The sequence below is a fragment of the Populus alba genome, chromosome 18 (genome assembly GCF_005239225.2).
Source record: "Populus alba chromosome 18, ASM523922v2, whole genome shotgun sequence".
In the NCBI taxonomy this organism is placed as follows: domain Eukaryota; kingdom Viridiplantae; phylum Streptophyta; class Magnoliopsida; order Malpighiales; family Salicaceae; genus Populus; species Populus alba.
In genome coordinates this window covers 10,644,162-10,716,250 of record NC_133301.1, presented here as the reverse complement: position 1 = coordinate 10,716,250, position 72,089 = coordinate 10,644,162, and the positions used below count along the sequence as shown (strand labels likewise).

At 33.2% G+C, this 72,089-nt stretch overlaps 4 protein-coding genes across 7 annotated transcripts in view; 3 read left to right on the top strand and 1 right to left on the bottom strand.

Moving 5' to 3' along the window:
- The first annotated feature begins 31,684 nt into the window (after positions 1-31,684).
- On the top strand, positions 31,685-32,408 carry LOC118051677 (GDSL esterase/lipase At1g29670-like). The gene is made up of 2 exons (XM_073406167.1): positions 31,685-31,912; positions 32,247-32,408. Exons 1-2 carry the CDS (start codon positions 31,685-31,687, stop codon positions 32,406-32,408), a joined length of 390 nt encoding a protein of 129 aa, XP_073262268.1.
- An 11,684-nt stretch (positions 32,409-44,092) lies between these two features.
- On the top strand, positions 44,093-45,974 carry LOC118051678 (GDSL esterase/lipase At5g45670). The gene is made up of 5 exons (XM_035062407.2): positions 44,093-44,420; positions 44,630-44,754; positions 44,875-45,117; positions 45,199-45,454; positions 45,544-45,974. Exons 1-5 carry the CDS (start codon positions 44,168-44,170, stop codon positions 45,804-45,806), a joined length of 1,140 nt encoding a protein of 379 aa, XP_034918298.1. The 5' UTR covers positions 44,093-44,167; the 3' UTR covers positions 45,807-45,974.
- Positions 45,975-52,424: 6,450 nt separating this feature from the next.
- LOC118051595 (2-methoxy-6-polyprenyl-1,4-benzoquinol methylase, mitochondrial) lies at positions 52,425-58,243 on the bottom strand. 3 transcript variants are annotated; one of them, XM_035062268.2, is made up of 9 exons: positions 58,083-58,243; positions 57,646-57,741; positions 57,351-57,477; positions 57,185-57,246; positions 56,435-56,593; positions 56,165-56,309; positions 55,149-55,220; positions 53,591-53,699; positions 52,425-52,711 (listed from the first exon to the last, which is right to left on the bottom strand). In XM_035062268.2, the coding sequence occupies exons 2-9, from the start codon at positions 57,737-57,739 to the stop codon at positions 52,610-52,612; spliced, it is 870 nt and encodes a 289-aa protein (XP_034918159.1). In that variant the 5' UTR covers positions 57,740-57,741; positions 58,083-58,243; the 3' UTR covers positions 52,425-52,609. The 3 variants fall into 3 exon arrangements, with proteins under 3 accessions (XP_034918159.1, XP_073262195.1, XP_073262196.1); XM_073406094.1 differs by having other exon boundaries at positions 52,425-52,686; XM_073406095.1 differs by lacking the exons at positions 52,425-52,711; positions 53,591-53,699 and adding an exon at positions 53,706-54,244.
- Positions 58,244-69,277: 11,034 nt separating this feature from the next.
- Positions 69,278-72,089, top strand: part of LOC118051596 (hexokinase-1) — a 6,182-nt gene continuing 3,370 nt past the window's right edge. The window contains exons 1-3 of one of the 2 annotated variants that reach the window (XM_073406266.1): positions 69,278-69,796; positions 71,422-71,572; positions 71,662-71,844. In XM_073406266.1, coding sequence (XP_073262367.1) covers positions 69,525-69,796; positions 71,422-71,572; positions 71,662-71,844 — 606 coding nt within the window. In that variant the 5' untranslated portion in view covers positions 69,278-69,524. The remainder of the gene's footprint in view (positions 69,797-71,421; positions 71,573-71,661; positions 71,845-72,089) is intronic. The other variant, XM_035062269.2, reaches the window with a different exon arrangement.

Genomic DNA, 72,089 nt, shown 5'->3' with positions numbered 1-72,089 from the left:
ATATAAAGAAAGAAATAAAGAGCATGATCTTGATCTGAACAACCAAGATGCCTAAATACATGGCAAATGCCTCCTTTTATAGGCCAAAATTTGGAACTATTAATTTGATGACTAATTGTTGAGTGGGTAGCCAACTCTTGACTTGGTGAAAATCCTTATCTTCTTGTTTGAATAAAATGTCATTGCTAGCATCAGAACTGGAACCACCTGTACTTATGAAAGTTATTGGAAATTATCTTATCCTTCCAGGAAAAAAACAATTGAGGTCATTTGGACTTTTAGAACTCGAGATATGGGCTGAACACTGAATAATGTCTGGGCTGCAGGACAGATTTGAACTTCTCTATTGTTGCTATAATTTGGACTTGAAAATGGCCTTTTTAAATCTTGGACTCCACATGAAATTTATAGGTCTATGTCTTACCAAATCTGTCCAAAAAATTAAGGTCATTTGGACAACTATAACTCGAGATATGACCCAATTACTGAACAGTGTTCCAGTTTGGACTGCACCAACATCTCTTTTCTAAGTTTGGCCCTCTCTTTGTCCTTTAAATTTCAATACTTAAACTCATTAATTAATCCTTTCATTTATGTGATAGGCCTGCATTTAAGATGAACATTTACCATAACTTAAAGGTATCTTATATTATTAGATATGTTATTATAAAACATGTTTTAGTTAAGGAGTTATTGATACTTCAAGTGCAAAATGATGATATAAAACCTTGATAAAAATGCACTTTTAAGTACTAATCAATCACCTCTAATTAGAGAAATTAAAGTTTCCATAGAAACTATCTCAGGAGTTTCTCCTATAGCCCAGTCTCCTTATAGGATGGCACCTATGGAATTGGCGGAATTGCAAGTCCAGCTTCAGGAATTGTTAGATAAAGGTTTCATCCGGCCTAGTAACTCGCCCTGGGGAGCTTCAATGTTTTTTTGTAAAGAAGAAGGATGACACCCTTCATTTATGCATTGATTATTGTCAATTGAATAAAATGACGGTAAAGAACAGCTACCCACTCCCACGAATAGATGACTTGTTTGATTGGTTGAAGGGTAGTAGGGTGTTCTTTGAGATAGATCTGAGATCTAGATACCACTAGTTGAGAATCAAAGAGCAAGGCATGCAAAGATTGCATTCCAAACCTGTTATGGGCATTACGAGTTTTTGGTGATGCCTTTCGAGTTAACCAATGCTCCGACCATGCTTATGGACTTGATGAATCAAGTGTTTCGGCCTTCCCTGGACCAATATATGGTTGTATTTATTGATGATATCTTACTGTATTCAAACTCTCACTTAGAGCATGAACAACATCTAAGAGTTGTGCTACAGACCTTAAGAAAGAATCAATTATATGCAAAGTTGGATAAGTGTGAGTTTTGGCTCCAAAAAGTGGTATTTTTAGGCCATGTAATATCCGTAGAAGGAATACTATGGATCCAAGAAAGGTTGAGGCCGTGTTAAAATGGGAAAGGCCTACCAATATGATAGAAATCCAGAGCTTCTTGGGCCTTACTGGATATTATCGAAAGTTTATTGAGGGGTTCTCCACCATAGCATCACCTTTAACTAAGTTGACTCATAAGGAAGTTAGGTTTGCTTGGTCAAAAGAGTGTGAAGCAAGCTTTAGAAAACTGAAGGAGAGGCTTCTACTCATGTGCTGGCCCTCCCATCGGGGACAAGGGTTTGTGGTATATAGTGATGCCTCAAAAAAAGGGCCTAAAATGTGTATTGATGTAACATGGGCGTGTGATTGCTTATGTATCAAGACAGCTAAAGTCGCAAGAGGTGAATTACCCAGTTAATGACCTAGAACTTATAGCGGTGGTGTTTGCCTTAAAAGTATGGAGACATTATTTGTATGGGACACAAGTTCAAATCTTTACAGACCATAAAATTTTGAAGTATTTGATGTCACAGAAGGAGTTGAACATGCGACAGAGAAGATGGGTATAGTTAATCAAAGATTATGATTGCGTTATTGACTACCACCTATTAAGGCTAATATAATAGTTGATGCTTTGAATAGGAAGGGAAAAACAGTGATGAATGGTATGGAGCTTAAAGAATAGGAAAGTATAGTGGAATTAAAAGGAATGGGTTGTGGCTAAGTTTAAGGCCCGAGGGATCATTATTAGCTCAGTTAAAGATCTGATTTGTGCTTCAAGACAAGGTCTTGGTGGGTCAACAAGCAGATGGAAAAGTAAAAGAGATCAAGGAGAGGGTAAACAAGGGTAAAGAGACATCAATTCAAATGTTATCTGATGGGCTAATAGCTATGGGTAGGCGAATTTATTTGCCTGAGGATAAGACTTTGAAAGATGAAGTGTTAAGAGAAGCTCATGAATCTCGATTTGCTACTCATCTTGGGAGTACAAAGATGTATAGGGATTTAAATGAATACTACTGGTGGCCAAATATGAAGAGGGAAATAGCAGAATTTTTGTCGAATTGTGGGATCTGTCAACAAGTAAAGATAGAACACCAGAAACCTGCAGGGGAATTACAGTCATTATCAATTTCGGAATGGAAATGGGAGAATATTTCTATGACTTTTGTGATGGATTACCCAGGGGAAAGAGGGAGAATGATGCCATATGGGTGGTCATGGATCAACTAACAAAATCTGCTTTATTTTTACCTATAAAGATGACTGAGTCGGTGATTAAGCTGGCAAAATTTTATGTAAATGAAGTAATCAGACTTCATGGAGTGCCAGTTTCAACCCAACTCTAGAGCACCTCCATTCCAGGTAATTCTCTCCCCATGTCTCTATTTCCCATATTCATCTTCTTGCATGCAGAACGTGCACTGTGCACGTTTCTGCAAGCAAGGAAAAATAATTGCCCATAGTAATCGGCTAATTATATGGGCACAGTAACTAGTCCGGGTTGGATCATTAGCCTAGTCCATGTGGCTAGGCTCAATCCAGCCTAATATAAGATAGTTTTTATTTTATTTTAGGCTGATCTTAGTCTAGTTTTATATTGGTCGGGTCCGGCCTATTCCAAAAAAAATTAAAACATATTTTTTAAAAACAAATTGTGATTCCCTGTGTAAATTTTTATGCAATTTTGATTAATATCAGTCTGTATTTTTATACCGTAAGGATACAAATCCAATAGTAAAATACCTAGTTTTCATTAAAAAAAAAATTGTTTTAATGCGTACAACCAGATCTCTCAAAGTAAAAAAAAAAATATTCATATTGTATTTTCATACAACAAAGAAAACTTCCAAATTAGCATACATTTTGGCTTTAATAACTAGATTATTAAAATCATGAGAACTTGGCCAATATTTCAAAAAACCCAAAAAAGTATTTCGTTTTGTTTTAGTATCTGGGATTACAAATTTACATGTAAAACATATTCCTAATATTCAAAAGGTATTTTCTTTTATTGACATAGAATGGTTAGGTTTTACCTCGATAAGATAAGGATCTCCTTACCGAGAATGACTTTTCTTAAACCATAGATAGACTAACAATTAGAAATATGATACAACTGTAGCATATATCAGACAATAAAACAATGTAGCTTACCTTAGGTAGGGCATATTTAGGGTGCAAATACCTTCCCTTTATGCAACTAGTCCCCGTACCTGATCTCTGAGACCAGTTAAGGTTTCTATTGACCAAAATATTAGGTGGCGACTCACATTCTATTTTTCCACTGATAAAAGACAAGAATTCCTTGTCTTCCTACATTTTCCAGACAAATACAATACCTGAGTGAGGGTGGATGATTGCCACGACGCCGCACACATGCGACACTATTAATTAATCAATGAGATCCATTTTGAAAAGAAAAACAACATACACAAATGAGAGAGAATAAAATCCACAACCCACCAAAAATAATAAAAATATCTTCACCTAGTATTTCTCTCTCCTATTTGGATCTATTTATTTATATAAAGTGGATCCCAAAAAGTAACTAATAGAATACCACTAGTTATAACTTGATCACCATACAATTTTTTCATTCAATTCCTCTCATTTTAGAAGGAAATAGCAGTAAACAAATACTTCGCAAAATTCCTAAAACGTTTATGTTATTATTAATAAATTAAATATAAGCTAATCAATTTAATATAGAAAAATATATGTATCTAATTAAGAAAAATGTATTTAATTCCGGAAAATATTTGGAAGGAATTAGTATTAAAAAAAAACACTTGGCATTTCAAATTCCTCCCCCTAAAAATCTTGAAAATATCTATAGCAAGTAGTGGATATCGTCATTCTCTTTGAATTCTTATGCTTCTTCTCTTTCTTTCTTAAATCTTGGTTTCCTATCTCTCACTCTCTATAGCTGGGTAGCACTTTGCACAGTTTTATTCGATTTCATTATTGAAATGTCGTAGCAGTGATGGCTTTGTTAGGCTTAGAGAGCATTTGAAAATGCAGTTGTGGTGATGAGTCGGTAACTCACTTTATGCAAAAATCTAAGGACTTATTTGATGAGTGAGTCGATGTTGGTTGGCCTGTTTCGCTAGAGAATTAACTTATAGGTGTTTTGTGGTCTTTGCGAAGAATTTAAATTCTTAGTAACAAGCCTTGTGACCAGGGCAAAACCTCTCCCGCATGCAGATCTATTTAGTCATCTCTTAACATGTAAATTTATTCACAAATCATTCCATCTATCAATGGGGTCTGTTGCCATCAATGCTCCTCTATTGCCGATGCCAAACACACCTCCTTCAACCTTTATTTATTGATTAGTACTTAAAAATGTATGTTTATCAAGGTTTTATATCATTATTTTGCACTTGAAGTATCAATAACTCCTTAACTAAAACATGTTTTATAATAACAAGTCTGATACTATAAAATGCCTTAATATATGGTAAATGTTCATCTTAAATGCAGGCCTATCACATAAATTAAAGGATTGATTGATGAATTCAACTACTGAAATTGTGAAGATAAAGATAGGGTGAATCTTAGAAAAGATATGTTGGTGCAGTCCAAACTATAACACTGTTTGGTAATTGGGCCATATCTCGAGTTCTAGATGTCTAAATGACCTCAATTTGTTACATAGATTAGGTAAGACATAGACCTACAACTTTTATATGAAGTCCAAGATTTAAAAAAGTCGTTTTCAAGTCCAAATTATAGCAACAATGGAGAAGTCCGAATTTGTCCTACAGCCCGGACAATGTTCAGTGTTTAGCCCATATCTCGAGTTCTAGATGTCCAAATGACCTCAATTTTTTTTTCTTGGAACGCTAAGAGAATTTCCTAGAACTTTCATGTGTACAGGCAGTTCTAGTTCTAATGTTAGCAATGTGATTTTGTTCATACAAGAAGATAAGGATTGTTACCAAGTCAAGATGTGGCCACCCACTCAACAATTATTCATCAAATCAATAGTTCCAAATTTTGGCCTATAAAAGGAGGCATTTGCCATGCATTTAGACATCTTGGTGTTCAGATCAAGATCATGCTCTTGCTCTCTTTCTTTGTATTTTGTAATGTATAAGTTTTATTTGATGTTATATTAATCTCTTGTTTATATGCTTTTCATGTCCTTTCCTTTATTTATATAATTATGTTCTTATCTTGTTTATTTATGTTTCTTTCTTTTATTATGTTTAGCTAAATCTATTATGTCAAGGTGAAAAGGATACACTAATAGTGTAAAAATAAGTATAGTATAAACTTAACATGGACTTCAATGCTTAATACTAACATGTTTTATATTTATTATCTTGCTCACTCTTAATACCTTGCTTGTTAAATGGTTAATCTAGATTTGTGTTGAACAACCCTTGGTACAACAAATGCTTGGCACTTTCATAGCCCAACTTTATGATATAACCTACACGTGTGCTATGAAAGGAACTTGATTTTTTGTTAAGATAAGTTATCACCATGAATACCTGATAATATTTACAAGTATTGGCATTACTCGAATAAGATAATTAATGTAATCATGTTAACAATTATAATCTGATTGGAACCTCCTTTGTGTGTGGTTTCCAATTGAGTAATAAGAGTTTATAATATACTTGTTTGAAGTACCATTAGTGGATCCTCTAACCTTGACATTTGTTTTTATTATTGTTTAATCCTTACATCAATCTTACATCTCAAAGCTCTCTTTATTATTACTATTACTATTATTAATATCATTACTATTATTATTATTATTATTATTGTTATTATTAGTATTAGTATTAGTATTAGTATTACTACTACTACTGCTACTACTACTACTACTACTAATTATTGTTGTTGATGTTGTTGTTGTTGTTGTGTTGTTATTTATAATTTATATAGTTAACCTCCCTGTGGTTCGACCTCGGTCTTGTTAGGTTATTTATTACTTCAACACTCCTGCACTTGGGAGAAGACATCAAGCTTTTGATTGTGTCATCTATCAACATCAGTCTATTACACACTTTGGTCGCAATAAGGTTTGTTTTCATGAAGGTTGGTGTCCAAACCACTTCAGCCATAGAGGGCACAATTCTGCAATGTCCAGACTAGACTTTCGCAGCTTCCACAACTCCTCCACCAATGATGGCAGACAAGGCAACTGGCAGGGAAATTGGCAGCACAGTAAGAGGCAAAATCCATGCTGCCAATTATGCCAAACATTCAGTCATACTAGGCCTCACTGCCCTTAGCTTCAATACCACGGCTATGGACAGCAACGTAGTGCAAATCTAGCGCTGTGTAATCCCATAGGTACTGTAAAATGGTTTCTGAAAATTGATGCCAATAACCACGTCACACCCAAACTTGCAACTTTGACTGCTTCAGAACCATACCTTGGTAATGATAATTTGCATGTTGGTGATGGTAAGGGACTTCCCATATCTCATATCGGTCATACCAAAATATAGACACCACATCGTTCTTTCACTTTGTCTAAATTTCTTCATGTTATTGCAATCATCTCGATAACAATGTTTATTTTGAATTTCATCCATTTGTGTTTTATGCCAAGGATCTCAACACCAATGGAGTACTCCTTTCATGCTAGAGTAAAGATGGTCTCTATACTTTGTCCAGGTCTTCCATCTCGTTAGTTCCTCAAGCATATTGGTCTCCCTGCATTTATGCTTCTACTGATTTATGGCACTGTCGACTAGGTCATCCTTCTCTTGTAGTTTTCAATTGTTAGTCTTGAAAAATAAGATCATTTGTAACAATAAACATCTTAATTTTCAATGTCAAAGTTGTCCATTAGGAAAATAATCGGATTTGTCTTTGGGACCTATAGGTCAGAAAACTTATGCTCTGCTTGAATTAATTTTTAGTAATGTATGGGGTCCTGCTCCCATTTTTTCTTCGAATGGCTATCTTTATTTTGTTATCTTTGTTGATGTGCACACAAAATATATATGGTATTATCCCTTTGTTGCCAAGTCTGATGTTTACTCTATTTTCCACCAGTTTCAAACTCTTGTTGAGCATCAATTTTTATTACAAATAAAATCTGTTCAAATTGATTGGGGCGGTAAATATCACAAACTATCCACTTTCTTTCAGACCATTGGTATTCATTGTCATAACCCAATTTTTGGGTTATTCCCTAAATTTCACTTTTTTGAAAATAAAAAATAAAAAAAAAATAAAATAAAGGCCGCAATGTGGAGAAAGCTGATAAAAAAGAACCGCAAAAATAGGCAAAAATCGAAGGTCAAATTAAATGCAAATTCGAAGGTCAAATTAGATGATTATTGGATGAATTTGCATAAAAATTAAGTCCAATGACATAATTAAATTTTTAATGGGCCATTTTGATTTAATCATGGGCCAAATTAAATTTTAATTATGTTTAAGAATTAATTTGGGTCCAATTGAAGGATTTAATTAAGTGCAAGGACTTAATTATACTTTAAATGGGTCAAATTAATTTGGGGCTTAATTGGTGAAAAATTAAGTTTGAGAGCTTAATTTGGACTGAATTGAAAAGATTGAAATTTTAAGACCAAATTTAATTTTTACCAAGTCAATTGAACACAAAAAATTGAGGGACCAATTTGGAAACCCGAAAAAATGTTTTGCCTATAAATAGCAGTTTTTAACTCATTTTGTAAAGGGGGGGTTCATTTTGTAATTTTGGGAGAAAAGGGAGAACCCTAAAAAACTAAACTTTCTTCTTCTCTACTGAAAGCAAGCCGCCAGGGAGGACCCCCCCCTTTTGGAAATTTTTTCCTTCTTCTCCGATCACAGCTGCCAGCTTCCCTTTTAATTTATTTTCTCTTCTCCCTCAGCCGGTTCTCTTGAACCGGCTGCCACTCCATTCCTGATCCTCACCCGGTCTCCCCCTTTCCGTTAATATTTGCAAAACAAAACCGGGGGCAGAAGACAGCCCCGTTTCCTCTCGTTCCCCTGTGCCTTTTCGGCACCTCCATCTCCCCCTCCTTTTTGAAAACCAGGAGATCAAGGCAGCATCTCAACTCAGCCCTCATTTTCCTTTGGCAACAACTTCTTTTCCTCTCAGTTGCAGGAGCAAGAGACGAACTGAGCGGAGACCCAGCTCTCTCCTCACTCTGCCTCAGCAGCGCCGCCCCTCTCCGGCAGCAGCGGTCAGGGCAATCGACCACGGTCTTCTTCTCCATCTCTCCACCACCGGCCACATACAAGTTCTCTTCCTCAGCCGACCGTTCCCCAGCTCTGTTCCAACCTCTCTCTCAGCGACAGACCACCCTTTCACACTCCTCTCAGTCGGTCATCGCCGAAGAAATAGCTCCACCGTAGCTTCAACAGACCCAGCTGCAACAGTGCCCGCAGGCCGGCCACCGAACGGAGTCCTGCACAGAAGCAAAGCCGTCGTCTTCCTCCAGCGCTCCTTCCACAGCAGCGACGCCCCTCTGGTTCGGGTCCTTTTCCTTGCCGGCGATTTGAAAACGGAGAAGAAGAGAAGAACCACGGACAGGGAACCAAAAAAAAATTAAAAACAGATCTGCAAAACATAAGAAGATGAAAGACTAAAATCGACTGTGTTGTGTGATTTCTGTCTTGCAGGTACCGGTGTTCCTCACAGCCGGCAGGGAAGGGAAGAGAAGGAGAAAACGGCTCAGATCCGGCCATCTCCATTTGCTTTCGGCGGCGCGTGGGAGGACGCGCCACCAGTGTACAACGATCACAGAAGATGCCCAGAATTCCCCCAGCACTGTTCCCGAAGCTATTTTGGAATTTTCAAATGTTGCTGTGTATATTTGGGCATTGTTGTGTTTTGATTTATTTGATTATTTTTTTTCTTTGTTATGTTGTAAACATGTAATTGTGGACATGCAATTGTGGGTGAGTCAACATAATAAAAGGAGGAGATGTGTGTGTGTGTTTTTTATTATTATTATTTATTATATTGAATTATAAAAATAATAAAAAAAAAGACAAAAAGAATTAACTGTTTAATTTGAACATGCACAAATTCTAAGGATGGATAAAATCATGTTGTATTTTCCATGAAAATGTAAGAACATGTTTCTACATATATTCTGGGAATTAATAACTGATGTATCGTAGCCTTAGAAGTGGGCTAAAATTCTATTTTAAAAATTACATCAAGCTCATGAAGCTTGAATGTGGTGCGTGTATTTTGTTTATGAATCTTTTATGATGAGACAACAAAGAACAAAGAAGGATTTAATATTTTGATCGGATCAAAGGTGTAGAAGTACAAACTTGTACGGAAGTTGTATTTCTAAATTCCAATGAAAAGACAAAATTTTTAAAACTTCTTTAACACATCAAGTCCACGGAGCAGCTTACCTCAGGTAGGGTGCGTTAGGGGTGCTAACACCTTCCCTAACCACAATCAGTCCCTTACCCGTGAATCTCTGACCATGACCAGTCCACCAGGGTTTCCTAGTAACCTCAATTAAATACTAGGTGGCGACTCCTAACGAACCAATTCAAGCAATACAACAATGAGAGACAAATCGCCAGCCGATGCCGCGCGCGCGAGGATTTTTCGACGTGCGACAGAATGGCGACTCCACTGGGGACAGGTATTGTTTCTGACAATATTGGACTAAGCTTTGTGTACTTGATGTGTTTAAATTTTGCCATTTTTGTCTTGCTTTATTTTATGCATGCATTTTATAGAATTGTTTCATGCATCACTTATTTATTTTTGAAAGCACACACAAGCTTCTAAGTTAGGCGGGGAGTAGCAGTCTACCTCATGACTTTCAGTCGGGGTTCAGATTTGTGAAACATCCAACTATGAGCTGAGTGTTTACTCGGTAATGGCGGTCACATGGTGCCCCAACCATTCCTTGTAAACCCCTATATTGCCTTCACGTGAGGTGGTCACTGGGCAGTTCATAGACCCTTTTGAGACCAGGTAGAAAACCTACCCATGTTCACACAATAAATAGAACCTGTCCTTAGGTTGTATGTGCTGTCATTTATTTGCATCGGGGCGAACCCTTCTTGGAGCATCTTGAACTCAAGATTTTTGGGTGACACAATGGCCGTCACTTTGAAAATTTTCATTGTAGAGTTTGGGCAAAAATCATGATTTTTGTTCCATCATACAACAGTTACGACCATGTTGTCACCCCTTGAAGGGCAAGTTCATCATATAGACTTCATGTACATACATTTGTCATGCATGCACCAGAATGAAAAGTAGGTCCCCTATGAGGCTACAACACCCAATTTTGACTGGAAAAAACTTTGGGGTTAAAGAATGTACTCACCGCAGCATCCATTTCCAAGAAGAGTTAGAGTCTCTGAAAGCAAGTGTGGCTCGCCTCACTAGCTTACTCGAGCAAACACTTAGAAATGCCTCTAGTGAAGGTCCTTCCAATCGGCCAACTATTTTTTGTTCAGCCCCAACAAAGACTCCGCTCGAAGAAATTGGGGGCCAACATGATCAAGAGCTTCAACACAATCTGAAGGGGAATTGCATCACCATTGTAGAATGGAGCTTGTTCTTGCTCTGCCAAAATATCTACCTCTGTTTGATCATGCCTGCAAAAACTTGATTTTTTGTTTCAACTTATCCCAGTTTTTGTTGGCAATTTGGCTCAAAATTCCACAAGACTCTCCCTGTCCACTGAGCCTTTATCATGTGTTTTGTTGTGTTCATCACATGCCTTCTTTTTTGTTGTTTCATGCAAATAACACATTGAGCATAACCTTCAAGCATGAAACCATTGCGCCAAAAATCTTTGGGCGTGTTTCCCCTTTCTTCCAAAACTGTGCATGTTTTCACAAGGATTTTTGGGAATTCAAAGTTTAGTACAAAACAGAAATCATGTTGATGTTTGTCTGAAACAAACGAGTTCTGGAAATTCAGGTGATTTCTTAGAGAGGTAACCATACACCTAGAAAACCCAAAAAAAAAAAACACCATGAAGTGACTCCAAAGTTGGGTTTTATTTGCATGAATAATGAGAAATCACTGCATACTCGCATGAAAGCAAGGCTTACCGATCCGAAATGCATGCATTTGAGATGAAGAAAGGCCATCTTTGATAATCCTTTCACAAGGCTGAAATATATCCTTTGCAGTCCCCATTTGAGCCTAATAAAGTTTTCTTGAAAAATAACCTTGGCTAGGATCACACCCTACACTGGGGGCAAGTGCAAAAAAAAAAATTCCATAATAATTGAAAATGCCCGAATAACTCTTGGGGGCATGAAAAGGTCTTCAACAATGAAAGTGCCCAAACAATACTGGGGGGCATAAAAGAAAATTTTCAATCATCAAAGGTGCCCAATCAAAGCTAGGGGGCATGAAGAAAAATCCAAAGGATCTAAAATTTTGAGCAAAAAAAAAAAAAAAAAAGGCAAATGCAATGATGCTCAAAATCAAATGATGAAATCAAAAACAAAGAGAAAGAGCCCAAGCCCAACACTGGGGGGCACCATGGACCATTTTACAAATCCATTCCAAGGTCCAGAAATGTATGAACAAAAGAGTTTGGGATATAAGCACTTGTGATCCTTAGTCTTAAAGTCCCTTAAACACCTTTTGAGCCTACATATATCATTTTCTTCATAGCCAAAAGCCCAAGCCTACATTACGTGCCTAATTAAGCCCTTTCTGATCAAAGGCAAGCAATCTGGATTGTAGGCAGTGCTTTCTCATGCGAAACAAATTCATTATTCATGCAAATAAAATGAATGCTTTCACCAACGGTTCTCAATAACCCTCAAATTGAAATTCAAACCTTTTGTGACCAACCAGATGTCACTTCGTGTTCTTCATATTTTCACCAACGGTTCTCAATAACCCTCAAATTGAAATTCAAACCTTTTGTGACCAACCAGATGTCACTTCGTGTTCTTCATATTTTCACCAGCGGTTCTCAATAACCCTCAAATTAAAATGTAAACCTTTTGTGACCAACCAGATGTCACTTCATTGAAATTTAAACCTTTTGTGACCAACCAGATGTCACTTCGTGTTCTTCACATTTTCACCGAAATCAAAACAAAAAGTTTTCATCACTTTTGATAACCTCTCAATAGGAATCACTTGAATTTCTTCAGAATGAGTTCACTTTGAATCGATGTCAATATGATTTCTGTGTTTGGAATAGCTTTGAAATTCCAAAAATTCTGCATGAAAACAACTCCTTGTTAAACCTTTCTTCACATAGCCTCATCCCCAAAACCAAATTGAATACTTGGGGGTATGATCAAGCTAGGGGGCAATCAAAAACATTTGGTAGAGCTTGCTTCATGATTTCCTTTCGAAGAAACTATTGGGAAGAATTGGCAACCTTTGAGATAAAAGGGGCGGAGAACAAAGAAGTGATGACATCAAGTCTTTCCTAGAGGCCAAGATCGTAAGACATTTCTCGAGTAAGCAAGGGGGACAAAAGCCATCAAAGCTTACTATCAGAGACTCAAACTTTTAAGAAAAGGAGAACTCCATGAAGAAAAGGGGACCTATACTTCTCAGGTAAGTATACATGCATATTGATCATGATGCATTACTTTCATCCTTGACAGATCAATGTCTAACCTTTTAGGTAGTGTGTTTTCCAACCCTACCTCCTCTGAGGGCGTCTTTTAGCCCTCACCCCTTAGGTAGTGGGTTTTCTAACCCTACCTCCTTTTTTAGTGTGCCTTTGAGCCCTAACCCTCTTGGGTAGTGTGTTTTCCAACCCTGCCTCTTTTTAAGTGCGCCTTGGAGCACTCACCCCTTAGGTAGTGTGTTTTCTAACCCTACCTCCTTTTTTAGTGAGCCTTTGAGCCCTAACCCTCTTAGGTAGTGTGTTTTTCCAACCCTGCCTCTTTTTGAGTTCCCCTTGGAGCACTCACCCCTTAGGTAGTGTGTTTGCTAACCCTACCTCTTTTTTTAGTGTGCCTTTGAGCCCTAACCCTCTTAGGTAGTGTGTTTGCCAACCCTACCTCCATTTTGGGAGCTCCTTAGAGCACTCACAACTTGGGTAATGTGTTTCCCAACCCTGCCTCCTTTTAAGTGCGCCTTAAGGCCATCAACCACTTTAGGTAGTGTGTTTTCCAACCATACCTCCTTTTAAGTGCGCCTTAAGGCCATCAACCACTTTAGGTAGTGTGTTTTCCAACCATACCTCCTTTTAAGTGCGCCTTAGGGCCATCAACCTCTTAGGTAGTGCGTTTTTCAACCCTACCTCTTTTTTAGTGTGCCTTCGAGCCCTAACCTTTTAGGTAGTAGGTTTTCCAACCCTACCTCTTTTTAAGTGCACCTTAGGGCCATCAACTCCTTAGGTAGAGCGTTTTCCAACCCTATCTCCTTTTAACTGCGCCTTAGGGCCATTAACCACCTTAGGTAGTGCGTTTTCCAACCTTACCTCCTTACCTCCTTTCGAGTACACCTTTGAGCCCTCACCACTTTAGGTAGTGCGTTTTCAAACCTTACCTCCTTTAGAGTGCGCCTTGGAGCACTCACCTCTTAGGTAGTATGTTTTTCTAACCCTACCTCCTTTCGAGTGTGCTCTTCAGCCCTCGTTCCCCATCGAGTCCTATCATGTCGTCCCTTTTAAATATTTTACCTTTTCGCCCGGGCAGGTCACCGATTATAATCAGACCTCTTTCAAAACTCTTTTCATCTTCCATTTGGGCCGTTTGCCCATAACAATGAAACCATTTTGAGAAGTCCTTGCATTTCTCCTCATCTTCAAAATTTTTCCATCTGGGCCGGTTGCCCATAACAATAAAACCACTTTGAAAAATCTCTGCATTTTTCACCTCTTTGAAAAAAATCTTTGTATTTTTCAAAACCTTTCATCTCGGGCCGGTTGCCCATTACAACAAAACCACTGTGAAAAATCTCTGCATTTTTCACCACTTTGAGAAATCTTTGTATTTCTCACCACTTTGAAAAATCTTGGCATTTCTCATCACTTTCCATTTGGGCCGGTTGCCCATAACAATAAAACCATTTTGAGAAATCTTCGCATTTCTCACCACTTTGAAAAATCTCTGCATTTTTCACCTATTTGAAAAAATCTTTGTATTTTTCAAAACCCTTCCATCTTGGGCCGGTTGCCCATTACAACAAAACCACTTTGAAAAATCTTTGCATTTTTCATCATTTTGAGAAATTTTTGCATTTCTCACCACTTTGAAAAATCTTTGCGTTTTTCACCATTTTGAGAAATCCTTGCATTTCTTCCCACTTTAAACTTTTTCCATTTGGGCCGGTTGCCCATAACAATAAAACCATTTTTGAGAAATCCTTACATTTCTCCCCACCTTCAAACTTTTTCAATTTGGGCCGGTTGCCCATAACAATAAAACCATTTTGAGAAATCTTTGCATTTCTCACCACCTCCAAAAATTTTCACCATCTTGAGAAATCTTCGCATTTCTCTACTACTTTGAAAAATCTTTGCATTTTTCATCACTTTCCATCTTGGGCCGGTTGCCCATTACAACAAAACCACTTTGAAAAATCTTTGCATCTTTCACCACTTTGAGAAATCTTTGCATTTCTCACCACTTTGAAAAATCTTTGCATTTTTCACCTCTTTGAAAAAATCTTTGTATTTTTCAAGACCTTTCCATCTTGGGCCGGTTGCCCATTACAACAAAACCACTTTGAAAAATCTCTGCATTTTTCACCACTTTGAAAAATCTTTGCATTTTTCATCACTTTGAGAAATCTTCGCATTTCTCACCACTTTGAAAAATCTCTGTATTTTTCACCTCTTTGAAAAATCTCTGTATTTTTCACCACTTTAAAACATCTTTGTGTTTTTCACCCGGGTAGGTCACCCATGACAATTCGACCATTTCAAAAAAAAAAAAAAAAAAAAAAAAAATCTTCCTTTTTGTTTCTTCTTTACAACGCTTATTATCTAAAGTCTCTTACAAAACTTTCTTTCATAAGCATTGTAAAGAGGGGGGCAACTGTCATAACCCAATTTTGGGTTATTCCCCAAATTTCACTTTTTTGAAAATAAAAAATAAAAAAAAAATAAAATAAAGGCCGGCAATGTGGAGAAAGCTGATAAAAAAGAACCGCAAAAATAGGCAAAAATCGAAGGTCAAATTAAATGCAAATTCGAAGGTCAAATTAGATGATTATTGGATGAATTTGCATAAAAATTAAGTCCAATGACATAATTAAATTTTTAATGGGCCATTTTGATTTAATCATGGGCCAAATTAAATTTTAATTATGTTTAAGAATTAATTTGGGTCCAATTGAAGGATTTAATTAAGTGCAAGGACTTAATTATACTTTAAATGGGTCAAATTAATTTGGGGGCTTAATTGGTGAAAAATTAAGTTTGAGAGCTTAATTTGGACTGAATTGAAAAGATTGAAATTTTAAGACCAAATTTAATTTTTACCAAGTCAATTGAACACAAAAAATTGAGGGACCAATTTGGAAACCCGAAAAAATGTTTTGCCTATAAATAGCAGTTTTTAACTCATTTTGTAAAGGGGGGGGTTCATTTTGTAATTTTGGGAGAAAAGGGAGAACCCTAAAAAACTAAACTTTCTTCTTCTCTACTGAAAGCAGCCGCCAGGGAGGACCCCCCCCTTTTGGGAAATTTTTTCCTTCTTCTCCGATCACAGCTGCCAGCTTCCCTTTTAATTTATTTTCTCTTCTCCCTCAGCCAGTTCTCTTGAACCGGCTGCCACTCCATTCCTGATCCTCACCCGGTCTCCCCCCTTTCCGTTAATATTTGCAAAACAAACCGGGGGCAGAAGACAGCCCCGTTTCCTCTCGTTCCCCTGTGCCTTTTCGGCACCTCCATCTCCCCCTCCTTTTTGAAAACCAGGAGATCAAGGCAGCATCTCAACTCAGCCCTCATTTTCCTTTGGCAACAACTTCTTTTCCTCTCAGTTGCAGGAGCAAGAGACGAACTGAGCGAAGACCCAGCTCTCTCCTCACTCTGCCTCAGCAGCGCCGCCCCTCTCCGGCAGCAGCGGTCAGGGCAATCGACCACGGTCTTCTCCATCTCTCCACCACCGGCCACATACAAGTTCTCTTCCTCAGCCGACCGTTCCCCAGCTCTGTCCAACCTCTCTCTCAGCGACAGACCACCCTTTCACACTCCTCTCAGTCGGTCATCGCCGAAGAAATAGCTCCACCGTAGCTTCAACAGACCCAGCTGCAACAGTGCCCGCAGGCCGGCCACCGAACGGAGTCCTGCACAGAAGCAAGCCGTCGTCTTCCTCCAGCGCTCCTTCCACAGCAGCGACGCCCCTCTGGTTCGGGTCCTTTTCCTTGCCGGCGATTTGAAACGGAGAAGAAGAGAAGAACCACGGACAGGGAACCAAAAAAAAATTAAAAACAGATCTGCAAAACATAAGAAGATGAAAGACTAAAATCGACTGTGTTGTGTGATTTCTGTCTTGCAGGTACCGGTGTTCCTCACAGCCGGCAGGGAAGGGAAGAGAAGGAGAAAACGGCTCAGATCCGGCCATCTCCATTTGCTTTCGGCGGCGCGTGGAGGACGCGCCACCAGTGTTACAACGATCACAGAAGATGCCCAGAATTCCCCAGCACTGTTCCCGAAGCTATTTTGGAATTTTCAAATGTTGCTGTGTATATTTGGGCATTGTTGTGTTTTGATTTATTTGATTATTTTTTTTCTTTGTTATGTTGTAAACATGTAATTGTGGACATGCAATTGTGGGTGAGTCAGCATAATAAAAGGAGGAGATGTGTGTGTGTGTTTTTTATTATTATTATTTATTATATTGAATTATAAAAATAATAAAAAAAAGACAAAAAGAATTAACTGTTTAATTTGAACATGCACAAATTCTAAGGATGGATAAAATCATGTTGTATTTTCCATGAAAATGTAAGAACATGTTTCTACATATATTCTGGGAATTAATAACTGATGTATCGTAGCCTTAGAAGTGGGCTAAAATTCTATTTTAAAAATTACATCAAGCTCATGAAGCTTGAATGTGGTGCGTGTATTTTGTTTATGAATCTTTTATGATGAGACAGCAAAGAACAAAGAAGGATTTAATATTTTGATCGGATCAAAGGTGTAGAAGTACAAACTTGTACGGAAGTTGTATTTCTAAATTCCAATGAAAAGACAAAATTTTTAAAACTTCTTTAACACATCAAGTCCACGGAGCAGCTTACCTCAGGTAGGGTGCGTTAGGGGTGCTAACACCTTCCCTAACCACAATCAGTCCCTTACCCGTGAATCTCTGACCATGACCAGTCCACCAGGGTTTCCTAGTAACCTCAATTAAATACTAGGTGGCGACTCCTAACGAACCAATTCAAGCAATACAACAATGAGAGACAAATCGCCAGCCGATGCCGCGCGCGCGAGGATTTTTCGACGTGCGACATTCATCATCATCTAATTTGTCCTCACGCTCGCAAACAAAATGACACAATAGAACATCATCATAGATATATTATGGAAACTGGCCTTACTCTTCTAGGACAATGTAACGCACCATTCCAGGTTTGGAATTATGCTTTTGACACTTTGGTCTATCTCATAAATCGCATGCCTATTCTTGTTCTTGCAAATCGATTCCCGTTTGATTATTTGTTTCAACGGCCTCCTTATTATCATTTTTGTGTACTTTTAGATGTCTTTACTTTCTTTTTGCATCCCTATAACAATCATACATTGGATTTGTATTCCTCTTCGTATGTATTTTTTTGTTACAACTCCTCTCACCTTGGTTATTGTTATTTTGACATTGCATCTCAACACATTTGTATCTCTTGTCATGTCTGTTTTCATGAATATGTGTTTATGTTTGATAATTCTGAACAGATTGCAAATATTTTGGCTACAACCCCTACCCAACCTGCCACTACCCTCCTCCCAAATCTAATCCATTCCCCATCATTCACCACCCATAGAGCACCTCACCATCCCTCCTCTACCTCTGCTCTTCCACCACCCACAACCAAAACACCATAGCCTCTACCCTTTCCTTGCCCATCATTACATGCATGTTTATCTAAAAATTCTGCTGCAGGTACAGGTTACAAATCAGTCTCCCCTACCCTCCAGCATGACGCCTTTGCTAGTGTTAAGACACCCTCTGGTTCCTCCTCTACTTCTCCTTATTTGGCCAGTGTCTAGGCTACTACAGAGTCTGCCTCTATTGACATCCCTGTTGCTGCTGCTAGCCCTCTGCTTGTGGTAGATTCTCTCACAACCTCTTTCTCTGGTTTAAATCTGGTGGATGATTTCTCCTCTTATCCACTATAGCAAGACACCTTCTTGCCACCATCATCTTCTACATCACCGCCCCTGATCAACCGCCATCCTATGGTCCTTAAGTCGTGGTAGCCAAAGACAGCAAATTTGGTGGCTTTTATTGTCGCTGATATAGCTTCCACCTGGGTACTGCTCTCTCCTTCCTCTGAACCTCTTACCTTCTCTGATGCTAACAGGTATGCCATTTGGCATGATGTTATATGTGATGAGATCAAGGTGTTGCGTTCTAATCACACTTTGTCTCCAGTTCCCTTTCATCTTTCGATGAATGTTGTTGGCAACATATGATTGTATTGGATCAAACATCGTGTTGATGGCAGCATTGAGCGTAATAAAGCCCGTCTAGTTGCTAGAGGCTTTACCCAGCACAAAGGCATTGATTATTTTGAAACCTACAGTCCAGTTATTAAACAGAGCACCGTTGGATTAGTCTTCTTCATTGCGGTTTCACACAATTGGAAAATTCATCAGCTCAATATTCATAATGCATTTCTCAATGGTGTTCTTACTAAAGAGGTCTACATGAAACAACCTTTAGGTTTTGTTGACTCTACTCTTCCATCTCATATATGCATATTGCACAAGTCATTGTATGGTTTAAAACATGTATCGAGGGTATGGTACACTCGTCTGAGTGACTTTTTGCTCTCCATTGGTTTTCTTGCCTCCAAGATTGAAACCTCCCTATTTATCTTATCTAATGATACTAATATCTTTTATATCCTGGTGTATGTTGATGATATTTTGCTTACGAGTAGAAACTCTACTATACTTCATCGCCTAATATAGTTATTGAGTTTTGAAAAGCTCTGTGACTCGGGCATGGTTCACTACTTTTTGGGTATTAAAGTTCAGTCTACAGGTATGGGTTTGATGTTGCGCCAGCACAAATATTTTCTTGACATCCTCACTCGGGCTGGTATGACTTCCTACAAACTTGATGATACTCCAGTTTCTCCTTCAAAAGTTACTATACTGCCAGATAATCCATTCTCTAATCCTACAAGATTTCTTCAAATCATGGGTGGTAGTTAGTACCTTACCTTTACCCGACCAGATATTTAATTTGTTGTTAACAGTCTATCAGTTTATGTATGCTTCTACAGATTCTCATTGGGCCATAATTAAATGCATTCTACGTTACCTTAAAGGTATAACATCTTATGGTTTCCATATCACTCAAGGTTCCTCATTTGCCCTACATTGTTTTAAATGCAGATTGGGCTGGTAATATTGATGATCATAAGTGATTTTTTGCTCTCTATCGGTTTCCGAGCTTCCAAGGTTGACACCTCCCTATTTATCTTATCTGATGGTACTAATATCTTTTATCTTCTGGTGTATGTTGATGATATTCTGATCACTAGTAGCAACTCTGCTATACTCCATCATCTTATACAGTTACTCAGCTCTGAGTTCAAGCTTTGTGACTTAGGTGTTGTTCACTACTTTCTGGGTATTGAAGTTCAGTCTACCAGTATGGGTTTAATGTTGCGTCAACATAAATATATTCTTGACATCCTCACTTGAGCTGGTATGACTTCCTGCAAACCAGTTGATACTCCAGTCTCCCCTTCGAAAGTCATTTTATTACCGGATCATTCATTCTCTGATCCTACATGATTTCGTCAAATCATAGGTGCTCTTCAACATCTTACCTTCACCCGTCCAGATATATGTTTTGCTGTTAACAGAGTCTGTCAGTTTATGCATGCTCCTACAGATTCTCATTAGGCCGCCATCAAACGTATTTTACGCTATCTTAAAGGTACGACATCTTATGATTTCTATATCACTCGAGGCTCCTCTTTTGCTCTACATGGCTTTATAGATGCAGATTGGGCTGGTAGTATTAATGATTGCAAGTCTACGAGCGGCTATCTTGTCTTTTTTGGTCAGACGCCGATTTCTTGGAAATCTGGCAAGCAACACACTGTTGCTCGCTCCTCTACTGAGGCTGAGTATAAAGCCCTTACTGAAACTTGCTCTTTAAATTAGGATAAGTTATTATTTAGAAAAATATGCTCCTAATAAAATGACATGTTTTTGTAAGAAAAAAAAACAATAAGAAAATGATAGTTTTTTTCCCAAGAAATTTTTTTTTCCCTTCTCAATTTAAAGTATTGAGATTGTTACGGATATTTATTTTAATTACTTTGATTTTTTTATTAAAAAAATGATGATGCCTTTTCATAAAAAAGAAATTATAAATAAGGAATGGGGACTTCAATTTTAAAAATACATTTTCTTCTTCAAAAGCTAAATCCTTTAAAAAATACTTTTGTACGTGCTTAGAATCTGGTGGTGGAATCAAATTCTTCAATTGCTATGGGATGGTTGAGCCATGGAAATATGCTCATGAGTTCTTCTCTATTTCAACTCTCTTTAAGCTCTTCTTTCATGTTTAGTTTGTACCTGTTCTGCGTGAAGCTAATGTTGTAGCTGATGTGAGGGAATGAGGCTCTGTAAAAGGAGCTGCTATGGAAAGAATATGGTATAGTTGCATCTATTGTTTTTGGTTTTAATTTTTTTTTCTCTCTTCATGTAATTTATCATCTTGCTATGAAGTCAAAGGGCCTGTATCACAAAATAATTTTTCTTTTTTCTTTTTCAGTTTTGTTTTTCAAGTTCCAATAAAAAGTCAAAGAACATGTTCATTTTAAAACATTTTTCCAACCCAAGAAACTAAACCTCATATGTACATTCTTCTCTTACTTTGCGTGTATACCCAAAACCTCAAGCGTCTATTGTTTTTATCTATTAGCCCATCCTAGGATCCTCAAACATACATTCCCTATGTACTTTGCATACACATCAAGAACCTCAAGTGTGTACTTTATTTTTCCAGTCCTCTAACCTAGAAACCTTAAGCATATTTTATTTGCTTGCTTGACTATTCAACAAAGGAATATCTAGTATCCATTGAAAAATGATTATTTGAGAACCACATTCCTTCAAGAACCCCATTCCTTTAGGAGTCTAGTTCCTCTAGAAACCAATAGCCATATTCCTTTGGGATCCTTGTTCCTTTAGGAACCATATTTCTCTAAAAGTTATATTTCTTATGGAATTTCATTACTTTAGAAATCATATTCCTTCAAACTTAAAAAAAAACACCTTGCTTAGAAATAAAGGCATCCAACTCGTCTAGTTAATAAAAAAAACACCTTGTCGTGATATAAAGGTTGTTTCTTTTAAGGTTCAATAAGCCACCTTGTCCAAGTATAAAAGGACTTGTCATGCCTAGTTATAAAGGTACGCATTTTGCCCAAGTATAAAAGCATTTGAATTTTCTTGTTATTGTGAAAACACCTTACCCAAATATAAGGTCATATTTCTTTAAGCTTAATGAGCTAGCTTGCTCAAGTATAAAGGAACTCACCTTGCCCAGCCTCTTTTTTAACAAAGTCTGTATAAAAGGACTTAGGTCCTAAAAGGACTTCTCTTTATTATTTAGGTCTTTCCCTGCACAAGAGTCTCAATTTATTTATAATTGCAATCCATAATAGCTTAAAAGAATATACTTTTATAATTGCAATCCATTTTAGCCTAAAAGGAGCACATTTAAAAAAATATGTTTTTCTATAATCACACCACTGAGTATAAAAAAAATGTTTTTCTATCATAGGTGTATAGTTACATCATGTATAGAAATAGAGGCACCACTCCACCTAGTATAAAATTTTAAAGTAAACCCAATTTGAACACTTGGGGGGGCCTAATCAAGCTGGGGGGCAATAAAAAACACATGGTAGGGCTGGCTATATGATTTCTTTTCTAAGAAAAATGTCAGGCAAAATTGGCAACCCTTGAGATAAAAGGTGAAGGAAAATGATGGCATCAAACCCTTCCCAGAGGTCAAGATCACAAGATGTGGCTTGAGTAAGCAAGAGTGAAAAGGCCATCGAAGTTTACTATCATCATTCCACTTTTGAGAAAAGAAAGACACCATGAAGAAATGGGGGCCTATATTTCTCAGGTAAGTAGACATGTATATCAATCATAATGCATTTGCTTTTAACATTGACAGATTAGTGTTTCAACATCAACTTTTAGGTAGTGCGTTTTATAACCCTACCTTATTTTGAGTGCGCCTTTGAGCCCTCACCTCTATTTTGAGTGCACCTTTGAGCCCTCACCTCCATTTTGAGTGCACCTTTGAGCCCTCATCCCTTTGGTAGTGTGTTTTCTAACCCTACCTCCTTTTAAGTGTGCCTTTGAGCCCTCACCTCCATTTTGAGTGCGCCTTTAAGCCCTCATCCCTTTGGTAGTGTGTTTTCTTACCTTGCCTCCTTTTGAGTGAGTTTTTGAGCCCTCAACTCCTTTGGTAGTGCGTATTATAACCCTACCTCCTTTTGAGTGCACCTTTGACCCTTACCTCTTGGGTAATGCGTTTTTCTAACCCTACCTCTTTTCAAGTGCGCCTTTGAGCCCTCGTCATCCATTCCTCCACCTGGGTAGGTCACCCATTACAACACGACCACTCTTCCTATTTTTCATTTGGGTAGGTCACCCATTACAATTGACCAATTCTCCATGTTTTTATTTGGGTAAGTCACCCATTACAATGAGACCATTCCTTCACCTGGGTAAGTCACCCATTACAACACGACCACTCTTTCTTTTTCCATTTGGGTAGGTCACCCATTACAATGAGACCATTCCTTCACCTGGGTAGGTCACCCTTTGCAATGAGACCACTGCTTCCTTTAATGTTTGGGCAGGTCGCCCATGAAATAGACCGGTGTAAGTGTGAGTGTGTGGGCAGGTCGCCCATGAAAATGGACCATCTTTCTTCAAAAAAACAAAGGGTTTGAACACATAGAATTTTGGTTCTGGTTAGAGGGGATTGGCAAAAGGAATCTCAGTCTATCCTAACCACACATAGAATTTCAATTTTGGTTAGAGGGGATTGGTGAAAGGAATATCAATCTATCCTAACCACACGTAGGATTTTGGTTCTAGTTAGAGGGGATTGGTGAAAGGAATCTCAGTCTATCCTAACCACACACGTAGGATTTTGGTTCTGGTTAGAGGGGATTGGCGAAAGCAATCTCAGTCTATCCTAACCATATACATAGTATTTTGGGTTTTGGTTAAAGGGGATTGGCAGAAGGAATCTCAATTTAGCCCAACCACAAATAGGACTTTGGATCCGGTTGAAGTTTTAGATCAACCAAATTTTGAGAAGACTAATTTCAGAAGACCAATTTTGTTTATCTTTACAACACTTACTACGCACACTCTTTGCTCTGTAAGCATTGTAAAGAGGAGGGCAACTGTTGTAACCTATTTTTGAGTCCCCACACAAAAAATAATAAAATCAAAAAAATCAAAAAATAATATCAAAAAATATAACAGTGAAAAAAAAATGACAGAACACTCAAAAAATGCTAAAAACATTGGTTAAGGAGGTTTAAAAATACAAATATTAAAATTTGATGGTATATCATTGACTGATGAGAGCCTTGTTGACAAAGAAAATTCAATTTGAGGAAGAAAAGTCCTAAATCATAAGTTTATGGACTCAATTAAATTTTATTGAAGGTTTAATTGAATTTATGGAGAGTTTAATTGCAAGAAAATTTGATTTTTGAGTTAATTTGGGCTTTAATTGGAAGAAATTAAAGTTCTGGGTAAAATTATAATTTTTGCAAGTTAATTTGGTCAAATCAGGGGCTTAATTGCATAAATATTGAAGTTTAATGGCCAATTAGGGACTTAATTGAAGAAATCCGAGACCAAGGATAAATTGCAAAACGCGCACAAATTGAAGGCCTGATTTTGAATGACACGTTTTGACGCCAATTCTCATTTAAATGAAATGGCACGTTTTGGGTAAAACGACACCATTTCATGCTCTGTTAAAAAAAAAAAAAAAAAAAAAAACCCAAAACGGTGTCGTTTTGATGGCACCGTGGGTATTCTTCTTCCCCTGGACGCGTGAGGCAGGGGGAGAAGAAGATTTTTCTTCCCCATTTTCACCGACATCCCTTCGTGCTTTTAGCTTAAAAAGATGCCGACCAAGGACACGACACGACCCACTTTCCACGTGGTGAAGGGACGGTGGAGGGGCAACAGCACAATGGCCACCCCAGCCACGTCTCCTTCCCCTGTTTTTGCCTATAAAAACAAGGGAAGGGGCACAAAAAAGAGGAGAACCGAGATAGGGGCAAGAACAGAAGAGAGAGGGAAGATAAAAGAAGAGAAAAGAGTGGAGCAAGCTGAAAGAAAAAGAGAGAGAGAGAGAGAGAGAGAGAGAGAAGCTGAGGATAACAAAAAATAGAGGAGAGGGAGGGAGAAGAAAAACAGCACCGCCGGCCACCGCGAACCACCATCGCCGCTACTTGTCGCCTCCAGCAACTCCGCCAACGATAGAACCCACCGTTGGTCAGCCCTTCTTCTTCTTTCTCTTGCTTCTTCTCCATTGCTAGCCTCCACTGTTCACGTGGCATGTGAACAATAGACGGCATTGTTCACACGGGCTACGCTGAGCCTAGCCCTTGCATTTAGGCCTGGTTCAGCCCAGCCCATGTATTTGGGCCTGACCTAGCCCATTTCAAAGAGAAAAAATAAAAAATATTTGTTTCAGCATTTTATAAATTTTCCGCATAGTTTTTATGTCATTTTGATTCATATCGGGTAGTATTTTTATGTCGTCAAAATACAAATCCGGTATTAAAATATCTGGTTTTCGTCAAAACTTTCAAAAATACAAAAAAATTGAAAAAATATAAAAATGTTTTTGTGCATATGGCCAAGTGTTTCAAAGCTAAAAAAATCATATCAAATCTGGGCAATTTGATAATGGAAATACCAACACAAATTGGACATAGAAGATGATAGAAATTGCTATAATGTTTTATATGAAAGATGTAGAGGAATGAGTTAGCTAACATTTGGCACTATTTTTGCCTCAATTAGAGTTGTATAACTCTAGATATGGGCAAAATACCATCAAGAGGTCAAATTGTCCGTAACAGGACAGTTTGGTTCTCATAATTAAAATTATTGTTAGACATAGAAGATGATAGAAATTGTTGTAACGTTTTATATGAAAGATGTAGAGGAATGAGTTAGCTAAGATTTGACACTAGTATTACCTCAATTGGAGTCGTATAACTCTAGATATGGGCAAAATACCATCAAGAGGTCAAATTGTCCATAACAGGACAGTTTGGTTCTCATAATTAAAATTATTGTTAGACATAGAAGATGATAGAAATTACTGTAACGTTTTATATGAAAGATGTAGAGGAATGAGTTAGCTAACATTTGACACTAGTATTGCCTCAATTGGAGTTGTATAACTCTAGATATGGGCAAAATACCATTAAGAGGTCAAATTGTCTGTAACAGGGCAGTTTTGGTTCTCAGAATTAAAACTATTGTTAGACATAGAAGATGATAGAAATTGCTACAACATTTTATAAACAAGTTGTAGAGAAATGAGTTGGCTAACATTAGGACCTAGTCTTGCCTCAATTGGAATTATAGAACTTCATATAAAGGCAAACTACTATTTAGTGGACAAGCTGTTTGTAACATGACAGATTTCATTACTTGACTTCTAACTAATTTTAGAATAGCTGAACAATAGAATTTTGGGCAACCTTATATAAGAAATTTGTACTTAAGGATGTTAAATTTCACTAGGATTTGGCCCCATATGAATCGAAGCTCTAGAATTCCATTTAGAGACTACAAATTTTGCAAATTATAGATAAGACAAATTTACATGTGTGTAGAAGACGAGTGATTTTGGGCACACTGATGATTCATGTTGAAATTAATTCTTCCGAATCATGGGAGATGTATATGTCAACATTCAAAACAAACATATAAAAAGGTCTAGATGGAAATAGATGCTGAAATTTTATTGACGCAAACCCAAGTCATAGATACTGAAAGCTCGTTGATGCAAAACTAAGTCATGTGAACACTTGAACGTGATATACTAACTCCAAATAAATACACTTGATATGTATATGTACATTACGATGAGGAAATGAATTATAAAGGTAGCTTCTACTAATGGCGTCCACATTGGGACACCTGGAAATGATCGATAAGCCTTGATTCACAAAGGGTATCCATATTTGGATGACCTGCAAAATTTGATAAGTATAATTGCCTAAGAATATCTAGGTTGGACTATACAAGGTTGAAGATCTAATAAAACCAATTAAACAAAGTTACTAGGTTCATGGAAGAAGATAAGAGAAATAAATTAAGAATATAACAATATGGATTGTTACACTTAAGTACATAAAACTACTAGATTTTGTTTATTCTTGTTATTCTTTATCATTTGCTTTCTTTTTAGCTTTTGTTCATTCTCTCTAAGCCCTCTTCCTATAAAGAGGCAATTCTTAATCCTCTTTGGCAACAAGCTATGGATGAGGAACTTTCTGCTTTACATAAGACAGATACTTGAGATTTGGTTCCTCTACCTCCGAGTAAAAGTGTTGTTGGTTATCGTTGGGTGTATCAGATCAAGGCTAATTCTGATGGGTTTATTAAGCAATAAAAAGCTAGGTTGATTAGAAAAGGATACTCTTAATAGTATGGTATGGATTTTGAGGAGACATTTTCCCCTATTGCAAAAATGACTATTATTCATACTCTTATTGTTGTTGCTTCAGTTCGTCAATGGCATATCTCACAACTTGATGTTAAAAATGCCTTCTTGAATTGATATCTTCAAGAATAAATTTATATGGCGCCTCCTCCTAGTGTTTCACATGACTCTGAGTATGTTTGTAAGCTCAAGAAAGTGTTATATGGTCTCAAACAAGCACCTTGGCTTGAGAAATTTTCTATTATGATCTCATCTCTTTGATTTGTTTCTGGTAGTCATGATTCTGCTCTTTTTATTAAGTGCACTGATGTCGCTCATATATTCTATCTTTAATGTTGATGACATAATTATTATTGGTGATGACATTGATTGTATTTCAGTTTTGAAGACAGAGCTGGCTAGACAATTTAAAATGAAGGATTCGGGTTCTCTTCAGTATTTCCTGGGTATTGAGATAGCTTACTCACCTAGAGGTTACCTTCTTTCTCAATTGAAATATGTTGCAGATATTTATGAGCATGCTAGACTTACTAATAACAAGACTATAAACACTCATATTGAAGTTAAAGCAAGGTACTCTTCTTCTTATGGTTTACCTTTGGTAGATCCTACTTTATACCATATTATTGTTGGGAGCTTGATATATCTCATCATTACTCATCTAGATATTGCATATGTTATTCATGTTGTCAATCAGTTTGTTGTTTCTCCTACTATTGTTCACTAGGTATTTTGCATATGTTATTCTTTGTATTTTGCAATATCTTCGATGTATAGTTTTTCAGAGTCTTTTACTTTTATCCACCTTTTCCTTAGAGTTGCGTGCATACTATAATGTTGATCATGGTAGTGATCCCACATATCGCAAGTCTATTACAAGGTTTTTTTATCTTTTTAGGTGATTCTCTTATTTCTTGAAAGAGCAAGAAATAATCTATTATTTCTCAATCATCAACCAAAGAAGGATATCATGCCATGACATTTACTATCAAAGAGATTGTTTGGTTATGTTGGTTACTTGTTAACATAGGAGTTTCCTTTTCTCATCCTACTCCTATATATTATGACAACCAGAATTCTATTTAGATTGCTCACAACTCGATTTTTCATGAGCAAACTAAGCACACTGAGAATGATTGTCATCTTACTCGTCATCATCTCAAGCATGGCACCATTACTTTGCCTTTTGTTTCTTTTTCCTTGCAGATTATAGATTTCTTTACCAAGATGCATTTCATTTCTCATTTTCGTTTTTTAGTTGGCAAACTCTCGATGCTTGTAGCTGTCGCATCGTGAATTTAAAAGGAGATGTTAAATAATATTTATATAGTCTTATTTATTAAGGGTAGAATAATATTTTTAATTTAATATATATATATATATATAATTTCTTTGTATTTAGGTTAACTCTAAGCACTCATAATAAACTGATTATTGAGAATTCTAGTCTCCTTTTTCTGTTTGATCTGAATTATTTTTAACAATAATATTTATTTAACATATACATGGTGCATAGAACAAACTACAAGCTCTATTTCTTAAAGATTGCCCTAATACATATTATGTGCATTGCTTTGCCCAATCATCTAACTCCATCAATAAATGGGAAGAGATGCAAGGCTATTTTTTAAGAGCCTTTTTATAAAATAGAACTAGAAATAACACTAACTAGCTTGGCTAGGATAGTCTAAAATCTAGAGGAGTGCATAAAAGCTATGGCCTTTATTTTAAGAATTTGTAAACAAAGTGTTATATAGTCACAACAAAGCAAGAATGTATTAAATCAATTTTGAAAGTGACACATTGGAACTTAAAAAAAATTAAATAAGTATTTAGATATTTATATTATTTTAGATGATGTTACTCGAGATGAAAATATTTTTGGAAAATAAACAAACAAAAAAAAAACTATTCAGAGAAATATACCTAGTGAACTATTTAAACGAAGTGTGATCGCGTATCCAGTTACTGATCTTGGTTCTGAACAGAAGTTTGAAAAAGTAAAACAACAACAACTTATATTGTTCATAGAACTCAAAAAGAAAAAATCGTTCAAAATTATTGCATTAAGAAAGCTAAACAAGGCTAGTAAAAGCTAGCCTTCTAGGAAAGAAGCAAAAATGATTAAGTGAGTAGAGAGAATATATAAGGAGAAAGGAAACTCCCAAGAAACCACACAATTCTAAGAAATACTATAAGTGACAAGATTTAAGGATACTTACTGTTACCTTGAATTAAAAAATCAGATCTATAAGGTATTGTAAACTAATTAGATTGAAAAAAAACAGGTGGCTTACAACAGAACACGCTTACAAGATGCACTGGATAGCTAGATCTCCACTCTATAAATAGGCCTGGTTCGTTCTACTTCAAACCACTCTTCCCTAGCTACGCACTTCTTCTTTCTATATTTATTGTTTCTGTTTCCTTCTTTCATTTCATTTGTCAATGGAAAGTGGGCTTAAGGCATTGTGGGTGCTGTCTGCGGTGTTGCTGGTGTCAAACTGGCAACACTGGACTTATGGAAAACGCGTACCTCAAGTTCCTTGCTACTTTGTCTTCGGAGATTCTCTCTTTGATAACGGAAACAATAACTACCTTGACAAATCAGCTAAAGTTAATTACCTTCCTTATGGGATAGACTTTGATACTGGGGCTTCAGGAAGGTGCAGCAATGGTCTCAACATAGCTGACACCATTGGTCTGCAGTTTTCTCTCCTCTCTTATAATACAAAATATAGTGTTTTAGTTTTCTTTAACATATAAAATAAATATGTTCTCACTAGATAGTTGTGATCGTTTTATTAAATTACAATTAGAAATCTTGCCAAGTCTGGTACTAATGTTTTTGTTGCTGAAATTTACATAATTTATTAGAAGAAGGATGATTAGGTTTGTTCTTTTGTTTCTTGTATACCTAGAAACATAAATTTACAACGGTCTTAACATAACCGAGTTTAGTAATTTTAATTATTATTCTTTTGTTTCAGCTGAACAATTAGGTTTCGACAGGTACATTTCGGACTTTGGTATCGGAAGTTGCACCAATTTCCTAGATGGTGTAAATTATGGATGGAATGGAGCTGGCATCCTTGATTTAACTGGCTATCTTACGGTGATTGCTGATCATATGCCTCTCATAACTAAAACCTTATACTATTCGGTACTATGAATCCTTACTATAAGATATTTAAAAAATAACTTTGTATTGTGATTCTAATTGATTTAGAGCTTATTTGGTGTTGTGATAATGGTTGCTTTTTAAAGTATTTTTCACTTAAAAATTCTTCAAAATAATTTTTTAAAAATTTACCACGTCTTACCAAATTAACACGTGGGAATTATTTTTCCATGAGAACTGTTTTTTTTTTATATAATTCATCTAAATTTAAAGAAAATAACTACTGGTCCATAAAAAAAAAAAAAAAAAAATTAGGTATAAAACCTCCTTTATGATCATTCACATTCATGTTCTCTGTTTTTTTATATAACTAAAATAGTTAGAAAATCATTTTAGAAATTAAGCTCTCTAAAAAAATATCTTCTCTAAAGTAAGAGTCCTTAATGTATTTTGTTTTAAATAAATTACTTTTAATCATTTTTAAAATTCATTTTGTAATTAATTATTTTATTATAATAAAATTTATAAAAAGGTATACATTTAAAGGAATATTGAAAATTAACTATTTTATTTAGTAAAAAACTTTTAAAAATTAATTCATCACTAGTTGAATGTGGATCAAATATGCATTAAATTAAAGAACTTAATGCATGCTCAAATACATTTTTTTTTCTTTGAAGTTGTCATAGGTTTTTTTTCTTCATTTCTTCTTCATTTCATCATTTCTATCTAAAAATGGTGTTGCAAAATACATATTCACTAACTATCAAACTATAATCATTTTAATTAGGAGTGATCATTTTCTGTTTGGTTTAGTTTTTATAAAAAAAATAACCAAACCGGAAAAAAAAATTTAAAAAAAACAAAACCGAACTGAAACCAATTTAAACCGACCTGTTTGGCTCGGTTTTTTGGTTTGGCTCTGTTTTTTTTGTTTCGCTCGGTTTTAGCTTGGTTTTTTTCTGGTTTTTTTTTGTTTGGATTAGGTTTAGTTCGGTTTTTTCGGTTTCAGACTTATAAAACCAAACTGGTCGGTTTTTTCAAAATTTTAATTGGTTTTTTTTCACGATTCGGTTTTCTCGGTTTAATCAGTTTTTCGGTTTTTTTGCTCCCCCTAATTTTAACCCATACCTTTGAGACAGGGCTTAATGAAAATTGTACTTAGGGCACAAAAACTTCAATGCTTGAAGTCTTTATTACACAACAGATTATATATAGGGCAAACATTTATGAACCCTTCACAAACTCTGTATTAATGATCGTATGCTTTGGCAACGCTAACTATTCATATGATTCTTTTGTGTATGTGAAGGGAGAACTATTCACGATGAATGCTCAGTTATTTAATCACAATATCACGGTTTCACGAATTTCCAAAATCTTGGGAAGCGAGGAAGTTGCTAGGAAGTACTTGAGCCAATGCATCTATGTGTCTGATATGGGCCATAACGACTACCTCAACAATTATTTCTTGGACGACTACAATAGCAGCCAGTTATATACTCCTGAAGAATTTGCTCAACTTCTCATTGAAACTTATGAAACTCAGCTGGAGGTTAGTCCTACTTAATGTCTCTTGTAAAACAACAATTAATGTTTGACGCGATTGGAAAATAACAAAGACTTATTCGGGTAGGATGTATGCCGTCCAACATACAAAAAAATCCCAGTGAACTAGATGCATCTTCATGTGCATACAAGCTCAATGATGATGTTCAAATTTTCAACGACAAGCTTCAAGAACTGCTCAGAAAACTTAATAAACTCTTACGACATTGATTCTGATAATCAGACAAATACAGGTACGAATCCCTCCCTTGCTCTCTTTATCTCACGGTTGAAGACGACTTTTTTTGTGAGACCCAAAATTATTTTTTTCTTGCTTGCAGGTTTTTACACATACCCGTCAGAGCTGTTGCGACGTAGAACCTGGTACAGTCCCATGTAAATCTCTCTCCTTCCCATGTAGCAACAGGAGTGACTATGTGTACTGGGATGGAGCCCATTTTACTGAAGCTAAAAGCTTGGGCCTTTGGAAAAAGAGCATATAAACGTCAGTCACCAAAGGACGCCTATCCATATGATATCAGCGAACTAGTTAAGCTTACGATATCAACCATGCCCAGCTCTGATGGAGAAGACGATTGTCTAACAAGCAGTCAGAGAATAAGATATTGTGACTGTAAGAACAATAGAAAGACATATATACTGGTCTTTTCATAGCCTTGCACAATATAATTCCAGTAAAATTTGCATTTACGCATTCCGAAAGTTGTTATGATTTTAATTAATGAATTCATAATGATGCCTGCTAGAAGGGAATTCGCCTCAAGAAGACAATAACAATTACTTAATTCCTTAATCATGTGGATATCATACATAAAATCCATTCATAGAGAGATTTATTCTTAACGCATGGAAGTCTATTAGGAGATACACTTGCCATTGAAATCAAAAGAAGGATACATATGTACCTACATAAACCAAAAGAACTCTACTTTTATATTTGTATCTGTGAAGTCCCATATGTGAACATGATAAGCTTATCTTTCTTTGACTCACTTCGGCTTTTCCCCTTTTTTCCTTTGTATTGAACGCCTTATATTATTTTTTCGAATTATGATTTTGGTACTGTGTTCGTAGTGTAGCAAGACGTGGTAGCTCAGATATAAGGATACTATACAGGTTAGGAGAAACTTAAAAAGTGTTGGCCATCATGCTGTGCAAATGACAGTTGGTTCAGCAGTAGCAATGTTATCGATGAATTCTTAAAGTTTTTTTTTTTGTTTTTTTACATAACTCTTTTTTTTTTAGTCTTCCGATTAATGTAAAAGAAAAAATGCCATGCTAGCCTGACCTTCTGAGCCAAGAAATACTTTTTTTTTTTAATTTAAAAAAATTGCTTTAAATTATTAATTACAATGATATTTAAAAAATTCTGATTATGCCATATTTTTTTAAAATAAAATGATAGCTTTTTATAGTTATATTTGTAATAACTTGGTTAATAATTATATATGAGTGTAATATGCACAATACTGTAAAATAAATTGTATATGAATATTCAATGAAGACATGAGTTTTTTATATTTATTTTTTGTTTGAAACTTGCTCTTTAGATTAGAATAAGTTGTTATTTTAAAAAATATGCTCCTAAAACGACATGTTTTGTGAGAAAAAAAAAAATAAGGAAATGAAAGTTTTTCCCCAATAAATAAATTTTTCCCTTCTTAAAGTATTGAGATTGTTATGAATATTTATTTTAATTACTTTGACTTTTTATTAAAAAATAATGCCGTTAATAAAAGATCTTTTTCATAAAAAATGATTATAAATAAGGAATGGGGACTTCAATTTAAAAAGTATATTTTCTTCTTCAAAATCTAAATACCTTAAAAAACATACTTTTTAATTACGTATAATTAAATAAAAATTAGTTTTGGAATTTATATTGTGAAATAACTACTTTCAATCATGATCAGAGTAACGTATTCAAATCAAGCTGAATTGGTTGCAAATAGAAAAGCTCTTGGTGTTTTAATTTGGTTCTTGACTCTAGAAATTCAAAATTAGGTGGTCAAACCACACCTTAATTAATGAATAATTACATTGGTTTATGAAGTGTTAGATATTGTTTAATGATCTCACAAATCTAAACTTCTACTCGAGAAAAGTTGAGGCTTGTGAAATAAAAGGGGAGTGGACGTCTATGCGAATTAAAAAATGCCTGTCTTTCAAATATTAATTAGAGTGATATCCTTTCATGTTTTTCAGTCATGCTATGCTATGTTTATTAAACTTAAACTATTAAGACTAAATTCAATAAATATACTTTATTATATAATAAAAATGACAAGAACTTAATTAATTTTTTTCTTTTATTTAAGCTAAATTATTCATGATAAAATTTTAATTAAATTGATATCATATATGGTTGAAAAATATGATATTAATTATATTATCTTTATGAACAATGATGTTTAAAAATGTGTTATTTTATATATAAAAAAATTGATGTTATATTAATTCATTATTTTTTATTTAATTTGGATGATAATTGTCTAATTGTTTTCATTTTCTGGAATGTTTTTCATACCAATGATGTCGGGCCTGTTTTTTTATGTATTTCAAAAGTGTTTTTGAAAAAAATTTAAAATATTTTTATTTTTTTATTAAATTTAAATTAATATATTTTAAAAAACAACAATAACAACACTAATAAACAAGCTTGAATTCGAGCACACAAGTGCTTTCCTTCGAACGGCTTTTACACCTCATCCACATGCCTGCAAGTCCGCAGTAATTATGGTAGCTGAAGAATTAAAGCGAATTGCTTCATTATGCCCAAGAATCCAAAATAATTCAATCATATACTATTTTCTTACTGCCAATAGTCCTTTCGGTTCAGCCTTATAGTATATTCAATTATCAAATTAAATTGATCGTCCTTGAAATAATACGATCAGTCCTTTCATATATGATAAGTATTTACAATATTCACATAATTATTTACAATTCACAGCACTAGTCATTTTAAAAAATATATATAATAATTTTATTAATATTTTATACAAAGTAAATTATTATTTGTCATAACCCATTTATGGATCCCCACGCAAAAATATAATAATAATAATAAATAAATGGACAATGAAGAGTGGATGTCAAAACGTTCAAGAAAATGGTCACAAATTGGTTCAGGATGTTTACAAATACAAAGATTGAAATTTGATAGCATATATTGGACTGGTGGAATCCCCGACTAACAAAGAAAATTCAACTTAAGAAAGAAAAAATTAAAATTAGATGTTCATGGACTCAATTATATTTTATTGAAGGTTTAATTGAATTTATGGAGGGTTTGTTTGCAAAAAAAATTGATTTTGAAGTCAATTTGGGCTTTAATTGGAAGAAATTAAAGTTTTGGCTTCAAATTATAATTTTTGAGAGTTAATTTGGTCAAATCAGGGGTTTAATTGCATAAATACTGAAGCTTAATGGCCAATTAGGGACTTAATTGAACAAATCTGAAATCAAGGACCAAATTGGAAAAGACGCGTAAATAGAGTGGCTGTAATTAAACCGAATTAGGGGCCAAATTGAAAAAATTAGAAGTTTATTGATCAATTGAGGGTCAAATTGCATAAATTCAAGACCAAAGACCGAAGTGAAAAGCGCAGCCAACTTCAGGGCCATTGTGTGATTTTTGGCAGGGATGCAATTGCATTGATTTTTAAATCAAAATTGTAATTTAAGACTTGATTGAACAAATTACAAATTGAAGACTGATTTGGACTTTGACATAAGTTTGACGTCGCTTTTATTTTAATGAAATGGCACGTTTTGGCTAAAAATATTGATGATAAAATTTTAATTAAATTGATCTCGTGGTTCAAAAATATGATATTCATTATATATTATCTTTATGAACAATGATGTTTAAAAATGTGTTATTTTATATATTAAAAATTAATGTTATATTAATTCATTATTTTTTATTTAATTTGGATGATAATTGCCTAATTTTTTTCATTTTCTGGAACGTTTTTCATACCAATGATGAGACTGTTTGTTTCTGCGTTTCAATAGTGCTTTTGAAAAAATTTGAAAAATTTTTTATTTTTTTATTAATTTTAAATTAATATGTTTTTAGTGTTTTCAAATCATTTTAATGTGCTAATATTAAAAATAATTTTTAAAAACTAAAAAAAAACATTATTAACAGATATTTTAAAATAAAAAATTATTTAAAAAATAATAACAACTACACTATTACACAAGTTAAAAATTGAGCACACAAGGCGCTTTTCTTCGAATGGCTCTTAGCCTCTTACACCTCAACCACATGCCTGCAAGTCCGCAGTAATTATGGTAGCTGAAGAATTAAAAGCGAATTGCTTCATTATGTACAAGAACCCAAAATAATTCAATCATATACTATTTTCTTACTGCCAACAGTCCTTTCGGTTCAGCCTTATAGTATATTCAATTATCAAATTAAATTGATCGTCCTTGAAATAATACGATCAGTCCTTTCGTATATGATAAGTATTTACAATATTCACATAATTATTTACAATTAACAGCACTAATCATTTTAAAAAATATATATAATAATTTTATTAATATTAAGTTTATACAAAATAAATTACTATTCTTACATCAATTCAATAAAAAATATAAAAAACATAATTTATTGTTACAAGAGAATAGTACTTATAAGTTATAACAAAATATTTAATATTATGGATAAAACATGATCTTCCCGACAAAATCTAGTCTTTTCATGGATGATAAATAAAGTTCTCTAAATTTTCTTATCAGATTTTTCTATGACAAGATTTTTCTTTCAAATCACACAAAAATGAGTCTCTCATTACCATAAATTAATGCAGAAACAAATCATTTTACTGGATCTCATTGTTGAAAGATTTAACAATCAACAGATAAGAGTTTATCTATTTTGAATAACAAAACTCAATTTCTAAATCCTTATTTAAATGACATAATCTCCTAGATTTGGAGTCAAAGAGCTAGTTCAGTATCACAAAATAATTTTCTTTTCCAAGTTTTTTTCCCAATAAAAAATAAAAAGTTTCACTAATCAATAGAGACCTCATCTACTTCAGAAAAGCCACCCATCTTCTACATCATACCCCTCGGTAAAATTACTGGCATATGAAAACTCATAGTAGTTATTAAAGAGGATGCAAAATGTTATGGTTGTTCTTATTATAAAAACACACACTCGTCTTTGTACATACTCAGTATCTTTATACAACCCAGGAGCATAAGTTTAGGCAATCAAATAAATATATATAACGGAAAGAAAACTGATCATAAAATTATGGAATACACAAGATCTGGTATTGACGTAAATGGTGATACCTAGACTGGATGTGGCACTGCTGTGATTGTTGTGATTGCTGTGATTTCCTTAGTTTCCTTAATACACCCCCGCAAGAACGGGCTACCATCAGTTAGGCCGATCTTGTCTCGTAGAAATTCTGTCCGTCGTCTAGAAAGCAGCTTGGTGAATAAATCAGCAAGCTGGTCATTAGTGTGGACATGGTGAACATGAAGAAGCTTTTTCTCAACCAAATCTCGCACAAAGTGAAGTCTATTTGAATGTGCTTCATTCTTGAGTGCTGAATAGGATTAAAGCTTAACTGAGTGGCTCCCAAATTATCACAAAAAAGTATAGGTGAGTGTAGTAAGGAAAACTTCATTTCGTGAAGTAGGGAGAGCAGCCACATGGACTCGGCTACAGCAGTGGCTAAAGCCCTATATTCAGCTTCAATGGATGATCGAGCAATGGCACGTTGCTTTTTCGAGCTCCATGAGATAGGTGTTGGACCAAGAAAAATAATATAAGCTTAAGTTGATTTTCTATCATCCAAGCTACCAGCCCAATTAGCATCCGAGAAACGTGTCAAGGCTGGGTTTGAAGTGTTTCTGATATTTATGCCATGAAAGATAGTGTTCTTTAGATAACACAGTAGTCGTTTAGTGGTGGTCTAGTGAATTTGTGTTGGACGATGCATAAATTGTGAGAGTTTATTGACTGCAAAACTAATATCAGGATAAGTTAAGCTGAGGTATTGCAATGCACCAATCACTTATCAATATTCTATGGGATCAATTGTTGAGGAACCATCTACCAGCTTTAAAGGAACCGAGACAGAGAGGGGAGTTGTGACATCCTTAGCTCCATCCATACTGGTTTTAGTAAGCAAGTCTCGAACATACTAATGCTGATTTAGAAACAAGCCATCTGCAGTAAGGATGACTTCAATGCCAAGGAAAAAATGTAAGGGCCCCAAGTCCTTGATGGAGAATTTCTGTCCAAACTGTGCAATAATGCCTGCAACAAATGGTGTGTTGTTTCTAGTGAGGATCAGATCATCAACATAAACTAGACAATATGTAAGTATTAAACCATTAGAAAACACAAAGAGAAGAGAGTCAGATTTAGCATTGATGAAACCAAATTCTGAGAGTGCCATTTTGAGAGCAGAATACCAAGCACAAGGTGCTTGTTTTAGCCCGTATATTGCGTTTGTAAGACAACAAACATGATGTGGATTTTCTACACTCTTGAAACCAGGTGGTTGCTGCTTATAGACTTTTTCAGTTAAATGCCCATAAAGAAAGACATTATTTACATCTAATTGCATGAGAGACCAACCTTGCATAATGGCAATGGTTAAGACAGTATGAATGGTCAATGGTTTTACAACTAGACTGAATGTCTCTTTGTAATCCAGTCCTAGTCTTTTATTGAACCTTTTGGCTACTAGTCTGGCCTTAAATCGATCAACTGAACCACCTGCATGCCTTTTAATCTGGAACACCTATTTATAGCGAACAATATTACAATTAAAGGGAGGGGGAATGAGGTGCCATGTATTAACACAATTAATTCAGAGGATATGACAATGCGCTAGTTGGAATCAATAAATGCTTTAGAGGCACTCGTAGGTTCCGAGGAGGGTGGAAGAGGGTGTTTAGTGACTACAAAGGATTTTTTTTGTTTATAAATATCATTCATGGAACGAGTGGTTATTCTGTTGGTGTGCACGTCAGTGTGCTCAGAAATAGCAGGGGCATACACTTCTAATGGACGAATTTGGATGGAAAGTAAAGTGGGAGAGTAGGGAGTACTTATATGAGGAGGAAGAGATGTAGGGGGTGATCCATTTGTAGACGATGGTGAGGTAGCAGCACCCAATTCTAGAGATTTTGTTGGATGAGGAGAAGGCAGGGAACTTTCGGCAAGGAGATTTGAACAAAAAAGTCTTTAATTGTTGATGAAGGTGAGATGAGCATGGAGTTGGTGGAGGATGATGTCTGAAAATGGAAAGTCCCTTCATGGAAGATGACATGTCGGGAGTGAAACAACTTTCGTGTTTTGGGCTCAAGACAAATATAAGAATTTTGAGACAATGAGTAACCCATAAATATGCATGGTGTGGCCTTGGGTTCCAGCTTGTGTTGATTATACGGATAACATAGACAGCTGAATTATTTGAGTTTGAGATAGTTTGGAAGTTGTTTGAACAATTTTTCAAATGGAGATTTATTATTTAAAGTGGAGGTGGGCATTCAATTTATAAGGTAGGCCACAGCTTGAAAAGCGTATGGCTAATATGAAAGGGGCATGTGAGCATCTATGGGTAAGGTGAGACCAGTCTCAACAATGTGTCGATGATGTCTTTCAAACATACCATTTTGTCATGGGGTATGGGGAGCGGTCGTATAATGACTAATTTCATGAACTGAAAGATAGGATTTGAGACTGATATATTCTCCACCGTTGTCGGAATAAAGACTCTTGATTTTGGTGTTAAATTTATTTTCCACAAGATTTCTGAATTGTGGAAAAATTATTTGAACTGTTGATTTATGAGTCATAGGATAGAGCCAAGTGTATTTGGTATAGTGGTCAACAAAAATAAGATAATATTTAGAACCATCAATACCAACTGCATGTGATGGACCCGAAACATCTCTATAAATCAAATCCAATGGAGCAATGCTAATGAGACCATAATTATTAAAATTCTGACGATGTGCTTTATTTTGAGAACATGAAGAACAAAGAGATAAGGATTCATTCTTATTTGTGGGTAAATAAAAAGTGTGAATTAAATGATGAACCAATTTTGACGATGGATGACCAAGTCTTTTGTGTCATCCATTAGTGATGGTATGTTCGTGGACATAGGCAACAACATTTTTTAGAGGTAGTTATTCTGGAAATGGGTACACACCATCTTCACAATCGCCTTTGAGTAGTGTCACCCCCGTGATTTGATCCTTCACTAGAAAATAAGTAGGATGAAATTTAAGATAAACAGTATTATGTTTGGTGAAATGATGAACATAAATAAGATTTTTTAAAATTGTAGGAACATAAAGAGTATTACGTAATTGAAAGACATGTTTAGACGATGCAAGAGATAATGAACCAATATGAGATACAGGCAAACCTCATCCATCACCAATAACCACCTCATCAGTACCATCATATTCAGAATTAATCGTCAATTTAGAGAGATCAATGGTCATATTATGAGATGTTGTTGAGTCAACCAGCCACTTTTGTTTCTTCTCTTGAGAAGATACTACATAGTTTGTAGTGAATTCAGCAGAAAGCATTTTTAGGCAATTTTTTGCTGGATGACCCACTTAATCACACCACTGGCACTTAGGCTTAAATTTCCTATAGCCTGAAGGTGAGGGCCAATTTTTGTTATGCCCATTTAAGCTGCAGGTCTTCTGAAAGAAAAGCTTATTGCTTGGTTTATACTGCCCAATTCCTTTCGATGAAAGTAATTTGTAGTGGGAATAAAGGTTGCTGGCGATTGATTTTGCAATCGTTGAAGATAATTTTCATGACCTACAAAAAGATTATGCAGATCTTTAAATTTCAGAGAAGTCTCACTAGTGCGAATAGGTGCTGCAATTTCTCTGAATTCGGGACCCAATCCATTAAGAATGTAAAGGTTAAATCATCATCTGAAACTGGATGATGGATGATTGCAAGTTTGTCAACAAGCATTTTAATTGCTTGAAGGAACTTAGTAACTGTGTGATTTCCATGAGTGCTCAAGGTTAAATCTTCCTTGAGCTGCATCATTCGTGTTCTTGATTTTCCAGTATAGAGACGGGTAAGTGTTGCCAAGCTTTATGAGATGTTTTGTATAAAGTAAGGAGTGGGGTGATAGTAGTAGAGGTGGAGGCAAGAATGGCATGGAGGATGAGTTTGTCTTGGTGAAGCTAGTGGGAGCTCATGGCTGTGGAGGCAGCAAAGTTGGTTTTATCAACAGCTGGAAATACTTTTGCACTAGTGACAAAGTCAATGAGATCATAACCAATGAGTAATGAGTAATGCCTTAAATTGAGCTCTCCACTGAGGAAAGGTGGAAGGGGTGAGTTTTTCATTAATGGTGGTGGCGGTATTGAGGGTGATGATGGGTGAATCAATGGTAGATGTAGAGATGGCAGCCATGTTGCAGAAGTTAAAAAAAAAATACTTGTTAGAGATCACAACTCTGATACCATAAAGAGGATGCAAAATGTTATGGTTGTTCTTATTATAAAAACACTCACTTGTCTTTATACATACTTTGTATCTTTATACAACCTAAGAGCATAAGTTTAGGAAATCAAAGATATGTAATGGAAAAAAAATGATCCTAAAATTATGGAATACACAAGATCTGATATTGGCATAAATGGTGACAGCTAGATTGGAGGTGTCACTGCTGTGATTGCTATGATCTCTTTAGTTTACTTAATAGTTATTGCCATCACACATGAAATCAATGGCAATACTAGTAAGTTATTTGTCTTTAGATCTACATCATTTGAAAAAAATAAAAATAATATCACTTTTGTAATTAGGTTTTAAACATGTTATTGACATCTAAACTAATTCGTTTTCAAAAAATTACTTTCATGTTTCTATAAATTTCTTGTGTCAATTATTTAAGATAAAAAAAAAAGTTAAGCATTTAATTTCAAATTTTATTTATTTAGTATTATTGGCATACTATTTAAAAAAATGATATGATTTTAGAGGTGCATTTAATAGAAAATTGAAACATTTATGAGACTAATTTAAATTAAGATAATTTTTTAATTTTTATAGAATTAGTAACCTTTTTCTTAAAAAAGAAGGGTTAAAAAGATGCATTAAATAGTGATAGCAACAATTGAAAAATATGTGGGGTACAATCAGTAGCGGAGACAGGAGGGCTGGCACGAGTCTTGACCCTTGCAAGGAAATGTTTTTTTTAGCCCCTTCTTTAACAATGTTTATAGTTTTAGTAGTAAAACAACTGAAATATTGGCCCTTCTCGAATAATTCATCTAATTTGACCCTTTTTAATTTTATTTTCCTATTTCGCCCCTGGGTACAATAATGATTAATTATTTAATTTCTTTTTTTATTAATTACACCTCTCTCAACAACTATCTCAAGACATGAGAACTCTAAAAAGAGAAAACCGGAGTTCGACCACCATGCTATATTTATGAAAAATTTATTCTTATGTGGCATTCTACGCATGTATGGTGTTTACATAAAGGCCTCGACGACGTATAAGTGATTGATAAACACCACTTATAATTATGCCTATACAGCTAATGAATAAAGTTTCTCTTAAAAATAATAATAAAAATATCAAATTCCATGCCCTTTTTCCTTTGTATTGATCGCTTTATATTTTATATTTTTAATGTTTTCGAATTATGATTTTTGTTATGATCTTACAAGATATTGTGAAAATTAAGGTTTGAGAAAAGCTGAACCGCAAAATGCTGCACGTGCCCTTTTATTTAGATCCAGTTTAAAAACACAATATAAATCATATTCATTAAAATTTTTAATATTTTTTTATTTAAAATAATTTTTTTATATTTTTAGATTATTTTGATATATTAATATTAAAAATAATTTTTTTAAAATAAAAATATATATTTTAATATATTTCTAAAAATATATATTTTAATTTATTATTATTATTACAATTTCAAACATATGGGAGTTTATGCTCAGGTAAAAGACATTAACGTTGCATGTGCCCTCCTATTTAGATTGATAAAAAACAAGTGGCTTACAACATAAGCACGCTTACAAGATGATACAATTCAGGTAAGGTTAAATTTAGATTATGATTTAAAATGTGCAACTATCTAATTTTACAGCAATAGTCATAATTCACAATTCGACCATTGATCGGGTTGAAATTTTACGTAGGGTCTCCTGACATGTTTTTCTACCTTAGATTAAAATTTTAGGTCTATCGGAGTTCGGTAAGGCATTGCAATAGGGGTCAATAGAGGTTGTACGAATTTTGTTATTTACTTCCTTTTAACTTATGGATTTTTTATTTAGCTAGAATTCTTTTCTTAAAAGGATGTGACAGTTTATTTTGGGAATATCCTAATTCTATAAGGATATTTAATGGACTGCAATATAATTTTCCAAGAGTGGTAAAGATTCATTAATGTTTCAAAATCATTTTCTTACAAGGATTCCTTATTTATCCTAGCTACAAAAAGAAAAGGAGACTTCAGAATTAATTCTACCTTCAGATCAAATTTCCTAGTTTATTGAGGACTTTTAAAGGGTGACAAATCTGATTTTAGCATATTTAAGATGATAATTTTCGGATTTTATTTGTTTTTTTTTTAATATTTTCTTCTTAGTCTTTGGGTTATTATTACTTATTTGGGTCAATTGTAAGTGGGCTTCATATAAGTCCACCTAAGGGCGGTCCATTAGGGTTTATTTAAGTCTAGAATTAGTATAAATAAAAGCATAACTAGATATGTAAGTTAGACAATTCAGATTAATAAAACTTCATGTTTGCCGCACTTTGTGTGTGTGGGTGTTGGTGAAATAATTCCCCTTTCATAGTTCTCTAAAGAACTAAAAAAACGACTTATTGAAGAAGAACTGTCTTCGTGGCATCATCTTTATACTTCTCGTTTGCGAATCAATATTCATTGGATGGGGGTTTTTGTTTCCAATAGTGCTGGTGTCTAAGTACAAGTTATTTTTGTGTCACACTCCTATCAAACCAGATTTACTTGGCTTTCAGAGAATTGATGTCTTTGCGAGTGGGTTGTATGACCACGTGATCACAAGGTTCGCATCACAAGATGCACTAGATAGCTAGATCTCCACTCTATAAATATATAGGCCTGGTTCGTTCTAATTCAAACCACTCTTCCCTAGCTACGCACTTCTTCTCTCTATATTTATTGTTTCTGTTTCCTTCTTTCATTTCATTTGTCAATGGAAAGTGGGCTTAAGGCATTGTGGGTGCTGTCTGCGGTGTTGCTGGTGTCAAACTGGCAACACTGGACTTATGGAAAGGCCGTACCTCAAGTTCCTTGCTACTTTGTCTTTGGAGATTCTCTCTTTGATAACGGAAACAACAACTACCTTGACAAATCAGCTAAAGTTAATTACCTTCCTTATGGGATAGACTTTGATACTGGGGCTACAGGAAGGTGCAGCAATGGTCTCAACATAGCTGACACCATCGGTCTGCAGTTTTCTCTCCTCTCTTATAATACAAAATATAGTGTGTTAGTTTTCTTTAATGGAAAATAAAAATGTTCTCACTAGATAGTTGTGACCGTTATATTAAATTACAATTAGAAATCTTGCCAATTCTGGTACTACTGTTTTTGTTGCTGAAAGATGACTTGCCTTAACCGATGTTAATATTATTATAATTTTTTTTTGTTTCAGCTGAACAATTAGGTTTCGACAGTTACATTACGGACTTTGGTGTCGGAGGTTGCACTAATTTTCTAGATGGTGTAAATTATGGATCTAATGGAGCTGGCATCCTTGATTCTACTGGCTCTCTTGCGGTGATTACTGATCATATGCCTCTCATAACTAAAACCTTGTATTATTCCGTATGAATTTTGCGTAATCTTGTATGCTTTGGCAACGCTAACTATTCATATGTTTCTTTTGTGTATGTGAAGGGAGAACTATTTACGATGAATGCTCAGTTATTTAATCACAACATCACGGTTTCACGAATTTCCAAAATCTTGGGAAGCGAGGAAGTTGCTAGGAAGTACTTGAGCCAATGCATCTATGTGTCTGATATGGGCCATAACGACTACCTCAACAATTATTTCTTGGACGACTACAATAGCAGCCAGTTATATACTCCTGAAGAATTTGCTCAACTTCTCATTGAAACTTATGAAACTCAGCTGGAGGTTAGTCCTACTTAATGTCTCTTGTAAAACAACAATTAATGTTTGACGCGATTGGAAACTAACAAAGACCCTTGCTGCCAGAAACTGTATTGCTCAGGAGCAAGAAAGATAGCTGTGTTAGGACTTATTCGGGTAGGATGTATGCCGCACAACATACAAAACCATCGCAATGACGTAGATGCATCTTCTTCATGTGTAGAAAAGTTCAACAGTGATGTTCAAATTTTCAACGACAAGCTTCCAACACTGCTACATAAACTTAATGAAAAGCATGCTGATGCTGTGTTTACCTACATAAACTCTTATGAAATTGATTCTGATGATCAGACAAATGCAGGTACGAATCCCCTCCCTCCCTTGCTCTCTCTCTCTCACGGCTGAAGACGACTTTTTTGTGAGACCAAAATTATTTTTTCTTGCTTGCAGGTTTTACACATACCCGTCAGAGCTGTTGCGAGGTAGCATCTGGTTCAGTCCCATGTACATCTCTCTCCGTCCCATGTAGCAACAGGAGTGACTATGTGTACTGGGACGGAGCCCATTTTACTGAAGCTAAAGCTTGGGCCTTTGGAAAAAGAGCATATAAAAGTCTGTCACAAAAGGATGCTCATCCATATGATATCAGCGAACTAGCTAAGCTGAAGCTTGATGATTCTGATGCTTACGATATCAACCATGCCCAGCTCTGATGGAGAAGACGATTGTCTAATAAGTAGTAAGAATAAGATATTGTGACTGTAAGAACAATGGAAAGACATATCTACTGTCTTTTCATAGCCTTTCACAATATAATTCCAATAAAATTTGCCTTTAGGCATTAGTCTAAAGAAGCAATAATAATTACTTAATCATTTGGATATCATACTTAAACTCCATTCATAGAAGGATTTATTCTTAAAGTATAGAAGTCGATTCGGAGATACTCTTGCCCTTAAAATTGAAAGACGGATACATACGTACTTGCATAAACCAAAACAACTTCATTTTTATATTTATATCTGTGAAATCTCGTATGTGGACATGATAGGTTTAAAGATCATGGCTTCTGCTGCTAGCTCTAATTAATGTCTCTACAAATTCCTATACTGATAACACAAAATCAAGGTCTCCAAATTGATGTGAAGTCTATCTCAACAAATTTCTAAACTGATTGTGTGCTGCATGACTTTGATATACTTTAAGCCCTTCTTAACTCCTTTTCCTCATGATTTTTTAAAAAAACCTATACTTCATTATACTGGGAGTGAGACGAGAGGAATTAAATCCTAACACAAATTAATATCCAAGTGTATAAATTAAAACTTCTTTTTTTATTATTTAATTTAGAACTCTTTTAGCTTTATTTATGATGTTTATATTATTATATAAACAACCAAACCAAAGAGAGTTGAGTATTCAGTATTGATTGAGTAATAAAAAATAAAATTTGTTTTCTTAATAGTAAAGAATAATTTTTTTTATAAAATCCTATATATATCTATATATATATATGATTGTTATATTATTTTTTTTGTGTATTTTTTGTTTGCGTCAAATTCTTACCATTATGGGATATAATATATTTTGGAGGCGCAAAATAAAACTATACCATGATAAACATGAATGTTTAAATAGTAATTTACCAATAAAAATTATTCCACTATGATACTATATGTAACGTATCAAATTTTTTTTTACGATTATCTAATATTAATTAATTAATTAATAAAATGGGAAAAATAGCCAGCAAGGAAGTGGCTTAAAATTTCATTTCCCTATTTCCTTCTCTATGTACATGATTTAAAGTATCGGATTTATAAGCCATACTTATACATTAGATTTGCATTAAACTCACTGCATAACCTCCATGGCCGGTTATCTGGATCCCTTTCAAACCAATGAACGTATTTGTTGAATATGACTCCAAATATAATCTACTTGCTGAAAGTTTGCGCTAGAGATGCTTATCTCCTAATTAAGTTCTTTCGATTGCAAGAACTTTCACCTCATTTGAATCTATACTTATACAGTAGATCTATTGGTTTTTCAAATGAAGCCGAATTCATTAATGAATCAAACTTTATTTTTTTATTTTTTTTACGAAGTCGAGATTTACTAAAGATGAGCAGTAGCCAGTAAGATGGTGGCCAAGACTGGAAATGGAAAAGCAATCTATGGTCAATTTATATAATCAGAATCTCTACATGTTAGAACATACACCAACAACAATCTTGTGACAGCAAGAGAGACACAGCAGAAACAATACTCTAGACCTAGAAATTAAACAGGGAATAAAAATCAAGTATGACATTCTTTAAACTCTTCTCTCCTGTTCTCAATTTCCTAGAATAGCTTTACTAGGCCATCTGCCAGTACATTTCTAATAACCAAAAAATATATATGTTTTTTACTCTATGTTTTCTAATAACCAGTACATTATTTTTATAATTTTAATATGTCTAATAAATTTTATAAATTAAATACTAAAAAAATAAAAATTTCAACATTCTATATTTTAATCCTTGCTTCTTGCTTTTTATGACAGATTTTTTATCAAGTTGGAGTTCCATAATGTTGAGTCAAGGTTGAGTGATTTGACAGTGTTGATGTGAAAGGGGTTATTGAAAATTCCCATCCTTCTATCTTATTTCCTATAGTACAATTATTTGAACTTTTAACTATGAGTTTCTTAAAATGGAATTTCGAGGGAGCTGGTCATATACATAAGCCTACATCTTTATGTTGAAGTGATGTTTTTGAGATTTAGTTTTGTTCAAGAGCTTTAATAATTTCTTAAATTAATGGCATTAGAGTTGTATTAATAAAAGTTTATACAAATATAGACTTTGGATCTCTAAGCTCACGTACGGAAAATACAGATTTTTATCTAAAGAAATAAAACCATTAAATTTGAGTGTTATAGCTTAGAAGTACCAAAACCTTAAAAAAATTCCTTGATTGTTTTTCATCAATAGCAAAAAGGATATTTTGATCTATTTATTTTTTCGCATCAAATCTAAATACAAATTATTTTAGAAACATATTTACGAATCTAAAAGTTAGTATCAAAGCCACAATGATAATACCTTTGTCTTAATATCGATGTTGATATATTTATCTAAGAATTCTTGTTCTCAAAGAAATTAAATAATTTACTTAATTATATTTTTCATGGATTTTTGTAGTTGTCAATTGATTTTTTAATTTTATCATATTCTATCTACCTTGAAGATTTTAGAAATAACCTTGGTTCCCAAATTAAATTAACGATTATCTTGACTTTATTTATGGCTTGAAATTTTAGTTTATGGTGGAATGAGCAGCTATAATTTCCATAAGAATGCCCACTAGCATAGGAATAAATTGAAAAACATTTGTTTCAAAAATAAACATTTGGGAGTTTTTTATTTTATAGGTGTTGTCGTAATCTAATTTTAAAACCCCTAAATGTTTTTTTTATAAAAAAACATATTTTTTATTAAAAAAAAAAAAAAAATTTAATCCAAAAAAATCTTCAACACACAAGGAGATAAAAAATAAGTTCGAAAGTCAATTAGATAAAAATTAAAAGAATTAATTAAGTTGATAAACTTAATTAAACTTCTAAAAGGTTTTATGGATTTAGTTGAGTTGATGAACTTAATTAAACTTCTAATGGGTTTTATGGATTCAATTGAGGACTCAATTGAAGAAAAGACACAATTGAAACTTTGAAATGTCAAATTGGTGCCATCAAGGGTTCAATTGAAAGATATTTTAAGATTATAGGCTAATTGAGGGTCAAGTTAAAGAATTTCAAAACTAAGGACCAAAGTGCAAATATTATTTGAGTTCGGGGACTGAAATTAATCAAATCAAGAGTCAATTTAAGAGAAACTAAAAGTTTGATAGTTGAAAAGGATTAAATTATTTAATGTGAAAATTAAGGATCAGATTACAAAAAGCGCTCAAATCAAGGGATTTTAATCAAGGTTTTCAGGAAATTAAAAAATCTAAATTCTAGGGTTAAGATATGCGACATGTCACTCGATTATAACAAAGAGAATGAGTGATATGTCATCCAATCCCTGTTTAATATCTTCTTCAACAGAAAAAAGTTGATCAAGATGCCTTTTTTAGGCAAATAAATGTGGCATCTCTGACCACCTCAAGGGTTCTAACCATCATCACTCCATTGAGAAACATCTGCTCTACAAGGACCAATTATCTTCATCACATGTTTGTATCTTATTTGGCTCAATAAAATCAACATATTTTCCCTAATCATCCACCTCTACATTGGTAGATTCAATCTATTGAAGAGCTCATCTTCCAATCAATGAATATGGATTTCTAGACCTCTAAATCAAGTGTAGTTTGTTTCTAATAATAGATCTACATCCATTTTACAAGGTTTAGGTCTATCACAGATATGTTTATGGCTTAATGTTCACAATGAGTTTGAAAAAGAACCTAACCCAATCATTTGTGACTGAAGAAAAATTTACCATGATATAAAAGACTCCAAGGCTATTTTCTCATGTGTGATTTTGATTTACAAGACACCACCTATTTTAGAAAGGAAGGTTGTGGAAGAGAAATTATAAGATTCTTCCATTAAACTTCTTCGCAAAACCACCATGGTTTTGAAATTTCTAGTTTTGGATTGCTTATAAAAGGGCATTCGCTTTTGAGCATAGGGGAGGTTGATTTGGAGAGAAAGAAATCACATGGAGAAAATAAAAAGGAAACACAAAAGTATTGATAGAAAATACCTTAGAGTTGGTTAAAAGAAAAACTATAAGAATGGTGTGCTAAGATGAGAAAGAAAGAAGTAAGAGAAGCAAAAAACAAATTCTATAATAAAAAGAAATTAGAAATCCAGAGGAAAGCATAATACAATTTAGAGAAGGAATCAACTTTTCCCTTACAAGGTATATCTTCAACTTTGATGGGGTGTAGCTCAATGAGTACACAACCTTTTTTATTTGTCTTTTAAATTCATGTTTGAACATTCATTGTGCACCCACTATGATTGCTTTGCTAGTTTAATATGTCATAGATGTTTGTGCTTAGATAGTTAGTTATGCCATGATTTGGTATGCCTATGTATTTTCATGTTTTGTTTGATGCATAGGTTGATGTTTTAAGGTTGGTAATATAATGATAAAGGTAGTTTAAAAGACAACTTAGCATGTTTTATGTTTTAAGTTGATCATTTTACACTACCGGATTTAACAGTTTTACCAAAGAAAATTTATGTTAATATTTACACTCATGTTAATTTATGTTTATTACTTCGATATTCTTACACTTGGGAGAAGACATCAATCTTTTGATCGTATCACCAACCACAAATCTAAATTGAGATCTAGATAAGTCAACAGATCATCCTTGTATCTCTCTTTCAATCGATTGTTATATGTATCTTAGAAAAAAAAATTCATCATCAGAGTAAGGTGGTCTCACATGTCCCTCACCGCCTGTAAATACCAACCTCATGTCAACCAGGGGGAGAAAAACCAGGAAAAAATGAAGAATCCTTTTGCACTAGTTTCCTCTACCAGGGAGATCTCAGCTCCACCACAAAAAGCGCATGACCAGCCTCTTGTCCCAGACCTTGAAAATCCCAAAACCATCTTCCTAAAAGCCATAAAACCAGCCTTTCTTCCTCATCTTAGCAAACAACCCTTTTTTTAGCTACATCAGAGACCCCTCAACAATCATTGATTCCAGCAACTTCACCTCAAACTCCACAGCAAAAGTTACAAATCTCAACCCTAACAGTGTTTCCGTGACCAGCCTCAGGCATAGCAAAATCTACACTTCCTCTCCACAGTGACCAACCTCAGCCAACAACACCGTGAATAGTAGGAATCCCCTTCTCAGTCACGCCAACCTCTACATTAGGCCACCAGCAGCATTTCTCATCTGGTCAGGCAAGCCTTCTCATTTCCTTTCCTTTATTTTATTTTTTTCTTCTTTTGTTAAAAGCAAGCAGAGCATCAGTTTGAGTGAGGAAAAGCAATCTGCAGCTTACAACTCTCATTTATGAAGATGTATATTGGAAGACTAATAACACGTTGCTTATGACTAATGCTTTCTTCTATGAAGGTTGATGGCTGCCAATTTCATGGGCGTGTTCCTTTGGCAGGCAGTCACGTTGTGCCTCCGAATAAGCACGCTATTGACTCGTTGAAAACCAATCCTCTGAAATTGTTCATTATCTTCTTTAATTTGCTGTTATTGGCCAGGGATGACAGAAAAATCTGAAAAATTGATTAAACTAAAATAACCAAAAAAAAAATAACTAAAAAACCAAGCCGAGAAAAAAAAATAAATCAACCAATTAGAAAACCCAAAAAATTCCCGGTTCAATTCAGTTTCGGTTTCAAATGCTTGAAACCAACTGAACCGAATCGGTTCAACCATAACTCATTAACTCTGGAAAAAAAAAAAAAAGTTAATAAATAATCTCTAACCTAAAGGTCCTAAACCGTCGCCGCCGCCGCCCCTCCCCCTCCCCACAGCCTCTCATCATCTTTTCACAGCCCCCCCTACTTTTTTTTCTCCCTTTTTCTCTCTACAAGTTCGTCCTGCATCTTATCTTCTCCATCATATTCTCTTCTCTCCCTTGGCAACAAATTCATGAACTTCACCATTTACTTCAATCAAACTACATCACATTGGGCAAATCTATTTTCCTTTTAATCTTGAGCTCTCATTTGGATTTAACTCATTCATTATAGGCAGATATGTTTTCCTTTCTATCTTGATTGATCTCTCGTTTCTATTTTTCTTGATATTTTATAAGTTTTTTTTTGTTATTATGATATAATTTACAACTCTGGTTTTGCTTGTATTTTAACTAGAATTCCTGAACAACAAAAATCAAGATTTGCTTGTATTTTACGGGCAAATCTGCTTTCCTTTCATTATATCTTGGTCATGTAAATTGAAAGAAGTTCCTGAACAACAAAAACAAGATTTGCTTATATTTTATGGATAGATCTGTTTTCCTTTCAATTATGTCTTGGTCATGTAAATTGAATGAAGTTCCTAAACAACATAAGTGAAATTTGCTTTTCGGTTTTACTGATTTTTGAACAACAAAAACCAAGCCGAACTAAAATCAATCAGTTTCAGTTCAATTTTAAATTTTTAAAAATAATAATATTGATTTGGTTAATTTTTTCATGTAAAAACTAAACCGAAAATAATTACCTCTAATATTACCCAGTCCCTCCATTTTGCTTTTCTTGCATCAAAATCTTGAGTTTGTATTAAGGGAAACAAGATTAGTGTATATCTATTTGGGGGGGGGGGGGGGGGGGGGGAGAGCCAAAGAGTAGGCTGAAGAGTCATTTATTCAACACCAAAACCATACAAAAAATGCATTAGCCCTCTGAATTGAACGTCTAAATAGACAAGAAAGAGGATAGTAGGTGTGCTGACAAAATTTCTGCACCCTCAAAAAACTTGCAGATGCATTATTTAAGAAAAAATTGAGACAAAGGTTTGTCCTTGAACACCTTCATATTTTTAAACCTGAATGAATGGCTACAACTCCCCCAACGAGATTCTCATACTCAACCTTCTGAAATCCTGCATCTGCAATCATCGAAGCAAATTTCTCCTGCATTCATCACTTGCAATAAGTCATTAAGTATACCAGACAAAGGTACACACACAATTAAACCCAGGTTATCAGCGAGCACATGCAATATAAGCTCCTAGATAGTCCATTGTCCTCATGCCTCCCTCCCCTCTCTCCTCTCTCAGCTAAGGTAATTTAATTCCAATCAGTTAACTCACAGGGATTCACACATAGGGTTCAAATTTATCAGTTGCAGATTACTGAGCAGAAAATATCTTTCAAAGTGCACAACTAATGAATCTAATATAAGGCTTACATTTTCTTCAAATGATACTTTATATAGTCTAATTAGAGGGGGGGGGAATATATATATATATATATATATAGTTAGATGCACTGTTTCAGATAAAAATACATGCCGATAACACATTACTGGCAGTTCAATGTAATAAATATGAGTTGATTCTTTTCTTTCTTTTAGTAAAAGAAATGAATTTATAACCTTGAGCCATGTACAATGATCATTAAAACACTCTTGCATGCCATATTAAAATCATATTCTATCTTGTGCATATTCACATTTGGAATATGCAAAAAGCAATAATCCATGTAACCATGTAAGGTTGCTATAAAAATATCTAGTTTCCACATTCAAGGATAAGGCGTTCACTTGCATACACAAAATACACCAGTTGTTTTAATTTTTATTTTATATCTTATTTTCAGAAAAAGGCTCCGCTGAAGTATGTATTGGGATATAGAAAACTTCAATTCCTTGATTGAGTTATCGCAGTATATGTAACATCCAGGGTTCTACAAAGGCACCACACTATAGTGTGGACTCAATTTCTTAGCTTCTAAGATACTTCGGCAAAATTGTGGTAATATTTGCAAAAGTACATAGGACAAAATTATGACCTGTGGAGGAAAACGACGTATGCTCTCAACTAAGTACTGATAAGAATCCCGATCACCTGCAACTAGCTCTCCCACAGCTGGAATGACTGAGAATGAATAGTAATCATATCTGCAAGAAAAAGGAACATTCTTGAAACAGGATAGATGATGCAGTGTTCTGAAAAATATGAGGAAAAAAAACAAATTGAAGTGGAAAGAAAGCTAAGCTTCACTAAGATTAGCTGGGACAGTGGAAGTCATCTGCAATCCATAGAATAAAGCTTGAGCAGTGAGCATATATCTTTTTCTTGCTACAAACAATCATAAAGTCTTCCATGTGAGTGCTTTCCACATGCCAGAGCATGCAAGGATTGAAAACTAATCAGCAAAATTTCAACCACTCAAATTCAAGTGAAACAGCAAGGTCTTCTTAACAATTCAAAGTTCATGTAATTAGTAAAAGCTAATTTATTTCAGGATCTACATGCTATTGTTGTTTTGTTTGTATTGCAACATCAGCATAATGTTAATCTGGTTCAATCACAGTATTTGCCACTTTTTGTACTTCGTCTTGCAACATCTACAGAACACTAATCTCCGTAGCCATGATGTTTTGACCATATTTTATTAAAGTTCATCATCTTCTCAATCAACATTATGCTCCCAGGTAACAATCTGTTTGCACCCTAGTGGGATTAATTGGTTAGGAAACAACAATTGTATGTAGACTAACAGCAGGTATGTAGTGCACAGAAAAATCAATTAGAGACAATAAAATAAATCAATCTACTCTTTATAAACTGTAGATTCATAATCAATACAAATATAAACGCCTATAATAATAGGAATATAGAAAAATGAATCCAGAACTTCAATGAGAAAGGTGGGTTATGGGAGCATGTGACTTGCATTATTGAATTCGATTTAGAACTAAGAAGTAATATTTCTCTGTCAATTTCACTTCATCACACCAAGGCCTTCGTCTCTATGATTGACTATTTTCTATGGAAAGAAAGAGGCTGGATAGTTAATATTCAATAAAGATGAAGAAACCATGTTATAGAGCTGGGTAAATTAGTAAACACCCTGAGGTATGGTGAACTTATTGTTACAACTCAAAACTTTGAAGATTTGCAAAATAAATAAATAAATAAATAAATAAATATATATATATATATATAGCATGATATTCTAAATGGATTTAAAAATACTACTTTGACAGTAACAATATTTTGGGCATAAAAGAGGGTTTTTATCTTATTTAATTGAACATGGAGGGGGGATTTTGTCATAACTTCAAACTTTTGGGTGGTGGCTATAGTTTCACCACACCTCATGGGAGTTATTGTAATTTATCCTTTTTTATTTAATTTGTAAAAAAAACATTTCACCACCTATACACTACCAGAAAGGAAAGACTGACCACTTCTGGCATAATTTATTGACTTGTCAATTTATTAAAATTGAGAAAAAATTAAACACAGGAAAAAGGATATTTTTTGTTGAAATAATGCCTAAAAATGATACTACAAGAAATGCTAACGTTTATCCTTTAATGTATGTAAGAAGGTGTACTCACAATTCTTTAAACACAGGAACTTCAACGTGGCTCAGTTCAAGGCAAAGAAATCTTCCTCCGTGTTTTAATACCCTAGTAAAATAACAGATGAAGCTTGCATGAAACATTAATGTATATAACACAAGCTGGAAAATTTCTGAAGAAAGAAAGGGGACCATATAACAGAAGAATAGCCTGCTGATCATACATATCGAAAGAGAAGACATTTACTAATTGAATGGAAAACACATAACAACTAGCACAAATACACCATAGTTTAGACTGAAACAAGACATTGTGTTAATAAATTCATAGTCATCATCTAAACGATTTTCTTGTTAGCTTCATGCTTCAACTCATATCTTTTAAAAACTCTCCATGCAGTCGTTGGGTCTCATAAAATTTAAACCTAATATTTAACTTTCTCACCACCTAATTCCACTTCTAATTGTCCTTATTTCAAATTCAACAGCAAACATTTAATGCAAGTACCTAACTTGGAGCAAACAAGGTCAGCTCTCGAAGTGGAAAACAAAAATTAGCTAGGAACCTCTACCCTCTCAGAATTTAAGCTGGTAGTGGATTCAGATCCCCTTTACTCAGACACTGATGAAGGTCTTATCCACAGTAGCACCATGATAACTCAAGTAACTTTCTTGACATATTGATCTTAATAATATGCATGTTCAGTGCTATTTTTGCAATTGTAACCAACAAATGTCATTGTTATATACATTTTCTTTGGAGAAAATATGTTATAAACATTGATTTTAGAAGATAAAGGCTACATTTCCTTTAATTCATAACAGTCCATCGGATCCTCTAACTAGATAAGCCATCCTTAAAAGCCTGTAACAGAGTAACTTGATATCGCATCAGTAGTGGTGAAATGATTATTTGTCATGGTTTAGTTTTACAACCTTAATGAGAGGATCGTTAGCTTGCTATTTATAATTTATGTCTAGAGGGTCTAATATAATTTGGGTGAATATGTCAACAGCAAGCCACAAAATTATGAGTAGAGGTTATGAGCATACCTATACGCTTCAGCAAGAACTTTCTCTATGTGTGTAACATTCCTAATTCCAAATGCTATTGTGTAGCCATCCATGGTATTATCTTCAAAACTCAAGGCTTCAGCATCTCCTTCCACCCATATGAGGGATTTGTCTTCTCCAAGACCTGCAAGCGTCAATTAAAAAAAAAAAAGGAAAGAAAACCATCACTCATCGAGAAATCGATATTAATAAACAGTAATTAGACCATCCATGGATTTCACTCAAGTCCTAATCCTTCCTGATTCATACCTCTCTCTATAGCCCGTTTTCTGCCAACATTTAACATGTTTGGGTTTATGTCACACACATGTATCTGTGTTTCTTCCTGTAAATGATCATTAATGGGATCTTGATTTGCTCTACGCTTGATACTACTTATACCATCCAGAATCCTGAAAGCAACATCTCCTGCAATTAAGAATTTCAAACTCAAGATCTTATAACTCATAAAAACTATGAGATAACAATGAAAAAACAACGAGAATAAGAAGATACCAATTATCAATTTTAGTTGAACAATTTGCTAGATAGAAGTAGAGCGTGCATATTTAAAAGGTGGATGTAAAGGTTATATGAAGAGGGTTTTCCAAGGATTTAATACTAGCAAAACTGAGACCAAAGGAAGACTTGGCATTTTGGTTTCTAGATTTGTATGGATAGAATCTGAATCAACTTGAGATGAAATGACGAACTTTAAGGGCTCTGGAGACATTATGTAAATTTGCAGCTGAACCAGTTAGCCACTTGCTTTTACACCATAGTTGAACAAGAGATTTGCGCAAGCAAGTCTTCTCACTATTAGTATTCTTTTGGGTGCTATGCAAAGGAAAGAGATGTATGGGCTCTGGAGACATTATCCTTGTAAATCAGATGGTTGTTTTTACACATGGCCACATGGTGTGGCTTCACCTCCCGATTTCTATTCATTAAAGCTTTTCTAATCAAATAAAGTGCTTTTATTTTCTTTATAACATGTCATAGTTTTATATCAGTACTCACCTGTTCCCCCAGCCACATCAAGATGCTTCATTCCAGGAAATGGATTCAGCATAGAAACCAGTCTAGAAAGCATCATAGAAAAGTAGCTAATGTCACCATGAACCCAGAGTGAAGTATACAACATAACAAGCAATCATTAAAAAATGCATCCTCAACGTATTCTGACCTGTCCTTCCATAACCTATGTAATCCACCACTCATTAAATCATTCATGAGATCATAATTTGAGGCCACACTGCTGAAAACATTACCAACCAGTTGACTTTTTTCTTCTTCTCGAACATGTTTGAATCCTGAAATGATTTTTTAAGAATGTCTAACGTGTTGTTAAGAGGGTTCGTTCAGGATGTTCAATTTAACGAGACAAATCAAAATGAAAACAAACAATTAGTAGTTCAAAGAAGGCAGACTAAAAAAGACACACTCAAGAAGAAGAGGAATCATATTACTCAAGAACCTACCAAAGCTAGTGGCATGTGAATGCAGTGGAGAAGTGGAAGACAGCATGGGCAAGAATTTGCTCCCCAGCTTCCTGCTAACCAATTTCAGCGCCATGTCTGCCACCCAGACCCACCCACACACACACAACATAAATATATATATTAGAAAAAAAAAATCAAATTCGTTCTTAGGATCATGGAGCCCAGTTGGATAATGTGTCAAATACGCAATGGTCAGAATGCTCTAGCTATAAAATTAAATCGCAATTGAGAAAATTAAACTAAGAAAAGAAAGGCAAAATGAAAGACAGAAAAAAAAATAAAAGAAAGCAAAGGGGTAAAACAAAATCTTTGCCCTCCAGATTTCATAATTATTTCTCTCAAATCTCTATCCAAATTGGGTTAAAGAAGAAAGAGGATGAAGAGAAAACAGAATAAATTACGTTCATTCATCATACCTTAATTCAACAGTGATTTCTGTACCAACTAATTTACAAACTTCTTCTTCTATTTCTTTGCTGATGATCTCTTTGGTTGTTTTTTGGGCTCAAAGTTAAAATTGTGAAGGCGGTGGTGTTTCGTTTCGTCTCGAAGAAAGTGTTTTCAGAATTCAAAATTAAGGTGTTTGGTGAATTTTTAAAGTATTGTTTTTTTTTTTTTTTGGAAAATATATTAAAATAAATGTTTTTATATTTTTTAATTTTAATATTAGGATATTAAAATTATTTAAAAATATTAAAAAAATATTAATTTAATGTTATTTCATGCCAAACACATTTTTAAAATATACCTAATCATAATTTTTCATATACTAAAATTATATGTTGTTATAAAATTCAATCTTATTTAACTTAATTTAAAGTTCAATTTATGACTCGAGAGGGTATATAATCAAAGATTTAAATTAATATATATATATATATATATATAACAATTATATTATAAAATACTTTAAAAAATATGGAAAAAGTAGTGTAGTTTTTTCGACGCCTTTTAACTTTTTCCATTATTATAATTATATTATTATTATTATATTATTATTATTATTCTATTTTATTATAACATATCCTAAAAAATAATGTAGCTATCTTTTTTTTTTGTTATTTTTCTTCTAATGAATTTTTTTTTAATTTAGTTTGTAAATGCTAAAAAAATTTTATTTAGTTATCAGATTTTCATGACACAGATCCCAGGTTTAATGGGTTAATCTAGTTTGACTAGTTAACCTGAAATTATTTTTCTTTTTAATTAATTTTTTTGTTTAGTTTAGTTTGATAATGTTAAATTTTTTTCTTTAATTATCAAATTTTCATAACACGTATCTCGGGTTTGACGGGTTAACTTGGTTTGACGAGCTAACTCAGTTAATTCTGGATAAACCCGTCAATTTTTTTTTTTCTATTTAGTTATCAAACTTTCATAACGTGGATCCCAAGTTTGACAGGTTAACCTTGTTAACCTAGTTTGAAAGGTTAACCCGGTTAATTTATATTTTTTTTTTTCTTTTTCTTCATTAGTTTTTTTTCTTCTTATTGGTTTTTTTTTCTTTGATTTTTTTTTTAATTAATCTATTTAATTATCACACTTTTATGACACAACCTTATGGCCAGACCCACATCCAATGCTCTTGGATCCGATGTTGCAGCTAGATTCACTTGAACTTAAGTCATGTAAGATTAATATTATTACCAATATTATAAATATTACTCTGGGGTCAAGCATTGTAACCAAACTTAAAACTCTTGGGTATAACTTTGCAAAAAAAACCCAACACTTTTAAATATTAATTTTTTTTTAATATTTTTTTATATTAAAAAAAATTAACTTGTAGTATCGCGCAGGTCATTTAACTAGCAAAACACTAAAAGATGTGGATTTTTAATTATGCAAACATCACTATTCATCATATCATATTTTATCTTTCAAAATTTTAGGAATCAAATTCAAGAGTGATTAAATCAAATGTTTAACTCTGTTATCTTTGGTTATTAAATTCTTTTTTCTTTTTAATTTGATTCTCATAAGTTAAGTTGTCATGTTTTGTTTTGGATTTATTTTGATTTACATGCTCCTGTGGATGTAAAATGTCATAAAATATTTTGATGTTAGATGAATGATTGATTTTACAAAATAAAATTTTAGGTTATTGTTTTAGAAAAAATAAAACAATAAGGACTAAAATTAACATAAAAATTCATTTTTCTAGTTGTTTTATTCAAAAGGTGTGACAAAATTCATTTTGATCCCCTTTTTTTATTTTTGTATTATGTTGTCTTTGTTGTTTTAGAATTTTATATTTCAGTTATAAAGTTTATTTTTATTATATTTTAGTTTATAGGCATTGAAAAAGGAGAGATAGTCATCAAAAAATGACAAAAGAAAGAGAAAAGATTTGCTTGACACATTATAACAAAAAAAAAAAAGATTTTGGTGTTAATAGATTTGTTTTTAAGAGGAGAGTTTAATGGAGGTAGTGTTACCCTTTGAACATGCTAAAAAAATATGTTAGAGTTCTTAAAAAGTTTTAAATACAATTGGATCTTTAGTTTTTAAAGCAATTAGCATGGTTTTGATATTAGAAATGAGTTTATATTTAGGTTCCTATGATATTTTTGAAGTTTTTTCAAATGAAAACAAGTTAAAAATTGGATTTTTAGGCTCTCAAACTCAAACCCTTATTTTTCAATCAACCCTTATTTTTCAATTAGCAAAGGTGGCTAGAAAAGACAATATTGAATGACATGTTATTTATCCAAGTGAAGAATGTGTTATGTTGTTCACTCAATTAAAAAAAATAAAAACTACTTGCATCATTTATTCATTTTTTTTAGATGATATAAATAAATTTTATTTAAATAAAAACTCCTTTGGATAAATGATTCTCAAATTTTATGTGATTTCTCTTGGCTTAAGTAACAATAGGGAAAAAAGATCTACCTAAATTATATAATTTTTTTAGTGCATGGTTTTATTTTTAAAAAATAAATATTGAATATTAAATAAAAATTTTATTTTATGTTTCTAATTTTGATATTAGTGAAATTAAAAAATATTTACACCTAAAAACAGAACAAAGGATGCAAGACTAGTCTTTTAGACCTAGATGTGCATGGGCTTTTACCTTTTAGGCTAGGTATGTGGGTGTGGCTTTCCAAACCCAACAACTCCTAGCATTTTTTTTTCTTCACTAATTAGACCTTGTAAGAATACAATTATTAAAATTTATGGTTTGGTCCTAAAACAAGAAAGTTTAAAAATGTTTTATAATTAATTCTTTAGTCGACTAAATTTGCAAAGTTGATGACAAAAATAATGATTATGGTGCATCTATTCCTTATAAATAACAATTAAAAATGATAAACATAGCTAGATCCATTAGGCCATTAGGGTAATTTATTTTTAAAAAATATGTGATAATCACAATAGCTAAATAGTGATTTGAAGAACTCCATCATAAGCTAAACGTAGTAGATGCTATAACTTCTTCATGAGGATGATGAAAAATAAATTATATAGTCTTAATGGCATTTTTATTTCAATTCAATCACATTTTTATTTCAAGAAAAGGCTCATTAATCCAGTGACATTTTTATTTTAAAAAGAAGCTCATTAATTCAATGACAATTTCCTTCAAAGAATATATGAGTTGACTTATTTAATTTTAATTTGTTACCTCTTAATTTCATGCTGAATTTGGTTATAATTGTGATAAATTTTTAAATTTCATGCTAAGTTGATCAATAATTAATTTAAGTTTCTTGCCTAATAATTTTAATCCATTTTCCAGCCATCGAAAAGTCCCTCTCCTCATGAGAGCCCTCCTCCGGTAGACCACCCTCCTTTTCCAGCCATCGAATAGACCCCCTCTCCTCATGTCGAACCACCTGCCACCGACCAACACAACAACACAAAATCAAAAGTAGTACGTAGGCCTTATTTCAATGATGAAGAAAAAGAAAAGGAAAAGATTACTTTCATATGCATTGATCTTTGCGTTTGTTTATAACCAAATTTTGCATTTACATGAAAATAAACGCAATAAGATGTTTGGGAAGAAATTAAATTGTAAGGCTTACTAAAAAGATTTGAGTTTGAAATGCAGTTTTTATGAAGTAATTTTTATAAAACAGTTTTTATATGTTTTTTTAATTAAAATTTGTAAAACTCTGTTTGTTTTTGTATTTTAAATGTGTTTTTAAAAAAATTTAAATTTAAATTTTTATTTTATTTTTTTCTTTGTTTTAATTTGATATATTTTTTTGTGTTTTCAGATCATTTTGATGCACTAATATCAAAAATAATTTTTAAAAAATAAAAAAAATATATTATTTTGATGTATTTTCAAGTAAAAAGTATTTTGAAAAGCAACATTTTATACATGTTTTTGCTATACATAAATTTGAACTATAATTTTTACTTAAGTATTTAAATTCAACTAATTATAACTAACCATACTTTTTTTTAAACTTATTTTTTAAAAAATTATAATAATAAAAACTATAATAAAAACTATTTCAAAAACAAACATATTTTTTTAAAACCACGGTGAAACTCACTGCCGGTGCAGAAGAGAAGAGGCAACGAAGGCACCCCAAATCCCAAGCAAAATGTAAGGACTCTGCCAAATCACTGACGGTGAAACAGGCACTATATATCTCACCATAGGCTTATTAAGAATAAAGTAGCAGCCCCGAGCCCATTTCAAACATAATTAAGAGAGATGGGCCGAAACTTATTTAACAATTATCATTCCCTTAGTCCAAAGCCTAAATGTAAGGATTGTGCCAAATCACGGGGCTCAAGTTTCAAATTATTGTTTTAGGTTCTCTTAATTATTTTTATCTTTAATAAATACACAAACTACTTTAGGTATGTTTTTTTAGCATGTAAATATAATAAATATTTTTATCATTAAAAATAGATATGAAACACCTTGTTTTAAATGACCTATTTTAAAATAATTTTAATTTTTTATTTAACATAATCAACCTAAAAAATCTCTAAAAAAAACAATCAGAGATTCTAATTACTATAAAATTGACATTTCCTTTACAACAAAGCTTGTTCACATGGTCTACACTGCTCCCACACATTATGCGTATCATTCACCCTTTTCTAATTTCTTTATTATTATTATTATTATTATTATGAAATAGTAAAAGTATATTTGGTATTGTGGTAGTTTTTGTGGTTATAGTTTTAAAAAAATTATTTTATAAAAAGTACTTTTAGTTAAGGTTGGTATGATATTTATATATGTTTGGTTAAAACTATAGTTAAAATTGAGGTTGAACAAAAAAGTTTAATGTGTTTGGTTAATAATATTTTTTAAATTGAGGTTATAAAATAAGTAAATATATATATATATATATATATATATATATATATATATATTAATATTGATGGTTTTAAATTTAAATATTGTAGAATTAATTACTACCATTACATCATGAAATAAATAATACTTCATATAAAATATTTTTTATTATTCCATTAAACCATTTATAATTCCATTACATACAATATTTTATTCGATAAGAACTACACTTTTCATAATTTTTTGAGCATGTAATAAAATTAGATAAAATATTATCAGGTATAAAATTAATATTACAGTGCGAGTGAATTTAATTCACTCTACACTAGTTTTTCAGAAAAAAAAATATTGTTCATATCACAATGCGAGTGAATGTAATTCACTCTAAATTAATTTTAAAAAAAAAAGTTGTTAAAAAAATTAACACATTGAAAACAAAAAAAAAAAATAAAACTATTCATGTAAACAGTGCAATTAAATTGTAGTGTTCAGTGAAACATTGTTTGAAGAAAAGTAGCTTGGAGTTGCTTTGGCAAAATCTTATTTCAAATGTAAATTATAATGAATTCCATCAAAAATAAATTATATTTTTTTATAATTAAATATTTATTTTTGTTGTGGTTGCCACGTACGCAAATAAATGGAGTCTAAATAATAGTCAGATCATGAAATAGTAAATAGGCTTGTTAATGGGAATTTATAGAGAATAAGTTTTTGGGTTGGATTCCCCAACTTGGAGTCAGCTTAAAAATCAAAATGATGACTGGTTGCTGAGTCAGATTATGGTCAATTTTGGACAAAATTAGCTGTAAGACTAATCTTCGACAAGGTTTTCCGGTCAACGTTTTCGACAGGCTAAAGATTACACCCGCAACACATTATCCGAGTAAAAACCATGGATCTCAATCGGATAAAATTTCAATTATAACAAATAAAATATTCTGTCTCCGTTCAAGATCATGTTAGAAAATTTTGTTTTATTCACAAGATCAAATTTATTTTTTAAATAATTTAAAATACAAATATTAAGTTTACTTAAAACGAATAAGAACTTGTTTATTGTTTATTTATGTGTTTCACAAATATTCTTTAAAGAGTTAAAATTTTTAATTTTTAAAATGAGTCATAGGATAAATTATATTTTATTTAGCTTAATTTCAAAGATAATTATTATTTAATTATAGAATAATTAAAATAAATATAAGCATGATGACCTATTTTTTTATTTGATTAATTACTTTGAGGTTGTTAGGGCAGCTCCAAATGAAGAGCCATATGTACTATGCCTTCTATTTTTCTATTTTCAGCACTCCAACGGGACATGTAAAGCAATAGCCAAAATGACTTTTTGCTTTGTGAAGAGCCATTTCTATATTTAACTGTAGAAATGGCCAAAATAACCAACGGCTATTTTTATAGCCGTTGGCCAACAGCTTCTTTTTATTTATTTATTAAAAAACATAGAAAATTTTGTTTGTAAATACATGAAGAAAAAACTTGTAGTTTTAAATTTTTGTATTGTGCCTCACCCTTCTCTCAAATTTTAAAAAACAAGAATCGATTATTCTCCGGTTAATTATTAATGTAATTTAATGTATTTTTAATTAACTAGATTTATTTATTGATTAATGTAATGTATTTTTAATTAACTAGATTTATTTATTTTTTAATGTAATGTATTTTTAATTAACTAGATTTATTTATTTTTTAATGTAATGTATTTTTAATTAAATATTTAGAAATTTATTTTTATTTTAAATATATTGTTATTACTTTTATATTACTTTTATAAATTACTCATATTAATTATATAATTAATAACATCATAATTATATTATATATAAAATATCTAAATTAGTTATATAATTATATTAAAATTAATTTAACATGAAATATATTAAAATATAAATGGCTTTTCTAAATAGCTTTTTATCATTGGAATGCACATAATACAAAAAGCTATATTTACACTATTCAAAAAGCTATTTTCTTCATTTGGCTCTTCAAAATAGCATTTCTCATTGGAGATGCTCTTAGGGTTTATCGTGTAATTTGTGTTTTATAATTTTTAAAAATATATTTTATATTTTTAAATTGTTTTGATGTATTGTTGTTAAAAATATTTTAATATATTAATAAAAAAAATATTTTAAAAAAGTTAAAAGATTAATATTATTGAATTTTTTAATTTTTATTTTTGGGTAAGATTCCAGCTTTGCACGTGCTAATAATAATAAAAAAAAAACACCCTGGCATTCTTAAACAAAAAGTACAAAAAGCATCATGAAAGCAAGAGATAAACCATATTGTCCACTTTCTAACAAAACATTATCTATCATCTCCCCACCTCAAACTCATAAATATCTTCTCGTTTGAGACCGCAGCGCACTTACCAAAGAGTTAATAAAATCCCAAAAATACATCAATTACAATATTTGATCCCCATATCTTGAACTTATGTCAATTTAGTCCCCTTAGTATTTCAATTCATTGTCATCGTCGATATTTGTTAATGAAAATGTTGGATTTTTCCATTAATATGCAGTCTACATAAAATCATATAATGGGTATTTTGCTAAATTAAAAATAGTTCAAAGTGCTATAAACCTGCATTATATCATAAAATTGGCGTGCAGCTTACTTATATCTCATAGCCAAATATATATAAGAATATATATGAGTTTTTTTTTATATTAATTTTGATACAATTTTTCTCCACCAAATACATCATCAAAACATAACTATAATTAATGAATTTCTATATTATATTAACTACGTGAATGAGAGTGAAAAATAAGAGGTTTGTTATAATTCAAAACCATTAAAAACTAAAAACACTATAAGTATAGATAGATTTTCAAAAAACTTAATTTTTATTCATTCATGTCTCTACTTGCCAAAAAACTATTATAATCCTTTAAACAAATAAAAATTAGAAAGCCCTAGTAATACTAAATAGTAAAAATAAACTAGGAAAACTATTCTCTTTAAATAGGAAAAAAATTTAAAAAGGGTAATAATATTGAATATGGAAAAAAAAATAGGAAAACAATAAAATTTATTAAGAAAATATTTATTTTCCTAAAAAAATACTTCCATATAAATTTTTCCAGGTTAGAAGAAACTCTTCCTCGTGTTCGGACCTTAGTAAAAAACCATCATTCACCAATGAACATCCTTTTATGTGTGGTCCGTTCCATCATGAGCACTTGATATCGAGATGGTATAAAAATCATAAAGTAACAGGTTACTCACATAAATGATAGTTTTTGCTCACTATTTTATGATACAGAATTGAAAACACATATGTGAATAGCTCACCACCCTAAATATATAATTAAATCACCACTTTAGAGATATTAAGTTAAGGAATAAGTTCACCACTCACAAAGAAGATATAGAACAAGATAGGTTGCTAAAAGCCCAAGTCAACAACTTTTCATTCATTCCCCCCCCCCCAAAAGATCCCAATACATAGTTTGAATCATTATTATATACTTCGAAATACCCTCCAAATCTAGAAAAATACTAAAATAATGTAATTGAGACCCAAACAAATGACTTGGATAGAAAACTAGACAATTATTAACTAACACATGTTTTTGACTTTTTAAAAACACAAACGAACACTTAGAAAGATTATAAATTAAAACCGGCTTAACTTATTACAGAAAACTCTCTAATGCATGAATGGTTGAACAATTTAAAAGGATCATATTCTGAAATTAAAAACCAAATAGGATAATTTTATTTTCTCATGCAATGAAAATATACAAATTCAGGCTCAAAGTTGGCACATGAGCCAACAATAAACATTATCAAGAACTTCATTTATTTGTATTGTCATTCTAAATTAAGTAGCTCAACATTAGTAGGACTATTTGAGGACACTCCTGTATTAAGTCCTTTTGGTTGAGAAAAAACTCGTCCTCAAGTTTAGAAAGTTTTTTTCTCGATCTTGTGGATGTCCAATCAAAACATTTTCGTTATCCTTTATGAAAACTTTGAACTAGAGTCCTTTAACATTAGTTAAATTACTTTCCATGTCATAGATGTTTATTGATTTGTCATAAAAGAACAACTCAAACCCCCCACCTTTATCAAATTTATTATGTTTAAAACTAATGAATATTGTTTCTAGAACATTGTCAAAAACGTTGGCAAGTTCACTCCTTTTCTGTCCAAGAACATCAACTTCAACCCCATAATATTTTTTAATCACATGTGAAGCACATCTTTTATAATTTTCTTTATCAAAACTCATTTTATAACCACCTTCTCAACATGCTTCTCAATTAATGTAACAAGAACTTCATTGGCATACTTAGGTTTATTATAGACTCAAATTTTCACATCCAGATATTCTCCTTCGATATCATCTTTCTTATCCTTATCGAATTTTGATGGTTGATTCCAATCCATAAAAAATCTAGAATCATCAAGATTTTTAGCTTCATCATCATTTTCATGCTGTTGAAATTTCACTTGTATATATTGATCAAAAAGTGACATTGAATAACCATTTTCAAGACTATCTTTAAATTATATTCTCAATATGGAATTTTATTACTTTTTTTTTAATGCTTAGAAGAAGAACCATCACTAAAATCATGGTGTGGTTTGTGAAGGAAACGATTAATATCCTCGCCATTATTGTCTCAATTATTAAATTGATCAAAATACTCTTGGAGTTGCTAAAGTTGCCTTTTTTATTTTATCAATTTCAAGAGTACAAATGTCCCTCTTAAATTCTTACACATGATGTCCACGAACAACCATGGTTATAAATCTAAAGCTTTGATACCAACTTGATATTGAGATGACATGAAAATTGTAAAGTGACAAATTAATCACACATATGATAATTTTTGCTCACCACTCTAAAATACCAAATTGAAACGAACACAAATAACTCACCACCTTAAATATATAAATTAAATCACTCACAAAGAAGATATAAAACTTGAAAGGTTGTTAAAAGGCCAAGTTAAAAACTTTTCATTCTTTGCTAAAAGATCCTAATATATGGTTTGCATCATCATTTTATACTTGGGACTAGTAAGCTCCAATACACATCCTTTATGTCCTCTAACCAAAACCAGTAATTATTGGACTTTAATACCAACCAATTCAAACAGAGTAAATGAAATGAAGTTTGTTACAAGTCAAAACCCTCAAAAACCAAAAACATCATAACTATAAAGGAAACATATAAAATATTCAATTTTTATCCATCCAAGTTTCCACTTACCAAATGGCTATCACAACCTTTTATATATGAAAAATTAGAAAACCTTAGTAGTACCAAATAAGAAAAAATAAATTACAAAAAATATTATCTTTAAATAGGAAAAAAGAAAATATCTATTATCCTAAAAAAAGCTTATGCTTTAGTTTTCTCTGGTTGAAATGAACTTGTCCTCGAGTGCAATCTTCAACTAGAAATTGTTCTCCATCAAAAAATCATTTTATATACGAGTTACCTTGTTTAGGTTTCTAATCTAACATTTTTATAAGGGCTTCCCCATCATAGATCCCTAACATAATATCTTTGTATGGGTCATCTTATCGTGAATCCCTAATACAACAATTTTGTGTCGGCTTCCCCATCATCGACCCCCAACATCATATTTTTGTGTGGGCTGCTTTATTATGAGTCTCACCATCAAGATTTCAAATAACAGTAACTAATGCATAAAAAAACAACACACTAGTTTTTGAATGTCTTTTTCTCTTTCTCGAGAGGGAACCTTCTCATCCCCTCCTATATAAGCTCATTTTGTTTTGCAATCTTTTTCATCCATAATTGTTCTGCTACATGCAACAAAGCAAAATAACTATTAAGAATCATTAAATTTTAATATTAATTAATGCAGATAAGAGTGAAAGATAAGATGCTTATTACAAGTTAAAATCATTAAAGACCAAAAACATCGTAAATATAAGGAAACTCTCAAAATACTTAATTTTTATTTATTCTAGTCTCAACTTGCCGAAAGACTATTACAACATTTTATATAGAAAAAAACTAGAGAACTCTAATAATATTAAATAAGAAAAACAAACTAGAAAAATTATTTTTATTCAAATACTGAAAAAATATTTTTGTTAAAATATAATAATATAATATAAAATAAATAAATAAAATAAACTAAAAATATATAGGCTAATGCATTGAATATAAACAATGTGAATGATTCTAAACATACGGGGTATTATAGTAGAAATTATAGTAAAAGGATGAAAGATAAGAAAATAAACAGTTGGTGGACCAAATAAAAAAATTAAACCGAAATTTTTTTAACAAAAGTAAACCCTCATCTATGTTTAGATGAAACAATTTTCTTTTCTTGCAGTCTTACCTTATTTTCCGAGACAAATCCAGCTTTGACAACCGATAATTTTGCTTCAAATTTTCCTCTATAAATCCTTATCTATGAATCCTTTTATATTATAAATAGCTGATTCATTTCCTTCAACTCCAAATCCAACAGTTTTAGGGACCGTTGTTGTTGTTGTTGTTGTTGTTGCTGTTGCTGTTGCTGTTGTTGTTGTCGTTGTTTTTGTTATTACTACTACCGTGATGGGGAAGGTGGCAGTAGGAGCGGCCGTTGTTTGCGCGGCGACAGTGTGTGCGGCGGCGGCGTTGGTGGTGAGGCACAGGATGAGATGTTCAGGGAGGTGGGCCAGGGCTATGGCGATACTAAGGGAGTTTGAGGAAAATTGTGGGACCCCTATTGGGAAGTTAAGACAGGTGGCTGATGCTATGGCCGTTGAGATGCATGCCGGCCTTGCATCTGAGGGTGGTAGTAAGCTCAAGATGTTGATCAGCTATGTAGATAATCTTCCCTCCGGGTAATCAACTATAATTCTTACTAAAATAAAACATAATTACTTTTATTTTCGTTTTCATTTCCCATTTAAGTTTACTTGTGTAGTATTTAATTTTCTAGAGGGATATTTATAAATTGATTTCTGAAGTAATGGATTTTTTTTTTAATTGTTGATTAATCGTGGGGATTATTTTTTTGTCCAGAAAAATTGCACCTTTCATGCATTTTTGTTATTGTGGACGTTTTTTTATATGCTATATGCTACTGAATTTTCAATCTTTTCTCTAATATCCTGATTTTATTTGTAATTTTATTAGTTATTAATGTTTTGATGATTATTGTGTTGGTAAAAGAGTTCTGCTTTGGACTTGAAAAACGAATTTCGTTTTGATGTGTTTTTAGGGAATGAAGTAGGAGTTCATAAATAAGATTGTTTAAGGGTGACTTTGATTAACAGTTGTGAACTTGAGTGTACAAACAAGAATCTTTAAACTCTTTTGTGTCCATTGAAATTTAGTGGAGATGGGTTTTCTTAGATGTAGATAGTTCAAGAATTAACTTTTTATTAGTGAAAGGCGTATTCTTTACTAATCTTGAATTCTACCTTTCTCCAATTAAGCTTGACATGTTTCGCATGCTTCGGGTAGGATTTGTAAAAATTTTTAGCCTTTGCTTTTAAGTTGCCTAACGTTGTCTCTTTTGTAGTTCCCTTTTTTTCATTCAATCAATAAATGCTTTCCTTTTCTTTCATCAATGGTTTGCTTTCTTCTTCTCCATCTGTTTTTTTCCCCGTTGAATGGAACTTGGAATATAGCTTACTGTTCGAAGCTTTGCTGCTACATTTTGCTTTTTACAGCTTATATCTCAATTCTCATCCTTGCTTTTCATATAGCTGTGGTTAGTAAATCTCCCGGGCAGTGAGTTCTCTTATGTTGTATTAGTATCTTATCACAATATCTGATTTGATGAAATTAGGAGTTTTTGAAGTGGGAGGTCATTTCATTTTTTAAACTGATAAGCAAACAGTACTTATTTTGTATTGAATTGATAGATTCTGCAAGGTTTCTTTTTTGGCTGCTGATTTGATATGTTTCTTATGGAACATGGATTCTTTATGATCAGTTGGTGGTACTGTACTGCTGATAAGGGCTGGCTTTGTGGTCTGCATAAATATCTTATTATGAACATCCATGTTTTATAATCAAATAAACTTAAGATGGATTTATTTGAGATTTATCATGTTGTAGGTTAAATTTTCACTTAAATAAAATTCTATGCTGGTCAACTTAGTAATGATCAACTTGGAAGAATGTACAGAAATTTCTGGGATGCGGTACTCCTTTTAATCGTTCAACCATAGGATTGTTTGGTTGATGAACTCCTTTTAGCTGCAGATAGCCCTTTTAAAATTGTGGATAAGGTGTTTTAAGTACTGAAAAATGAAAAATTTATAGGAAAAAAAATGAAGAATTAATGAGTGACAGAAGACAAAAGAAGCTTTGATGTTCATACAGGAACACGAAAGATGTTGCTTTTCTGTGAAGAATTTGTTCCTGAGAGAACGCAATTTCATTTGTCAAGACATTTTATATTAATTAAATGTAATTACCACTGAATGGTTAGCTACTTCTGTGCTTAATTTTTCAGAGAAGAGAATGGGTTGTTCTATGCATTAGACCTTGGCGGAACAAATTTTCGAGTTATACGGGTACTGCTCGGTGGGAAGGATGGAGGTGTTGTCAAACAAGAGTTTGAGGAAGTTTCAATTCCTCCACACTTGATGACTGGATCTTCAGATGTGAGCATCATTTCAAACTAGTCTATCAAACTTAAACTTGCTTAGAATAGTTAGTGATCTGAATATATTGTATATGGTGGTGATTTCAGGCACTATTTGGTTTTATTGCTACAGCGCTTGCCAATTTTGTTGCCACAGAAAGTGAAGGTCTGCATCCTTCACCTGGGAGACAAAGGGAGCTCGGTTTTACCTTCTCATTTCCAGTTAGGCAAACATCAATAGCATCTGGAAATCTTATAAAATGGACAAAAGGCTTCTTGATAGATGATGTGGTGAATCCTAATTACCCTCACTTGCCTCCCTCCCCCCTCCTCCTTTGGCCATCTGTTTTCATTGCATTACAATCAGTTTTTTCAATTACAGTTATATTGGTTTTTATCTTGGTGCTTATCTGTTATGAGAATAAAAAACTTACAAGAAATTGTTTTACCATCTAAAAATGTCAAATGTTTTTCCCTTTACCTACTCCACTTCTTTGCGTTACATATATTCCTTGTCATCAGTGAACAGTGACAAA

Bases quoted from the DNA above. Each gene is read 5' to 3' on its own strand.
- LOC118051677 (XM_073406167.1), top strand. From the start codon at position 31,685: ATGAATGCTCAGTTATTTAATCACAATATCACGGTTTCACGAATTTCC. The intron at 31,913-32,246 runs GTTAGTCCTACT...TCTTGCTTGCAG, and splicing joins CTTATGAAACTCAGCTGGAG to GTTTTTACACATACCCGTCA.
- LOC118051678 (XM_035062407.2), top strand. From the start codon at position 44,168: ATGGAAAGTGGGCTTAAGGCATTGTGGGTGCTGTCTGCGGTGTTGCTG. The intron at 44,421-44,629 runs GTCTGCAGTTTT...TTTTTGTTTCAG, and splicing joins CAACATAGCTGACACCATCG to CTGAACAATTAGGTTTCGAC. The intron at 45,118-45,198 runs GTTAGTCCTACT...CCTTGCTGCCAG, and splicing joins CTTATGAAACTCAGCTGGAG to AAACTGTATTGCTCAGGAGC.
- LOC118051595 (XM_035062268.2), bottom strand. From the start codon at position 57,739: ATGGCGCTGAAATTGGTTAGCAGGAAGCTGGGGAGCAAATTCTTGCCC. The intron at 57,247-57,350 runs GTCAGAATACGT...GATGCTTTCTAG, and splicing joins CATAGGTTATGGAAGGACAG to ACTGGTTTCTATGCTGAATC. The intron at 56,310-56,434 runs GTATGAATCAGG...TGACGCTTGCAG, and splicing joins AAAACGGGCTATAGAGAGAG to GTCTTGGAGAAGACAAATCC.